This window comes from Arvicola amphibius, chromosome 6, assembly GCF_903992535.2.
Source record: "Arvicola amphibius chromosome 6, mArvAmp1.2, whole genome shotgun sequence".
Taxonomy (NCBI): domain Eukaryota; kingdom Metazoa; phylum Chordata; class Mammalia; order Rodentia; family Cricetidae; genus Arvicola; species Arvicola amphibius.
Genome location: NC_052052.2, coordinates 6,144,242 through 6,214,310, shown reverse-complemented (window position 1 = coordinate 6,214,310; position 70,069 = coordinate 6,144,242). Strand labels below are relative to the sequence as shown.

Sequence of the window (70,069 nt, the reverse complement as noted above, 5' to 3'; positions counted from 1 at the left end):
CCTGTGCAGCACTTACACCACTGTCAGCTGAGACTCCAGTTCTCCGTTTAGCCCATCTTCACCTGCCCTGTGTCCTCGCTGGGCCCTGGACTGGACTCCAGTCTGGAGTCCTGACTGGAGAGCGGAGTTACCAGTGCGTTCCCTCACAGACACCCTCTTCTGCATGCTCTTCTTCCCACTGACCTGGAAGATGGGGGCTGCTCCTGGGGAATAAAGTCCCCCACGCCTCCTCCAGCTCTACCAGGCTCTACCCCAGTGTGTGTGCTTTTTGTCCTTCCTAGATCAGGGCAGGAGCCCCCTGCTTGCCAGGCTGGCCCTGGCATGTGACAATTAGCTCTTGCGGTTTGGCAAGGGTTTTCAGAAAAGCAAAGGTATAGGGTGGGCAGGGAAATGAGGACATAGAGTCATCTCCTGCCTGGAGATGGGAAGGGGAGCTGAGAATGAATGTGGAGGCAAGCTTGGTTCTGAGGAGCAGCCAAGTGGTCCGGCTTCACCAGGCTGCACCACCTCCCGTTGGCCTCTCTGCCCTGCCCCTCCCCATCTGTGGGAGACGGGCACTGCTGCTGTCATGGACCCTTAGGGGAGGAGGAGGAGGGTCCTTTAATCAGGTATGCTGTTGAAGCTTGCCACTCAGATGCCGGGCATATGGTTAGTCCCTCACCAGGATTCAGTGTCTTCAACACATGGCCAGCCTCAAACCTCTCTTTAGCCAGTTCATTTGGCTTTACCAATTTGATTGTGATTTGAAATCGAGCATCCTTCCTGCCGTGACCAACGTTCCTCAGGAATGCAAGAGCCAAGGCTTGCTCCTTTCTTTCCTCAGCCCCAGGGATCTCGTGTTGTGGAGGGGTGGGGTGGATAGCAGCGATAAGCTGAGCGATAAGGGTGAGCGATGTCAGGGGAGGGAGGTTGGGAAGAAGGGTTGGCTGGAATGGGCTCAGGGCTGTCTGCAAAATGGCTGTCTGTGAGCTTCATCCAGAGTGTGACCCTGGGGAAGGACTTGAAGCTGGGGGAACTGCAAGTGACTGAGCGCTCCAGATGCAAAGACCAGCTAAGACCCAGGGCTGGAGGAGACCCAGAGCAAGGGAGAGAATGGGCTCACCCTCAGGGACTAGCGTAAGGAAGGGTTGAAGTGGAGCCACCAAGGGCTTGGAGTAACGGGCTCGTCAAACCTGCCGTATGCCCTCTGAGAACTTGCCTCCTGCTTTGGGGACGACCTGCCGTGGGAAGGAGGGAGACTAAGTAGACATGGTGACCATGCCTAGCCCATGCCATGGTGGTGAGTCAAAGTATCCAGTTTCTGGGTCCGTTCTGGAGGTGTGGCCTTTATGACTTGCCTATAGGTCAGGTGTGCCCGGGGAAGAAAGGAGTAAAAGATGATGCCCAAGTCACATGGGTGACAGGAAGGATGAAGTGTCATTTGTCTGAAATGAGGGTGCAGTGGACCTGAGGGTTGAGATGACTTGTTTATCCTGGGCAGGGTTTATGACATCTCGGAGACACCCCTGTGGAGATGTGGAGTAGGCAGGGGGTCCGATCTGAGAGTTGGCGGTTGTGGGGGATGACTCCCGGTTTATCTGATAGACTCCAGACCTCCTCAGCGTCCCAGTGGAAAAGGCCACAGTGCCCCCTCTCCGGGCTGGTGGGTTGTGTGGTCGTGTGGATGTGTGTGGGTGGTTGCGGGCAGAGGCCGCCTGGCTCAGGTCTTTGCTCCCTGTCCTTCATACAGCACCAGGCCCTCTCCGAGTACCGGCCCATCTGTGAGGGGCGCCCACTGCAGCGAGGCTCCTCCACCTCCATGGCTGATAAGAAACTGATCCTGATTCCACTCATATTCATCAGCCTCCGGGTCTGGAGCACCGTGCGCTTTGTCCTGACCCTCTGCGGCTCCCCCGCTGTCAAGGCTCCTGTGTTGGTTGTTCTGCACGTATGTCTGTCCCCGTGGGCCCTGCTACCCCACAGTGGCATGGCCAGATCCCTTCCCTATAGACTGACAGGTGCCAGTGTGTTGGCCAGGATGGGCCTATGGGAAGCGGGGTAGCTCAGTGTCCTTTCCCTGTCCTCAAACAAGCATGGCTTTGCAGGTAGGGATGGGGAGAAATCTGTGTGGTTGTTCTGAGCAACCTAGAGATGCCATTGTAGAGTTAACTGATCCTGGATCCTTCTCACTGCAGAAGGCCTAAATGCAAGTCTGGCTAGGTGGCCAGCCAGTTCTGGCCTGTCCAGAACTCTGCTTAAGGCCACATGTCTGAGCTCATCCCGCCACAATGTAGAGGCTGGGACTAGAAAGGTCATAGGATTCATAGCAGCCCACTGAGTCCCCACGACTATATTTCTGGGATACTCCCAGCCCTGTGTTTATGCCTCTCCTCTCCCCCCAGGGCATTGGGAACACTTTCCAGGGAGGGGCCAACTGCATCATGTTCGCCCTCTGCACCCGCGCAGTCCGCACGAGGCTCTTGTCTCTCTTCTGCTGCCGCTGCTATCCTCAGCCGTCTACCCAGAACCCTCTTGGGGCTCCTACTCCCCACAAGATGAGAGAATCTCAGGAATCCAGACGGACTCCAGAAGTTCCCAGCACCTGATTGGTGGACTTCCCTCCTTGTTCTCACTGGTGCTGCCTTCCTGGTTCCTGCTGCTGCCGCCAGATACAGGGTCGCCCACCGGAGGAAGTCTTGACTAGGGAAGCTCCGCCCTGTGAAGGAACGGCGGTCAGGGCAACCTCTTCTACCTCCTAGACTCTCAGGCAGGCTGTGCGTTCGTTCCCTGCACACCCGTGTCCTGGTTCAAAGATATGGGATGCAGGGAAGCCAGCAATGCAGGATCCCGCCAGGGCACTGGTTCTCAGTGTCCTGAAGCACCAGCACTGTTTACAGTTTGAGGGGCCCATACCTATGGACCTCTCCGAGAAATGCACCCCGACCCAGCATCACAGTATGGGGTCCAGGTTTGGCACGGTGTTGAGATTCACAGGGAACCTGGAGAAGTTAGAGCTCAACAGCAGAGCCATTTCCCTTCAACCAGGTCCCAAGTCCGCTACCATCACAGGAGACACCGTCATTGACCCAAACCACCCAGGCACACACTCATGGGCATCTCACGGATTCTCTGCTTGGCTCATCAACCCTCAATATTTATTGCATTTGAGTTTCAGCACAGGCCAGAGTCCAGAGTCCTGCCCATGAGTCAATCACACAACGCTCAGGTCCTTTCTGGGACCAAGACAGAAGGCAGCTCAGCTCCAGTCCCTAAGGACGACATATAGTTTCTACCTGCTGTTTTCATAGAACCTTTGTTCTCAGTGATTCTTACAGGGGTGAGTCAGGAGGGTGTCTGGCTTCGCGCCTTATTTAGTTAGTTTTGGTTTGCTTGTTTGGTTTTTTTTTTTGTTTTTTTTGTTTGTTTTGTTTGTTTGTTTGTTTTGTGGTCAGAGGGTTGGTGAATGGTCCAAACACTGACTCCTTCCCAAAGGGGAGCCTTTGGAAATTCAGCCTTGGGCTGGGATATAGCTCATTGTGCTTCCAGGTTGGTCCCTGTACCAAAAATATTTAAAAAGCTTTTTTTTTTTTTCTTGGTAGTTATTTATGGGATATAGAAATAGGATTCTGAGGTGATTTCATTTTATTTAATTTGTTTGAGATAGGGTCTCATTATATAGCCCTGGCTGGTCTGGAACTTGCTGTGTAGACCAAGCTGGCTTCGAACTCACAGAGATTCACTTGCCTCTGCCTCCCGATAATTACATTTTTTAAAAAAGGTTTTGTTTGTTTTGTTTTGTGCTTCCTGTACTAGGTCCTTGCTCTGCCACTGGGTTCTACCCCAAGCCTTCCTTTTGTTCCTTTTGTTTTGAGCAGAGTCTCACTAAGTTGCCTCAACTGGCCTTGAATTCTCTGTCAGCCAGGCTAGACTTGAACTTGTGTTTTCCCTACCTCAACCTCCCAGGAAGCTAGTACTAAAGCCTCGGGGCAGCATGCCCAACCAAAGAAGGGCATGAGAGAGCTATGTTTCCGCTTCCACTCAGCGGCTCTTCTAGCAAGCCTTCCCTCATTTCAGAGAGCTAGGTACTCGGTGTCTCAGACCCGCCACCGTGCAGGCAAGTCAAGGAAATGTTCTACTATGCCTACAGACAGTGCCCTTGGATTCTGTCAGTACCCCACAAAGCAGAGTGGATTCACAGAGCCTGGTAAAGTGGCTGAGGATGAGGAGGACAGAGCCACACTGGGTCGTCAATTCCCATTTTGTTCTCAAACAACGTCTCTCTCAGAAAAGGACTCGTCAGAGGACTGTGTCCATATGCTCCTTTTCTGATTTCCTTGGGAAGTGTTTCTTTAGGAAAATCTACACGAGGTGGGTTCCCTCATGGGCATCAAAGAAAGCTCCTCAGCCGGGGGCTGGCTGTTTACAGAAACAGCCTACGTCAGGCATAGGGCGTGCTGAGGTGAAGATATTCCAGCCGATTGTGCGCTGTCAGCATGCTGCCAGTAATGATCTCCCGGCTTCTAAAATGGAACGGAAATTCTAGGAACTTGTTTCCTGCAGAGGAGAAAATGATGTACAGAATACCACAGAGGAAATGATGTGGGAACAAACCCAGCTGGGCAGGGCTTTGGGGAGCCCCAGCTATTGGAGATCCAGGAGCCTGGGGCTCACTCGAGCTCTCTCTGATAACTGAAGCCATCGGCCAGGATTGCTGTCTGTAAATCCCTCTGCAAAATAAACACTTTGGCTCTTTCCCACACTGCCCTGCTGCTGCAGGGGAATGGTGCCTTGCCTCTAGCCTTGTGAGCTCACAGGCTGATCTCAACCTTAGCTCTTCTCAGCTGGTGACAAAGTGGTTTCAGAACTAAAGATAAAAGGAAGGTGAGCCTTCATTGAGTCCCAGGAGGAGGCCCTAGAGGTTGCCAGCTCCCATTACGCCTTGTTCAGCCTGGTGGCTTTTTCTCTCTTAGTTAGCGTTACTCATATTTATTTTCCCCATACCCCCTTGGTCACCTGAATGTGACCTCAGCCTTAACGGGTGCTACAGCCTTTGCTCCCCTTCTTCAGTACTTTGTGGTTCTTGTTCTCCCAATCAGTTGTCAGCTGCTTCCTGCTTCTGTCCGTTTGGACACACACACACACACACACACACACACACACTTTAGTTTTGGAGATACCAGGGGATTAAACCTAGGCTCTTGTGCAAACTAGACAAGTGTCTAGCATTTAGCTATCCCCTCAGTCCTTTTATTTTCTACATTTTGAAGCAAGGGATTCTCACTGGTTGTCCAGGAAGGCCTTGAATTTGAGATCCGCCTGTCTCAGTTTCACAGTTTCTGGAATTACAGACTTGTGCCTTCGTTTTCCGGCCGCCCAGACCCGAATAATCACACAAAAAGGCCAGGAAATGAATGAGCAGTCTCCGTTTATACAGGCCTGTGCCACCAAACTCAGCCAACTTTCAGAAGCCTCGGTTCGTTCTTTCTGTCTCTCTCTTAAAAAAATAAAGGAAACCCTTTATTTGTCTTCGCTGTTTTTTATATTTGTGATTGCTCTTGTGTGTGTAAGCACACCATATGTGTGCAGTACCCTTGGAGGCCAGAAGGGAGTCTGAGCCCCAGAACCTGGGGGTTACAAGTGGTTGTGGGCAGCAGATAAATGGAACTAAACCTGAGTCCTCCGCAAGGACAGCAAATGCTCTTAGCTTCTGGGCTACCTCCCTAGCACCCTCTTCTTTTGTTTTTTGGGAACTCACAGTTGTGGAATAATGAAGCCTAGCATGAGATTTTTTTTTTTGGAAGCGTGATTTTTTTTTTTTTTTTTTTTTTTTTTTGGGCTGGGTGAAAATCCAAAAGTCCTTTGCTGCTTTAAATTAGATGAATCATTTCTTTCTCCTGTGTGTTTGTTAAACTAATTAGCACTGATTTGGGGAAGGGTAGACGGCCTGAGGCGTGGCAGCTGAGGCCTGGAGAACCCTTTCTTTTAAGGTCTGTAGCCACGGGTCACATGCCTGGGCTTCACAGATAGACACTTGAGAACGTGTAGGTATCTGTATTTCTTGGCTGCAGCCACCTACCCTCTTGTCTAGCTTCTGGCCTTAAGTCCTGGGCATGTTGCACTCTGTAGTTCTGGATCATACACCCCCCCCCCCCATCCATCAGAACTGTCTACCTTTGGTAATTAGTTCTCATATATACTGTTTTCTACCTTATCTGACCCTCCACAGCCCCCCCCCCCCCGACCTTCCCTGACCCTTCACAACACTTCCTGACCCTCCATGACCCTCCATGACCCTCCATGGCACTCTATGGCACTCTGTGACCCTCCATGACCTTCCCTGACCCTCCATGACCTTCCCTGACCCTCCACGATCCTCCATGGCACTCTGTGACCCTCCACTCTTCACTGACTGCCATGCCTCTCTCCCTTTCCGTCCATTCCTCCCGCCTGACCTGACAGCCAGCCTCACTCTGATAACTACCTCTGTCTTCTTTTCCTGCTCAGGAAGTCCTCTGAAGCACCCTACTCCATCTAGACCATAAGTCCAAACCTCAGCTTCTCATTGCAGGGATCACAGGCCTTGCACATCAGTGCCGCGATTTACTGGGGTTCGTTTATGTAAGAACAGAGGTGAGCTTCGGGGAAGCCAGACATGCAGGAGTCACGCATCCAGCCCCTGGCTGTGGCATTCTAGGCTCCCCTTACCTGGCACTTTTCCCTGTCTCCCAATCTCTCTCTGACCTTCTCTCTTTGCTGCTTCTCCCTGCTCCACACTGTCCCTATGCTTGATGGCCTCTTTCTGCCCTTATCCAATGGACACCTAACAGGGTGACCTCTTGTTCTCACAGATTTCCCAGCAGACCTCTAAATATTACCCCTTTAAAGCCCAGTGCCTGGGTGGTAGAGGCAGGTGGATCTCTGGGAGTTCAAGACCAGCCTCGGCTACATAGAGAATTGTAGGCAAGCCATGGCTACATAGTGTCTCCAGAAAACATCAAAAAGCAACATAGGAAAAGGGTTTATTTTAACTGACAATTCGGGTTACAGATAGTCTATTATTTCAGGAGACTCACAGCTGCAGAAACTCAAAGCAGCTGCTCATAGCACAACCACAGAATAGCAGAGAGCGATGCTTGCAAGCATGTTTATTAATCTTAAACAGTCCAGGGTGCTGATTGCTTTCAGGCTAGGGCTCCTATGTCTTTTAAGGCAAGCAAGATAATTCCCCATAGACAAGCTGTCTCAGTGTGTAAATCACTCAGTGCTTGCTGAGTGACTATGGGAACCAGCGTTCAAGTCCCAGCACCCACTGAAAAAGTAAAGCATATTGGTGTGTGTTGATAATCCCAGCACTAGGGAGGCAGAGACAGGAGGACTTCTGGGGCTTACTGGACAGCCAGTCTAATCAGCAGGGCCAGGTCCCAGTGAGAGACCCTTTCTCAAAAGAGCGAGGTGGATGGCACTGGAGAAATGATACCTGATGTTGTCCTCTACCTCTACATGTGTACACACACATGCACACACACGCACATGAGCACCCACATGTACACACACGCACACACACGCCTATGCACACACACGAAGAAGCAAGCGAGAGCTGGCTGTGTGGCTGGAGCAGGGTATTTTCCTTGAGTGCATGTTTGCAGGGCCCAGGCCACGGAAAAGGAAAAGAGAAAAGAGGGTGTGTCCCTGCTACCTGTGAGCCTTGAGTTCTGCTCTGGAGAGAGACTACATCCAAGCACAGTCTCCCTCCTGTTAATTATTAGATCACTGTGTATCAGTGCTGGCCTCCCAAGCTCAGGTGTTGTAACTAGGTAACAGTGAGACCAAACTGATCCCAAGATGTCACTCAAAGACACCTGGAGAAAGTCTGTGACCCAGGATGTCACCTGGCTGTTACTCAGCCTGTCTTGGGCAATTGAAGTCATCCTGAAGATTCCAGTTCCTGTCCCACCCTGCACAGAAGACATCACAGTTGAGAGCCCAGGAACAGCTGCAGGTATCAGTGGGGACCCCAAAGAGACAATTTTTTCTTCTCCTGGAACAAAGTGTTATCATTTATAAAGACATGGCGAACTGGAGGCCTGTGCCACGAGGGGCAGTGGTGGGTCACTCAAGGTCTCAGAGGGTCCCCTTGGTGGGTGGGAGACTGCGGCAGGTGAGAGACAGATGTGCCATGCAGAGAGAGTCTGGGTATAGAGTTTATTTAGTGGGTTATGGAGGGGAAGGGAGGGGAGAAAAGGAGGGAGAAGAGAAAGGGAGGAGAGAGGGAGAGAGAGAGAGAGAGAGAGAGAGAGAGAGAGAGAGAGAGAGAGAGAGAGAGAGAGACCACTTGCCAGAATGGGGGAGGTTGGGAATGGGTGGAACTTGTCTCTTAAAGGGTCAGGGTACCCAGGTGACAGACCAGGCCAGCAGATTATAACACAAGGTCTCACGCTGTAGCTTTAACTGTCTTGGAACTCACTCTGTAGACCAGGCTGACTTCAAACTCTCAGAGATCTGCCTGCCTCTCGAGGGCTGGGTTTAAAGGTTGGTATCACCACACCTGGCGAATTAAAATATTTTATTTACACATCTGTGTTTTGCCTGCTTGTATGTCCATGTGCATGCCAGGCACTCTCTGAGGTCAGAAGAAGGGTCAGATCCCTGGAACTGGAGTTACAGGAAGTTGTGAGCCACCGTGTGGGTGCTCGGAACTGAGCCTGGGTCCCCTGACTCTACCATCTGAGCCATCTCCCCAGCTCCAACAAAGGCTTATTTTTACATTTTAATTATTTACTTTTATGTGTATGGGTATCGTGCCTACATGTATGTCTGTGCACCATTGCACACCTCTGCCCAGGGGAGACCAGAATAAGGCATTGGATCCCCAGAGTCTGGAGCTAAAGAGAGTTGTAAGCTGCCATGTGGGTGCTGGGAATTGAAACTGGGTCCTCTGGAAGAGCAGTCAGTGCTTTTAACCACTGAGCCATCTCTCCAGCCTAATACTCTTGTTGGTGCCTCTGTTTATGCAAGAATTCCTGGAAATTTCTTATACCCATGCTGCCTGAGGAGAAGGCAGGCCCTCCCACTCTCTGGTCCTCCCTATCCCTTTTCTTCCTGGAAGAAGGCAGAGCCATGAGCTTGCTTGAGCACATTGTGCCAGGGTATAGTCACCAAAGTTAAAAGATTCCAAGGTTTGCTAGAACAAACTGACAAAGACAAATTTGTTACAGAATATACAAACTTACTACATCAGAAAAGCAATCCTTGAAATTACCCACTAGGCCAGCATAATTCATAACTTGTGTATTTCTGTTTGTATAGAGGAGAATGGGAATGTAGACAAATTTCAGGAGTGAAACTGGTTGTGGGGGGATAGTGACCCTGGAGGCAGGAGTTAGCTTGTAAACATTGTATTTGTGGCACATCTAGGTCTGGTGTTATGGATGGACTCCAGGGCCTCCCATGCTGGGCGAGTGTTCTCTGAGCCACACCCCACACCCAGAGCTACTTTGTTCAGCTTGCTGAGGTTTTGTTTTGGTAATTTAGCAGACCACAGACCTTAGCACAACGGATTCCATGATGGAACTACCATTCAGGATATAATGGCACACAGACAGCACTACTTGCCACAATGAGAACAGAGAGCTAATCCATCAAAGTCCATGGTTCCGGGAAAGTCTCTAAATGTAGCTTGCTTTTTGGCTTCTGCAGCTCAGAGTCTGGCTAACTGCTCTTGTTCACGGAAGTGTGTCAACCCAGAACATGGTTTTTGTGCGTGAAGCTCACCCTGAGAAAGACTTGGTGCTCCATGAAGATCCGGAACACAGTGTAGTCACCAACCGGCTAATAAAGGCTTTATCAGCTTACACCTGTGCCCAAGAAGCGCACTAGGGTGGATACCTCCCACTGTAGCTATCCTGATTAGTTACTTTGTTTTGTTTGTTTGTTTTCCCAACTTGACACAGGCTAGAGCCATTTGGGAAGAAGGAACCTCAACTGAGAAAACGCCTCCATGAGATCAGCTGCTAGGCAAGCCCTGCAGTATTTTCTTGATTAATGATTGATGTGGGAGGGCCCAGCTCAAGTGTGGGTGGTGCCAACCCCCGGTGGGCGGTCCTGGGTTTAGGAAAGTCAAGGGAGTAGCTAAGTGGTCTCTGCTTTAGCTCCTTAGCTCCTTAGCTCCTGCCTTGAGTCTCTCTGCCCTGGTGTCCCACCATGATGGACTATAAACTGAAATATGAAATAAACCCTTCCTCCCCAAAACACTTTTGGTCAGTGTTTGTCACAGCAGTAGGAAGCAAACTAAAACACAGTTATTGAGACAGGCTCTCATGTAGCCCAGGCTGGCCTCAAACTCACTATATATCTAAGGATGGCCTTGAACTCACGATCCCTCTGCCTCTACCTTCCCAGAGATGAGATTATAGGTGTACACCACTATCCCCAGATGACTTTTTTCCCCCCATTGTGTTGTCTGAACTTTAATCAAGCTTCAGAATCAAGTATCCTCCTGCCTCTGTGGCTGGGATTGCAGGCATGTATATACCACAGCCCCCCAGCCTCTGGCAGCCTTCCTTTGTGTAGACCATGAGAGCACAGGTACAAGGCGGTCACGTTTCCTTGCTCGGAGCTGCCTTTCTGAAGATAAGATGCCAGAGAGAGCCACTCACTGGGGCTCTCCCCTTCATCACCCCCTTGGCTACCATCCCAGGGGGAAGTGCAGACCGGCCTGAGAGTCCTCATATGATCGGCTGAAGAAACATGGAAGGGAGCTTTGAGGGCGAGTTGGCCGCAGGCTGGGCATAGATCTGGGAGGAACTGTTGGGGATGTTTGAGTCAGGTCCTCATTCTGTAGAGTTCAGGCAGGCCTAGAACTCCTGGGCATCTTCCCGCCAGGGCCTCCCAGGGTTGGACGTACCAGCTTGTGCCACCATACCCAACCTGAAATTATCAATGGGTGACCTTCAGGAAAAGCAGAGGGCAGTGCTTCTGGATGTTTGTGTCCGTCTTAACCAACTCGAGATCTGCAGAAATGCAGTCTGTTAGCATCCTGGCACCCCCTGGGAACCTGGCACAGGCACCTCTCTGCATATGGCAAGCAGGCCCTAATTCGTACACAGGTGCAAAGGTCCCTTTACAAGAAAAGACCCACCCTGATATCGCTCTTCCTGGCCAGCTGAGTCAAGCAGGTCTCTGCCTCTCTCCCTCTTCCTTTTCTCTCCCTCTCTCCCTTCCTCTCTCCCTTCCTCCCTCTCCCTCTCCCTCTCCTCCCTCTCCCTCTCCCTCTCTCTCTCTCTCTCTCTGTGTGTGTGTGTCTCCCTTCCCTCCCTCCTCCCTCCTCTCCCAATACCCTCTTTTCAATAAACTCCACACTCAAGTTCTCTCTGCATGGCATATGCTGTCAGCCACTGTGGTCCTCACCCAACCTGCCAAGGTCCCAGATTGTGCCATATCTTAGCACAGACTTTGTAGATCTGTGTGTCTGTGTGCCTCATAATCAAGATTTGCAGTACTGGAGGATCATACCCAGGTTCATACGGATGCTAGGTAACAGCGCTACCACTGAGCGGCAATCCCACCTTGTCTTCATTTCTCTTGCTCTGTTTCTCTCTTTTCTTTTTCCCCACTCACATGTGTAGGTTTGATCCTCCGACCTCAACCTCCCAAGAGGTTAAAGGTGTGCATCGCTCTGCTCAGCTACAAGACTGCCTTTCCTATAATCCCCTGCGCTGATATAGCCCACAGACTCATCTGCCTGGGGGAACTTCCATCTCCTGGAGCCCTAAGCGTGTGGGCTGTTGCTCATAGTCTGGATGCAAGGGGGAGCCGTGTAGCCCCCACAATGCCTCTGGCTTCCACAATACAATCCCCAGGCCATGAAGGTGGGAAAGGGAATTTTCTGGCTGTAGCTCTGTCCTGTGCTGGTGGATGACATGCGGCTCGGCAAGGCTAGGGTTGTAGTGCTTGCTGATCAAAGTACTCTAGGGTATGTATGCGGTATGTATGCGCACTCCCTGTCTTGCCCTCCGCGGCCTTGAAGCACACAGTGTCACACCATAGTTAATTGAGGCTCTCACGTAGCACTGTGAGGACCCCTTCTCTGAAGAGATGCAAAGTGTGTCTACCTCCGCCTCCTAAGGTCCCACTTAAATGGAATCTTGTGACAGTCTTCTAGGTGGATTTTTTTAACTTAGCATTATGCTGATTTAAAATATGTTTTTATTGAAACAGAATTATGTCACTTTCCCCTTCCTTTCCTCCCTCCAGGCCTCCCAGATACCCTCTCTCCAACAGCAAATAGCTGTGATTGGCTGCTTGCTTGGAAATGCTGGGGATCGAATCTGGGCAACATGAACGCTTAGTAAGTGCTCTGCCACTGGGCAGCATTCCCACTCCTGAGATGAACCCATTAAAGGGGCTAAGGTGTGGCCACATTGCCAGCTCAGAGGGTTAGAGCACTGGCTGCTCTTTTAGAGGTCCCTGGTTCGATTACCAGCACACGGCAGCTCACAACCATCGATAACTCCAGTTCCAGGGGATCCAGGGCCCTTCTTCTGACCTCCTCAGATCTATACTTACATGGCACACAGATAGACACACAGACAAAACACCCTTACACATAAAAAAAATGTATAAAATGTTTTAAGATGGCTGAGGTGGTACACACCTGTTATCCCAACATTGAGGAAACATACCAGGCTGGGGTACATCCTGAGGCCCTGGCTCAAAACACCAAACACAGCAGCTATATCCTAGAGACAGAACACTTGCTTAAACATGCCAAGGCAGTCCTGGGTTCTATCCCCCAGCACAACCATAAGAAGGCTAAAGGGCTAGAGAGAGATCTCAGTCATTACATGTCTTGCCAGCATGAGTACCTGAGTTCAATCCACAGAGCTCCTGTTAAAAAAAAAAAAAAAAAAAAAAAAAAAAAAACTGGGGAGGTAGAGACAGGAGGATTGCTGGGGTGGCTAGCCAGCCTGTCTCGTCTAAGTTGTGAGCTCCAGGCCCCAGGGGGATGTTTCCCCTCAAAGGAGGTGGGCAGTGCTTCTGAGAATAACAGCCCAGGTTGTCTCCTGGCCTCCGCGTGCATGTACACACATGCACGCGCACCACACACGCATTCAAATAAAAAAGTAAGTAAATAAATTAAGTAAATAAATATAACCCTTATGTATTTTTTAACCACAGATTGAAAAGTGAAGACCTTGGGAGGGAGGGACGGCCAGCGAGATGGGCCCATAATTAAAAGTATTTCCTGCCCTTCCAGAGACTCCGAGCTGGGTTCCCAACACCCATGTCAGGTATCTCTCGGCAGTTTGTAACTTCAGCTCCAAAGCAAAGCTGATATCTCTGGCATCCAAGGGCACTTGCACACACATGACGTGTGCGCAAGCACACACAAACACAAATAAAAATAAAATAGTAAATCTTAAGCAGTTATCTCTAACAAAGAGGCTGTGCTTAATCATCAGAAAACATGCTGGTTGCTGAGGGACTATGACAACGTGGCTCTCATGCTCGGGGCCCGTGATTCTGAGGAACGCACCCTTCTATACTGCCCACTGAACTCTGGGACAGATGAGGTCAAATTCTGTTCTTGGTAGAAAAAGAACAGAGCAAGCTGATCGTGACTTGGGAACTTCCCCTGCAGGGGCTGAGTCAGAGCGTGGATGGCAGCCTCCCTGCTTCGGAGACGTTGGTCAGAAGCATGGACAGGTGCTGAGTGTTTAGACCAGACTCCCATTCCGGCCTTTCTCCTCCCTCACTACTCAGCGTTTTGGCCTTGGGTTCTTCAGGCCAGGGGACACACCCCTGCTGGGTAGAGCTGGGGGCAGGGCGGCACAGGTGAGGAGATGCCTGAGGCAGGCCTTGGACTTTAGACATCTGTGTCAACCCCTCTCTAGACAAGGTGCGACCCAGCAGCTCTGCTGAAGAGCAAGTGTGCATGATTGGACCTCGCCACTATCCTTTCCTTATCGTGACGGCTGCCTGACCGACAGACCGACCGCTGCCCAGCCCTGCCTTAGAGCAACCCCCAGCACACACCTGCCCACCTCAGTTTGTATCCAGGGCTTTCCACAACGCTGTGTGTACATGAATAACCTGCCATGCCGCCCCTTGACATAGAAAGACTAAAGGAGAGATGTTCGCGCTCACTAGAATGCTATATATAAATTGAATGTAAGCAAAAGTGATTGCAATTGTGAGAAGGTAGGAGCCGGGAAACCTCCAGCAGCACCCAGCGGCACGCTGGGGTCCTCAGGCCACCCACTGCCAGGGGAAGACTATACCACTGGCTTTAAAATCTGCAGGGGTGGCAGTGTGGCACAGTGGTAAGAGCTGTGGCTACCTTCACAGGCATGGAAAATAAAACCAAACCTGATTGCATCTCTTCCCACCTCCTCCAGTTAGTTGAGACAGGTGATCCCAGCACTCTGTGGTGGAGGCAGGGGCACCAGGAGTTTAAGGTTGTCTTCACTACATACGGTGTTTTAGGCCAACCTGGGTGACATGCGATAACCAGCCACCAAGGGACTGGAGGTATGACTCCAAAGGACTCAGGGCCAGTTCCCAGCACCCACATGGTGGCTCACAACCATCTTTAACTCCTGTCTGATGTCCTCTTCTTGGCTCCTTCAGGCACCAGGTGCATATACATATATGCAGGCATAAAAGTTAAATAAAAAATTAAGTTTTTTTTTTTCAAAAGAACAACCTCCACCCAAGGTCACACGTTGAATCATTTTATTAAATGCTTTCTTTCCCATTTGCAGTGCTGCAGGGGAACCCAGGGCCTTCTTCACGGTGGGCATCTGAACTACACGCCAGTTCCTTTCCCAAACGTTCCTCTTGGAGACCAAGTCTCAGGATAAAGTCCAGACTGGCTGCTGTAGTGTGAAGCGGCGGGGCTGTGTCCCGCCACCCGGCCGCCAGCTAGCTTTACACCCGAAATAATTACACGGAAACTGTATTCTTTTAAACACTGCCTGGCCCATAGTTTCAGCCTCTTATTGGTTAATTCTCACATCTTCCTTTAACCCATATTTAGTAATCTGGGTAGCACCATGAGGTGTGGTTTACCAGGAGAGATCTTAACCTGCGTCCATCTCGGAGAGGAGCAGCATGGAGACTCCCTATGGAGACTGCCTGAAGCGTCTCCTTAACTCTACTTCCTTGTTCCCACAATTCTGTTCTGTCTACTCCACCTACCTAATTTTCTGTCTCTTAAAGGGCCAAGGCAGTTTTCTTTATTAATTAACCAATGAAAGAAACATAGACAGATAACTCTCCTCCATCAGGCTGCTACTCAGATCTTCCCACCTCAGCATTCCCAGTCTTGAGATAGATAGATAGATAGATAGATAGATAGATAGATAGATAGATAGATAGATAGATTTGTCACAATGCCCGGTGTGATGGTTAGTTTTAAATGTCAACTTGTATCAATCTAGAATCATCTGAGTCAAGAGTCCGGCTAAAGAAGTGCCCAGATCAGGCCTGTGGGCATGCCTTTAGGGGACTGTCTTGATTGTTGACTAACATGGGAAGTCCCAGCCCATTGTGGGCATTCCCTAGGCAGGAGCTCCTGCACTATACCGAACAAGAAAAGGCTACCCGAGAGCAGTAGACGGCTTTGGTGCGCTTGTTTCTTTCTGCTTTTGACCATGACTATGACATGGATGACTACTGACTGAGTGCCTGCCCTGATCTCCCCTCGTGATATACTGTGACCCAGAAGTGTAAGCCAAATAAATCCTTCCTCCCCTAAGTTGCATTTGGTCTGGAGTTTTTAACACAGCAACAGAAAGGAAACCAGGACTCCCAGCGTCTCCAAATTCCTAATGCCTTCCCTATGTTCCTATAGAGAAGCAAGCTCCTGAACTCAGGAGGCAGAGGCAGAGGCAGCTGCATTTCTGTTAGTTTGAGGCTAGCCTCATCTACATAGATTCTGGACAGTCAGGGCTATGTAGAGAGACCCTGTTTTTATAAACAAACAAAACAAAACAAAACAAAACAGAAAGGCCCAGAAAGCAAGGCTGCAAGCCCCGCCACTTGTCCGCCGGCCCATCTTGCCAGTCTCCTGTTCCCTTTTTGCACTTCAGACAACCTGATTTTGCAATTCCTTCTTTGCGACACACACGCTTAGTGTGTTACCAATAGCTTAGTACATACTGTCCCCCTTCCAGTGCCCACCGCCACCAGAGAACTCTTCACCTTCCCCTACTTCCAGCTCAACTCCTACCCCGACTTCCCCACCCCTGCCAAGGGCCATTAATAGCCCTGAGTTGCTCAACGTGTTGATGTGACTATACTCAGTATGTGGCTACACTCAGTACGTGACTGCACTCAATACGCCACTTTGTTTCTTGTCAGTTGACTTGGGAAGAGTGGCCTCAACTGAGAGACCACCTTCATGGCTTGGGGGCAAGTCTCTGGGGCATTTTCTTGAATAATAATCAATGTTGTGAGGGCCCAGCCCATTATAGGTGGTGCCACCTTTGGGGCGGTGGTCCTGGGATGTATAAAAGAAGCTAGTCATGGAGACCAGACAGTAACCATGCTCCTCCATGGTCTCTGCTTGGTTCCTTTTCTACGTTTCACCTTGAGTCTCTGCCTTGGCTTCCCTCAAGGGCACTGGTTTCAGGAGGTGTAAGATGAAATAACCCTTTCCTTCCTAAGTTGCTTTTGGTCGTGGTCTTTATCACAGCACTAGGAAGTAAAGTAGGCCATTCTGTTTCCCCAGTGAGAGTCCGAGACCCAAGAGTCAAGCCTATTTTCTGTACCCTTTACCTGTCCTCTCTGGTGTAACAAAACGCCCAGTAAACCCAACACTGACTTAAAGGAAAATCGTCCGTAAACTCACAGCCCAGGAAAAGCAGCTCCAAAATTCTAAGTTGTCCTTCTCCACCCCGGCCCTGCCCCTTCCTTTCCTTTCTTGCTTGCTTTTTGTTTTAGGTCTGGTCTCACACAGCTGTCTATCCAAGGGTTGATCTGATGACCTGCCTCCACCTCCCGAGTGCTGCAGTTACGGCTGTGACCACACCAGGCAAGACCTACTCTACAACTGTGTGCTGGCAGTTTCTGGGTTGTCTTACTAATCATGATTTTGGAATTGAGATCCGAGACCTGCATCTTCATCCCAGAACTCTTGGCAAAGTTCTTTCCCCATTTAGAAGCAACTTGAGGGACTGGGAGGTAGCTCAGCAGTTAAGAGCACTTGCTCTTCTTGCGGAAGAGCCAGGTTTGGTTCCCAGCACTCAGTGGGTGGCTCCTAACCTTCTGGAACTCTAGTTCAGGGGATCTATCTCCCTCTTCTGACCTGAGCAGGCACCAAGCACAAACGTGGTACACACACACACACACACACACACACACACACACGAAGGCAAAACATTCACATACATAAAATGAAATAAATCTTTTAGAACATTTTGGAGACAGAAGTAAGGGCAGGATGGCCAGGGAAGGCTCCGTCGGCCACTGATCATGGAAGTGGGGGGAGGGGAGAGACAATAAGAGGGGCAATCTGAAAACTGTGAAGATCCACACGCTCCCCAGCCAGAAGCATCTAGGGTGCTGTGTCCCTAAGAGTGCCCACTGCCCTCCTTCCACCCCTAGAGACTGTTAGCTGTGGCACTGCTGGATCCTGAGACTCAGGACAGGTCTTCAGGGGACACAAAGGACAGCACTACAGAACTCCGGGAGTACCTAAAGTGGCCCTGGGGCAATGGCCATGGTTTCTGTGCCACAGGTAGGTTGTGTTTGTGGCCAGAAGGACGGTTCAGAATGAAGAGGAGGAGACAGAAGCGCGGCTCCATCATCCCGGGGACACAGGGTCCCGCGCAGCTGTGGTCCCGCGCAGCTGTGCTCCTCTCTTCCCAGGCTCAGCTCCGCGGGCCGGGCTGCCGCGAGCTCTTGGGACTGAGGACGAGCGTTGGTCACGCAGAACTGCGACTGCGCAGGAACCAGATACCGGCTGGATATTCTCTCAGGGTCTGAACACAGGCCTGTGCGTGTCCTGTTGGGGAAATCGAGGCAGGGATTGATTTCCCCCCCAGCTTTCAGATCCCTTCTTACCGCAAAACGGACAGAGAGAAGCGAAATAAGGGGGGGAGGGGGTATGGCTAAGATCCAGTCTCGGGCCTCTGCACGCTCCAGACTGCAAACTTGACCTTTCTTTTCGTTTCTATACCCCCACTTCTCACCCCCCAAGTAAGTGACACCGCCAACCACCCTCAATTTTCGTGCATTTTTTTTTGGGGGGGTGGTGAGGTCTTTTTCAAACTCTGTGAGATACATGGAAAGCTCTGGTCCTGCCACGCCTTAATTTAAGACCCTTGTGTTGGAGTTGTGTGGGAAGAAAACAGCGAAGTTTTGCTGAAGGGAGATATCCCCCCCACTCCATCGCCACCTGAGAGGACCTACATTCCTGGACTCATAGTGGGCACCGAATAAACTGCGGAAGGGTGAAGGAGAGAGCAAGATGTTGACCGATTGGACTTGAGCCTCAGCAATAGATCAAAGAGCATGTCTGACAAGGACGAAAATCTGCGGGCCTGGTGGGACTTTGCTCTGGGTTTTGGCCACTTGGCCTGCTCAGCGCCCTGGCAACTGCACACGTGTTGAGCGCAGGAGCGGGCAGTGGTCAGGCTGTGGGCAGGCTGCTGGGCCCAGACCCGCCTGCGGCGATTTACCCTGCCCTTCGGAGAAAGAGTGAGGTATTTACTGCTTTCCCAATAGTGATGAGCGTATGTATCTCTCTGGGCCACTCAGGGTTCCTCAAAAAGACAAAATAAAAATTTCTTCTCAAAAAGTGTTCTTTGGGGGCCAGGACATAGCTCAGCTCTAGAGTGCTTGCATTCAGCTTGGTCTCCAGCACCAATAATAATAGTAATATTAAAGATAATAATAATAGTTTGGGCACGGTTCCTTGGGCAATCACTGACTCTCCACTAGGGACACTCGACTGTAGACCTCGTCCTGGGAACCACTCTGCTAAGTCTCTATGGCCCCATCTGTTGCCCATTATCTAACGTTAAGTACACTGGGCTGGTGACAGCTGCTTGGGTCTGTGTGTTCCAGACAGAAATAACCTCTCTAGTCACTCTGAGAGAACATGACTGGTGGAAACCTGAGCAGTGAAGACACACTAAGGGCTGTTTCCTCCGGGTCCCATGCTGAGCCCGCAGTTTCAGGGGACACACTGGTTTAGCCAAACCCTAGAGGTTTAACTCAAAAAGCAGAAGTGAAAGGAAGGACCAGTTTCTCGGTGCCCGAAAGGGTTATTCTGATTTAGACTGGCAATAAAAATGCAATTGGCTGGGAGTTGGCATGACCAAAGTGCATTCTAAATGTCTTCCCTCCGCACACGGCACAGCTGGCACTTTGAGGAGCTGAGCTGCAGGCTGCCCTTGCGGAGCTACGATGGAGAAAGAAGAGCAAGAGAAGAAGGAAGGGGTGAGTGTGTGGCTGCCTGCAGCCAGAGCTCCCCGGGGCTCTGGTGTCGCAGGTCCAGCCCTCAGCAGTATTGTCTCTGGAAGAGGACGCTTGCTCAGAAGCCGACCAACAGCTAGGCTTTTATAGTAGGAGGCGTGATTAGTGTTAATAGACAGATGCCTGTTAGGAATCATGCCCCTGGAACAGCTGTTGAGAAAGTACCAGGAACTGGGCTGCCGGGGAGGGGGGAGGTGGGGAATGGATTTCAACTTGTAGAGTTCTTGCCTAGGATGTATGAAGTCTGAGGTCTAACCAGGTGTGGCGGCACACACTTGTGTCTTCGCAGTTGGGAGGTAGAGGTAGGAAGACAAGGAGTTTGAGGTTAACCTCAGCTACAAAGGGAATTCAAAGCCAGTATAGGATAGAGACTCTGTCACAAAATAGGGTTTGGGGTGTTTGTTTGTTTGTTTCTGTTCCAAAAGCACAGTACAGCTGGAGGCTAGGTGTAGATTTCTTTAACTGAAGAAAATCTACTGTGCCAAGAAAGTAACATGAATCAGTGAATACTTTCAAGGAATTTGCATTTTAATCCTTCCAGGAACATTTGCTCCTAAGTGGGTAAGAAACATGCATTTGTGCCAAATAGTGTTTATTGAGGTCCATAAGACATATAGTCAGGAGGCCTGGCCTACAGCATATAGAGTGGGAGTGGGCTTGGGAGGGAGAAGTGTCTGTCATTGGGGCCAACTCCTTCCCATCTGAGCTGTGGCTAAGACTTTGGCAACATATTTAATTGCAGTAATTTAGTTATTAAGAGAGTACAACCGAGGCTGGCCTCAAACTCCTGATCCCCCTGCCTCTCCCTTTAAGGGCTAGGAGTGTAGGTGTGTGTCATCTCACCTTGTTTAACTCTTTTAGTGTCTTTTCACCTATAAAATGCCCTGACTGTCAGCCCCTCTCCTGGGTGCCAGAACAGTTAGATAATGCATGGGAAGTGTCTGGCCAGGAGGAAAGCCCCCTCTTGATATTACTGCTCAGTTTATCCTATGGAGCCAGTGACCTCACTATTGACACTGGGCACCAGGTATCTCTGGGGCTGTCTAGAGCTATGGGGGAACATGGGGTCCTCTGACTCACTTTATTTCAGGTATGATAAACAAATGTCCTCTAGGGGGCAGAATCAACCCCACCCTGCACCCAGGATCACTGTTCACCCAGGGATCTCACTTGGATTATCTTGTTTTGTGGTGGTTGTTGTTGTTTATTTGTTGATTTCCCAGTGCTGGGGACTTAACCCAGAGACTCACACATGCTAGGCAAGTGCTCCCCCACTGAACTACACCCCCGGTCATTTTCTCACTTTCAATTTAAAATAGGGGCTCTCTAAATTGTCCAGACTGGCCTTGAATTTGTGATCCTCCTCCCTCAGCCTCCCATTTGGCTGAGATTCCAGGCCTGTGCTGCCACCACGCACACTTCTCTGGGGTTGTCAGGGCTGAGAAGGTATTTGACAGGTCAAATGCCATCACCTGTATTTGATAGGAAGGCACCTGAGGCTAAGGACTTGAATGTTCAGGGTCACAGAGACACTGTGCCCACTGCTCAAGGAGAAACAAAAAGAATGGGGGTGTCGTGCGTGGTACACCCTGCAGATGAGCACTCGGTGGAGGGAGACAGCTCAGACAGCCCCTAGCATGGGGCATGGGTTGACCTTGACTGCCCGCACCCCACTTGTCCAGGCCTGAAGCCAGGCATGGAGCCTGGGGATTAAGAGAAACCAGGGAGGCAGAGGCTGCGCGATCTTCTGGGAAGATGCCAGACAGCAGTTGGGCCCAGCTGTCCCTCAGGAGCTGTGCAGCTCAGGCCTCAAAACTACTTAACTGTTGAGTACAATTTCCTCTTTTCCCTACAAAGCAGCACTTTGGACAACGAAGACATGTTCTGTGATGTGTCTGACACGGGCTGCGTTTCTGTCCTGAAGGGAATCATTTGCCCCGTCCTCCCCAGGCCCTCCCTGCTGTTTTGTTATTAACTCACTAATGAGCTCACCCACATGTGACACTTACTATATATAGATCAGCTGGGTGGGGGGAGGGGCTTCATCCCTTCCCTGTACTCTTGAATCGCACCCAACAGGGTCAGCCCCAATGGTGGCTATTTTACTGAAGCCTCACGATGTTTCCCCAGTAGTTTGGTAAGAGTGGGGTGCCGAGGAGGGAATCCAGGGCCTCGGCCGTGCTCAGCAAGTGCCCTGTTACTGAGCCACATCCTAGTCCCAAATTCTTTTTCCTCGCTCACCTTGAAAGGAGGAAAAGAGAAAGAGAGAAAGTTGAGGTGAGACTGTGACTCGCCTGACACAGGATTCAACCACGTAAAGATACGTAGTTAATCGCTCTCAAAAGATGGAAGAGTCCCACTGCTTTGCAGCCTGGATGTTAAGTGCCAGAGACAAGAATAGAAAGAGACAAGCTGCATTATCAGACTCGGGCGCCAACCCGAAGAGCCGTTGCCAGGAGCCTGGGGAAGAGGTACCGGGCGATGCCGCTCAAGAGTACAAAGTTTCTGTTGGGATGCGCGAGCCCTGGAGCTGCACCGCAGGGCCTGTGGTTGCAGGGAGTGTCGCGGTGACAGGCAGCAGGCTGACCGTGTTGATTGGAGCTAGTCCTCCTTGGTTGCTTGAGATTCACTGAGTACATTTTACACGCCTTCACCACACACAGACACAGATAACAACGTGAGGTGGCGAGCGTATTGATAAGCTAAACAGTGCTAATCGTTTCACAAAGTGTGTGTAAACACCACGGTACACACTGTAAAGAAAAGGCAGACCTGCCTGCTGCTTGGAAGGCTGGGAACACAAATTCAGTGGAAGACTGGGCTGCAGAGAGAATTCAAGTCAGTCCAGTCAGCCTAGGCAACTTAATGAAACCCTCCATCTAAAAAATTTAAAAAAGGTAAAGAGGGGTGGGTTAATTTGTAAATCTTTCCCCCACTACTATTTTTTATCAAGAATAAAAGCCTCTTTCATTGTTAGTTGGTGCTCAGTCTTTTTGGCCCTATAGTTCCAGGTGGGGAAGAAGAAAGGACCCAGCTTGGGGGCCAAAACTGGTCAGTTCTGGTATTGCAGGTGGGATGTAGCCTCATGAGCCACACTCCTCATCAGAGGATCAAGAAGCTGCTGAAGAGATGGCTCAGCATTAAGAGTGCTTGCTGCCCTTCCAAAGGACACAAGTTCAATTCCCAGCACCCACACTGGGCAGCTCCCAGCTGTCAGTGAGTCCAGTTCCAGCGGCTCTGACCTCTGGCCTCTTGGAGCACCTATAGGCACGTGCACATAATTAAAATCAATCTTTTTTTTTTTTTTTTTTTTTTTTTTTTGAGACAGGGCTTCTCTGTGTAGCCCTGGCTGTCCTGGAACTCACTTTGTAGACCAGACTGACCTCGAACTCACAGACATCTGCCTGCCTCTGCCTCCCGAGTGCTGAGACTAAAGGTACGCTTTACCACTACCCAGCTGTAAATCTAGTTTTAAAAGCTGCAGGTCAACAGTGAAAGAATGCTCATGGGGCTGATTTAGTAACTAGTTCTGTTGGTTTGTGGCATCCATTGTTAGGCAGGGACTATTGGGGACCCCCTTCTGAGGAAGTGAGAGATACCTCTGCTGTGAGGGCCCCAGCACATACAGCTCTCTTCTTGGAGATGGGGAGAAATCTCTGGAGCTGGAGATTTACATGAAAGCCTAGAACTCTTCTAAGAGCTTTTCCATCATCAAGCCCTGTTCTTGACAGTTCACGGACTAAGTGTGGTGGCGCACGCCTTTAATCTAGCACTGCAGAGGGAGAGGAAGACAGATCTCTGTGAGTTCAAGGCCAGCCTGGACCACATAGTAGAGAGATTCTGTCTGAGAGAGAGGGAGGGAGGGAGAGAGAGAGAGAGAGAGAGAGAGAGAGAGAGAAAGAGAGAGAGAGAGAGAGAGAGAGAGAGAGAGAGAGAGAGAGAGAGAGAGCAAGCTAGCCAGCCAGGTATGTAGCTCACACCTCACACCTCTACAATGCCAGAATTCAGGGAGACTAAGGCAAGATGATCAAAAATTCAAGGCCTGGGCAACTTAACAAGACATGCCTCAAAACACAACAACAAAAACAAAAAACAAACCTAAATGATGGTGGAAAGCTTGATTAGCATGTACAAGGCCCAGTCAATGTCTAATACACCTATCCATCCACTCATTCACCCAGCCACCCAGACGTCTACCATCCATCCATCCATCCACCTACCCATCCATTTATCCATCCACCCACCCATCCATCCACCCACCTATTGACCCTCCTACCCACCCATCCATCCATCCATCCACCCACCCAACTAGCAACTAATTGTAGCATGAAAAAATAAAAACCCAAAGACAGATATAGGGGTTAAAACTGAAGATCAGAGAAGCAGAGCAGTAAAGCTACTAGAGAGACCTTTCACCTCTACCAATGCTCAGACCAAAGGGATGATCCTCAGACTGCCTAGACTGCACTGTTTTCACCAAACCTCAGACTCCAACTCCAGTGAGTTCCTGTCTCTTCCCCTTTATATTCCTCTCTCCGCCCAGCCATATCTCCTGCCTCCACCTCCTTAGTGCTGGGATTAAAGGTGTGTCACTCCCAAACACTGGGATTAAAGGTGTGAACCACCACCACCTGGGTCAGTTTCTGGATAGCCCAGGGTAGCCTTGAACTCACAGAGGTTCATCTGCTTCTATCTCCTGAGTCCTGGAGTGTGCCACCACTCCCTGGCCTCTTGTGGGTTAGCTTTGCACTCTGATCTTCAGCCAAGCTTTATTTATTAAAATACAAATAAAATATCACTACAGCCAATGAAGCCAGGCATCAGCCAAGGTGCTGGTTGGTATAGTGGTGAGCAAAAATGACAAAAGTCCTGCCCTGTGGCTGTTGATTTTGTCTGTAAAGAAGGAAGAGATCAAGCTGTGGCTCAGAAGGTAAAAGCACTTAGCAAGCAAACCTGCTGGCCTGAGCTTGATGTCTGGAACCCATGTGATAGTGGAAAAGAAGAACCAACTCCTCAAAAGCTGACCACATGTATCTCTGGAGCACACATGCACACACGAACGCACACACTTGTGCTCCTGGTGCCTACACACAGACCCCACACGCACAGACCCCACATACACATATTCAGGGGTTTCTGGCATACACACACACACACACACACACACACGTGCCCCTGGTGCACATAAGCACACGCAGACCCACACACAGGTGCCCCTGGTGTGTGAGGAATCCTTGGGAAACACTACAGCTTTGGAAAGCACTTGAGCTGAGGAGTTGGAGAACAGTCTGGATAACATGAGTTGCAGGAGTGCCTGGCTGAGAGCCTGTTCTAGCCTCAGTGAGCCGGTCTTTGGGTAGAGAGTAGACGGAAGACTAAGGGCGATGCTAAAATGTGTGCACGCTAGAAGCACAGCAGGAGACCTCCCATGCCTGCTCCCTGACATCCACCCTACCTCTCACAGAAACTGACCCTGGTGCTGGCCCTGGCAACATTGATAGCTGCCTTCGGTTCATCTTTCCAATATGGGTACAACGTGTCTGCGGTCAACTCACCATCAGAGGTAGGTAGGCCACTGTGTTAAGTGAGCCACAGCTGCGGACATAAGGAGGGGCTTAGAGATGCATGTGGTCCCCAGAGACCAAACACAGCCTACCCCTTAGGGACCCTTGGCCGTCGGGACCCAGGTCAAGCGAATGGCCAAGTCCTCAGACCTCAGGTTCTCATGAAGATACCTTCTGGGATGGCAGTGTGTGGAGTCACCTGGAGGGCAGCAGCCACACCATCTGGATGACTGCAGCCATTCTAGGGTGTGAGAAACACTGCAGGGGTTGGCCTATCAGACTTCTTCCCATGGATGTTCCAACCCATGCACTACCCAGGCAGCTCTGCCCCTGTCTCCAGGAGGGCTGTCCCCACACCTCCATTAATTCTTTCTGCAAAATGAGCTCATCTGGTTCTGTCGGTCTGTGCTCTCCGCCCCCAGTTCATGCAACAATTTTACAACAACACCTACAATGAAAGAACTGGGGATTCCCTTGATTCCTTCACCCTGACGCTGCTGTGGTCTGTGACGGTGTCCATGTTCCCCTTTGGGGGCTTCATAGGCTCTCTCCTGGTTGGACCCTTGGTGGATAAATTGGGCAGGTAAGAGATGAGTAGGTTGTCTTGGGCTATGTGTGCGTGCCTGTGAACATGCGTGTGTGCATGCATGCACGTGTGTACGTGTGTGCATGAATGCATGCATGTGTGTGTGGTGTATGTACTGGTGTTGGTGTGTGCATGTAAGCATAGTTGTGTAAGTGCAAACATGTATGTGTGCTTGTGGAAGCTAGCAGTAAATGTTGACTTTCTTCTATTGTTTTCCCCTTTTAGAAAAACATTGGTTTATTTTTTTATGTGTGTGAGTGTTCTGCCTGAATGCATGTATGTGCACTGCTTGTGTGCCTGGTGCCTGATAAGGCCAGAAGAGGGCACTGGGTCCCTTGGAACTGGAGTTAAGGACTGCTGTGTGAGCTGCCACGGGAGTGCTGGGAAGGGAACCCCAGGTCCTCTGTGTAAATTGAAGTTTCTGTCCCATCCGGTCCTGCAGCTGTTCAGTTTCAAAGAAACATACAGAGGCTTATATTAATTACAAACTGTTTGGCCTATTAGCTCAGTCTTATTATAACTAGCTCTTACAACTTAAATTAATACATAATTCTTTTTTACTTTTTTATTGATTTTTATTGAGCTCTACATTTTTCTCTGCTCCCCTCCCTGCCTCTCCCCTCCCCCAATCCATAATTCTTATCTATGTTTAGTCATGTGATTTAATATCTTTTATCAGTGAGACATTCTCATCTTGCTTTCTCTTTGTCTGGCTGGTGACTGCCTCTCTACCTTTCCTCTTCCCAGAATTCTCCTTTTCTGGTTGTTTCGCCTATATTTCCTGCCTGGCTACTGGCCAATTAGTGTTTAATTAAACCAATATGAGTGACAAATCTGTACAGGGTACAGAACATTATCCCACAGCACCTCTGTAAGAACAGCAAGAATTCTTAACCACTAGGCTATCTATCTATCCTCTTCCCCATCTTTTTTTAAAGATAGGGTCTCACTATGTAGCCCAGGCTGACCTCAAACTCACAGACATCCCCCTGCGGCTACTCCCCAAGTGCTGGGATTACAAGTGTTCTTCCACAATGGCCCCACCTTCGCTTACCTCACTGAATCTCGAGGCTGCCGGATTCAGCTTAGCTGGCTGCTCAGTGTATGTCAGAACTCTGCCAGTTTTCCTGCCTCCCCTTCCCTGGGGCCCCTGCCCCCACCCTTCTATGTCCATTGCTGGGCCACAGTCATGTGCCACTGTCCCTAGCTTTTTGAATGTGTTCTGGAGATCAGAATGCAGGTCTCCACATTTGTCCAGCAGGTCCTTCACTGGCTGGGCCACTCACTGTGTAGTCAAGGGTGATCTTGAGCTCCCGATCAATGGGACTGCAGTCATGTGCCAGCATGCCCCATCAGGGCAGATAGATTTTTATTACCCCAAACTTATAGATATACATCATCAGCTTTTCCCTCCTGAATATTATCCTCTATTGTTAGATAATCCATTTCATCATTCACATTCCATTGACTTTTCTTCATATCTTTTTATTTAAAAAATTAACTTTCCATTTTACATACCAACCCAAGTTCCCCCTTCCTACCCTTCTCTTGCCCCCCACCTCCCTCTTCCCATCCCTCATCCACTCCTCAGAGTGGGGTAAGGCCTTCCTTGGGGAGTCATCAAGGTGTAGGATACCAGCTTGAGGCAGGACCAAGCCCTTCCCCCATATATCAAGGCTGAGCAAAGTATCCCACCTTAGGGGATGGGCTCCAAAAAGCCAGTTCATGTCCCTGGGGTAAGTCCTGGTGCTTTTAAACATGGGCCTAAAACTGAAGGCCTTGTCATGAGAGGAAGGTAATGACCAGGATAACAAATCTTATCTTCTTTTGGGGTTATTCAAATAACTAATGTTTGGGAACCTAGACAGAGACCTAGGTCCCAGGGATGGCTGGGAACACACCCAGGGGAGCATTTGTGTGCCAGAGAAGACACAAGTCCTTTGCCTCACTTAAACCAAAAACTACTTCCTCATTGGTGTTTTTGACTTTGGAAGAGTTAAGTGCACATATGCAGGTGTGCGTCCTACAATCTCAGGACTCGGTGGGTGGAGGCAGAAGGGTCTTGAGTTCAATGCCAGCCTAGTCTACAAAGTAAAACCCAGTCATGATCTCGAATCAAGACCAGAATCTGGAACCTTCCTTCTTGAGCAGTTTTGGAAAGAGTCTTGTGGCTGGAGAAACGGCTCTGTGGTTAAGAGCACTTGCTGCTCTTGCAGAGGACCTGGGTTCGGTTCCCAGCACTCACATGGCAGCTCCCAGCCATCTGCAACTGCACTGTAAGGGATCTGATGCCATCTTCTGACTTCCACAGGCACCAGCCATGCACACAGTGCACAATATTCATACACATAAAATTAAATATTTAAATAAAGCTTTAAATTTTTTTTTCTTAAGTATACAACCTCTGGTTAGGGATCTGAGGCCCTAAGATTGTCCTGTGAAGTTAGTGTTGAACCCATAGTCTTCTCCATGGGCCCCGGTATGAGTCAGATCTGCCGAATACAGGTCAGAACTAGTGAGTGCTTGCTCAGGAGGGCCCAGCATTGCTCACTGAGCTGTCCATTTGGAATTTAATCAGGGTGCACTCATTTGTTTACAGCTACCTAAAATATTTGCAGGTATTTTAAAAACAGCAACAGTGACTTAGTTTATGGATGGTTTCTGTGTTCCAAACACTACCCAAAGCACTTCAAGAGATGCATTCATAGCTGAGCAGGGTAGCTCACTCCTGTGGTCCCAGCACTTCCAGGGCAGCAGAGGCTAAAGTTTTAGTCTAGCCTATATGGCATAGTGAGATCGTTTTAAAACACCTTTAATCCCAGCACTCAGGAGGCAGGGGCAGGTGGAGTTCTGTGAGTTCGAGGCCAGCCTGGTCTACAAAGAGTTCCAGGACAGCCAGAGCTGTTACATAGAGAAACCTAGTCTCGAAAAACACAACAACAACAAAAATTTCTTAAGTAGTACGTATGTGTGCACGTGCACAGCTCTTTCTTCTTCGGTGTAAGCAGCAGTTCTTACTCTTGTGTTATGCTCAGTGCCGTATCTAAAAACGCCTTGCAAAGCCACCTAGATTTTTATACTTCTAGAATATTCCAGTTTTACTTTTTGTCTATTATCTTATTGGATTACTATTTATGAAGGGTACAAAGTCCGTGTCTAGATTCATTTTTATTGTTTGCTTGTTTAATTTTTATTCTTCATTTAATTTTACGTGTCCGGGTGTTTTGCCCGCACGTGCATCTGATGCCCCAGGAGACCGGAAGAGGGTATCAATTCCTCTGGAACTGGAGGTACAGACGGTTGTGAGCCACCATGTCGGTGCTGGGAATTGAACCTGGGTCTATGGCACCACCTCTCCAGCCCGCATGTTCTGTTTTTGGTGTTTTGACTGTCATGCTGGATCTCAATCAGGGCCTCAGCGCGGGCTGGGCAGCTACTCTCCCACCCAAGCCACACTCCCAAGACTCGCTTGTTTTTGAGACAATCTCCACAATGTGCCACCAGGTTTGGTCTGAACCACTGGGCTCCGGGGATCCATGTACCCCAGTCTCCCGAGTGCCACGACCGCAGCCCAATGACACCATAGCAGATTGATTTTACTGTATCTTAGGACAAGTCTGTTCCCCTCTGTTCCTGTCACCGATGCCCTCTGTCCTTGGCTTCCACAGCAGGATTTCTGTCAGTCTCAGGTCCCAGGGAAGCTCACTGCTGTCACCAGGGGCCATTGCCCTGAGCAGACATTGAGTGTGTGTTGACTGCGTGAATTCATGATGAGGAACTGAATGAATGAGTCCTCACGCTGACCTGACTTCTTACATACCTGCTACAGAAAGGGGGCCCTGCTCTTCAACAATATATTCTCCATCATCCCAGCCATCCTAATGGGGTGCAGCAAAGTTGCCAAAACCTATGAGCTTATCATTGCTTCCAGACTTCTGGTTGGAATATGTGCAGGTAAGGAACCCTGCCCCGCAGTGCTGTTCAGCACGGGGGAGGCAGAACCCACTCCCAGGGATTTGTTGCAGTCTGGGGCTTCAGGAACACAGAGACTGAAACACACCCTACACAGGCACTTGAGTCCGTGCCTCGTCCTCATGGGTGGGCACTGGGCAGACCCTCACCGTAATGCTTCCTGCAGGGAACGCTGTCTTTGGCTTGTTTTCCCAAGGCGGGGATTGAACCCAGGACCGCGAGAACTAGATGAGTCTCAATTCCCAGCCGAAGAAAGCTGTTCTCTGTAAGAAAAAGCTACAAACCCTAAGTTTAGAACAGTCCTTCTGGTCTCGTCCCTTTATTAGTATCTCAGCGCATCGACTATGATAACGGTCAGACGGAGGGTAGTGCCGGCCAGAGGGTAGCTTTGGCTAGAGGGTAGTGTTGGCCTGAGGGTAGTGCCAGTTAGAGGGTAGAATCGGTCCGAGGGTAGCATCGGTCGGAGGGCGGTGTCGGGCGAGGGTAGTGCCGTCTACTTAGAGAGCAGCTCCTTTGTTCGAGAGTAGACCGTCCTGCATCACGAGAACAGAAAGGTCTAATGAAATTTAGTTTCAGTTGTTGCTCATCTGTGCATCTGTGGGAGAACCAAGTTGAACAATAGATTTCTGTATTTTTTTTAACTATAGTTAAATATAGTTTTAAAAAGTTGTGGAACTTGGGCTGGGCAATGGTGACGCACGCCTTTAAACCCAGCACTCAGGAGGCAGAGGCAGGACAGTCAGGCTTCTACAGAGAAACCCTGTTGGAGGGTGTGGGGGCAGTGTGTGAAACTGGTTTGTAAACCCCACCTACCGCCTTCTCAGCCCAGGCTGCCTGGGATCTGCTTCATTGGTTTTAGAAAGTTATTCCCCAATTGTCTAGAAATGGAGACACTTTTAGGACATTTGAAAGCCACACTTGTAGCTTCCCCAACTGTCAGCCTTTCCCAGTACCCAGTCAGGAGTGGCTTTGCCAATTCTCAGGGTCCTTCAGAAGCAGGGTGGGCACCCCTTGAACTCTGCCCTCAGCCGTCTCCTTCCAGATGGTCTCAGAGTAAACTTTCCTTCCAGATGTGGGGTAGGGATGACTGACATAAGAAAATCCCTGCAGCTCCTCAGCAGGCAGAGAAGTCCACAAGCTGGTGAGGCAGAGGTGGCCCACCTTTGATTCAAGCGCTTGGGAGGCGGAGACAGATGGATTTCTGTAACTTTGAGGCCAGCCTGATATGCAATACTTAGCTCAGGCTAGCCAGAGTGAAGAACTGCCAGACAGTGTGGCGGGGGAGAAATAGCCACATCAGGAGAAAACTAGCCATGGGGCAAACCTCACTCAGCACTGAGTTCTTGCTCCTCATCCCTGCCCCCAGCCTCCACCCCTATCCTGAGAGTACCCGGGAAAGTCATCCCTGCCATCATGGCCTCACCTGGCTTGGCTCTGCCTTTGGTTTTCCCTGCAGAAACTTCTAGACGTTGTCAGCTATAAGCTAGTGCAGTCTCTTTCCCACTGATTATAAGCATCCAGGATGGGTTTCCAAAAATAATAAGAAAATATTAAAAACGCTGATCAATAAATCACAGCTAAAAATCCAAACCTAGGACTGGTAAAGATGGCTCAAAAAAAAAAAAAAGGCCCTTGCCACCAAGCCTGACCACCTGAATTTTATCCCAGGACCCCGCGTGATGGGAGCTCAGCTCCCCCAAAGCATGCGCGCACACACAAATACACACACACACACACACACACACACACACACACACACAAATGTAATTTAGAAATCTTAACCTAAGCTGGACCTGGTGGCACGCACCTATGATATCAGCCACCTAATAGGCAAAGGTAAGAGGATTTCAGGTTCAAGATCTGCTTGGGCTACAGAATAAGGTCTCGATTAGCTCACGCACACCCTGTCTCAAAACAAAACAAAATGTAAAAGAGCGCCGGGAATACAGCTCAGTGGTAGAACACTTGCCTGGCAAGATCAAGGGCCTGGCTTCATTCACAGCATACACACAAATAAATTCCAGCCTATGGAGATGAAGTCTCCTCACTATACTCTTCACACTGAGGCAGGAGGATTACCAGTTTGAGGTAGCCTGGTCTGTGTTTGTGTAGCAAGACCTTAATTGTTTGTTTCATTTGTTCGTATTTGCTTCTGAGACAAGGTCTCCTCTGTAGCCCACAATAACTTAAACTTTCAGCAATCCTCCTGCATCAGGCTCAGAAGTACTGGGATTATTAGGCGTGTACCAGCACACTTGGCCAAGACATCGGGGGGATGGGAGGGACCCCAACCTTTACACTTCAAGAGCAGACTTTTAGTCAACGTTTGTCTCATATTTTTTCCATTTGTGTATTTCCTCTGGGCGTGGCACGGGTGTGCCGTGGCCCACGTGTAGAGGTGAGAGAACAGTTCATAGGTGTCCATTTCTTCCATGGTTTGTGATTAGAATCAGGGTTTCTTTCTAAACAAGCCCAGTGTTTCAGCCGTGGCATCCTGTCGCCTTTTCTCACTGAGCCACCTCGCTGGCACCTCTCTCAGATTTTTGGTCTCAGGACCTCTCTTCGTTTTTAAGATTATTGAAAGTTTGATGGGGTGTGAATGAGGTCAGCGATTAAAAGCACTTGCTGCTCTTGTAGCGGACCTGGGTTCCGTTCCTGACACCCACATTAGGCAGCTCACAGCCGGGACTAAGGGGACCCAAGGCCTTTTCCCTGGGCACAGCATGCATGTGGGATGAACACCCACACAAAGTTTCTATGAAAAATAATCAACTACAAAACAAAACAACTGCCCGGCGCACTTAGTTCAAGGCCTCAAGAGCAGGCTGGTCTACCTAAGACTTGGCCTCAAAGAGAAATTGGACATTTATGCTCTAAGACAAGTTTTGTAAGAAGAAAGACTTGCTCCACATGCTTACAATTCCCTTCCATGTCTGTCTTAACAGCAGACAGTTGGATTTCCTTTTCGTTTTCATGAGACAAATGATATATTTATGCAGGAAATAAGTCAGCAAAAGTACAAACCCGACTACCATCCCCAGGACCAAGAAACATCTCATGAATTCCTCTGGGGAGTTCAGGAAGGGCATGGTGGCATGGGCAGCACACAGGGCAATGGCCAGCAGCCATGGGTAGCAGGGATGTGTGCAGTTGGCCCGTGGGAGGAAGAAGCCCATTGGCCGTGGGATGGGGCCGCAGTCAGAAGGCCTCTTGTAATCTGCTGCCTAATCACAGACCAGCTGGATTTTTAAGTCTGCCCGTGTTCAGTTAGTGGTGGCAGTAAATGGCTGCGGTTTCTGGGAAACCCCACACTGAGTTCCAAGACAGAAAAGGGTAAAGAACACCTCGAGACAGTAGGAAAAGTAGTTCCAACCTCAGAGACACCCTGGGAAGGTCCTCAGCTCACACTTGGACCCAGCGGTGCGGTACCGCTCTGTTTGGGCTCGGCTTCTCGCTCACACCTGGACGTCAGTCACGGTGTGATCAGGCGTCCTGCCCCTTGGACCACCCACACCAAGCACATAGCTCGCTGAGAATGAAGTACACAGCCCTGCTGTGGGCGAGGAGCAAAGGTAGCTGAGCCCTGCCTTCCGGAGGCTCACGGATCAGGGGTTCGTTGTTGATCAACCCCTTGGCAAGAAGACTGAAGGCTTTTCCCTGGCCAGAAGGAATGAACGCAGACATTGCAAACCCCCGGTTCCAACTCTAGGGTCTTCCCAGCTCGGTCTGGAGAGTCCATGGGCTATCCCTGTCTTTTTAGCGCTGGGTGCCTGAGGCAGGAGGAGGTCAGCTTGAGGTTAGCATGGGCTACACAGCAAGATCCCTTCCCCCCAGAATACACGAAGTAGAGACTGCTTCCCACCTTGTAAGTGTTCTCAATGGAGACACACCTACCCAACTTTAGTCTGGTTCCACTTTATTACTTTTATTTTTTTCATTTATTTATTGAGTGTGTATTATGTGGATGTGAGGGACACATGGATGCCACTCCAAGTCTGTGGAGGTGAGAGGATAACTTGGAGGGGTTATTTCTCCCTTTCCACCATATGGGTCCCAGGAAGCAAATTCAGGTTGTTAGCTTTTGCATCAAGTGCCTTTACCCAGTGAACCATCTTGTCGGCCCTCCTTTGGCTTTTGTGACAGGGTTTACTACATAGTCCTGGCTGACCTGGGACTTGCTATATGGACCAGACTGGCTTAGAATTTGCAGTAATCCTCCTGCTCAAGTGCTGAAGTCGAGGTGTACACCACAGTATTGGGCAAATTTACAAACCTACTTACTCTCCAAAGGCTTGTGCAGACCAGCAAGCGCTCTACCACTGAACTATACTCCTGTCATTGCAGCCAGTCTTTTTTGTTTAATATTCATTTTGATTTTATGTGCATTGGTGTTTTTGCCTGCATGTATGTCTGTGTGAAGGTGTCATTTTAGATCTTGAAGTTACAGACAGTTGTTAGCTGTCGTGTGGGTGCTGGGAATTGAACCCGGATCCTCTAGACAAGCAGTCAGTGCTCTTAACCACTGAACCATCTCTCCAGCCCCCCACCTATGTTTTTAATATTTATTTTGTTATTGAGTGGAGGGGCTAGGGGCTGGCTCTGTGCACATGAGTGCAGGTGCCTACAGAGGCCAGAAGAGGGTGTCAGATCCAATGGAGCTGGAGCTACAGGCTATGAGCTGCCTGGTGTGGGTGCTGGGAACAGAACTCAGGTCCTCCGCAAGAGCAACCAGTTCTCTTTACTGCCAAGCCACCATTTTTTTTTTATTTCTCAGGGAAATATATTGCACATTGCTTTTTGAGACAAGGTCTTTCATTGAACCAGGCTGGTTGGCCTGCGAGTTCCGAGATCTGCGTGCCTCCCCTGTCCCCTGCACTGGGATTACCAGTATATATCCCCATAGCAGCTTTATGTGGGAATTGAACTCAGGTCCTCATGCTTGCACAGCAAGTACCAGCTGAGTTCCCCCCATTTTAAGGGAGGGTTAGGCTAGAGAGCATGCTTGGTAAAATAGGGTGGGTCCTTAAAGACTAAATCTGTCTCCCCGACCCGTTAAATTCTTATCTCAATTCTCCTTCAGGTGTATCTTCCAATGTGGTCCCTATGTACTTAGGGGAACTGGCCCCTAAAAACCTGCGAGGGGCTCTTGGGGTGGTGCCCCAGCTCTTCATCACCGTCGGCATCCTTGTGGCCCAGCTGTTTGGCTTTCGGGATCTCTTAGCCAATGAGGAAGGTGAGAACAGAGCCCTGCCCCCACCCTCTGCTCCCCCACCCCAAGCCGCCTGCTGACGTCCCCGTTCTGTCCAGTGAAGACAGTCCTTGGTGCCACGCTCTGTCCATAACCTACAATGCACTTTGTGGGCCCTGAACAAGCACTTGGCGACACATTCCTTTTAGGAGACGGCTAGGTGTCTTGACTGAACAGGAAGGGCCTATGTCCCTTGAACTACTAAGTGACTGTCCACACGCTCAGAAGCACACAATAACTTATAAATGGCCTCATTACCTCCTCTTTCTCTGTCTTGAGTCTTGAGTCACTTCTTTTTTGTTTTTTGTTTTTGAGACACGGTCTCATGTAACCCAGGCTGGCGTCGAACTCATATTGTAGTCAAAGGTGACCCAGAACTCCTGATCTCCTGTCTCTACCCCACAAGTACTGATATTATGAGTATGCAAAACCACAACAATTTTATGCAGTGCTGAAGATCAAATCCAGAGATCTCTGCAAATGCTAGGAAATACTCTACCAACAGAGCCCAGCCCAACTCCCTCTCCTCCCCTCTCCTCTCCTCTCCTCCCCCCCCTCCCCTCCCCTCCCCTCCCCTCCCTTCCCCTCCCCTCCCCTCTCCTCTCCTCTCCTCTCCTCTCCTCTCCTCTTCCCGTCTCTTCTCTTTCCTTAACCACTGAGCCATCCCCCAGCCCCTTTATTTAGTTATTTTTATTGTGAACATATCATGTATGATTCCCAGTAAACATAAAGGAGAAAGAAAACAGATACCGTGACCATTGCGCAGGTCAAGAGACATCAGACCCATCAATAACATCTTCCTTCCCAGAAGCGGGGTGCTGGGGGGGGCATGGTGCTGACATATACCCTTCTTTTCTTTCTTTGAGTCTAGGCTCCTCTCCTTTGGAGACAGTAGGATTGATTTTATCTGCTTCTGAATTTGATGTAAGGGCATTGGACATTAAGTTTTTCTGCTCCATATCACACTGGACAGCTGTTTCCAGGTCACTGCTGTTTCCATTGCAGTGCTGAAGAACATTCTAGAAACACAGAACTGCTGCTGTGTCCATTCTATGAGGACTATAATGGGCATCTGCACTGTTGCTGGTTTTGTGTCTGAGTTTATGGGGGCTGCTTTGGCCACCCCAGTTGAGGTGTCCTTGTGTCCCCTGCACAAGCCTCTCTGGACATACACCTGGGGTGGGATCACAGTGTTAGCCTCAGTCTGCTCTGGCCAGCTGGTCCCTGAAGTACAATGCATTCCCCTCAGGGTGATGATATGGACTGCCTGGCGCCGTGTAGGGGAACGAGGAAGAGGGCACAGGTCCCAGGCTTCTGTGACAGGACACCTTTGCTTGCAGGCTGGCCGATCCTCCTGGGGCTGACTGGGGTGCCCGCAGCCTTGCAGCTCATTCTCCTGCCCTTCTTCCCTGAGAGCCCCCGCTACCTGCTGATCCAGAAGAAAAACGAATCAGCCACCGAGAAAGGTGAGGGCTGCTGTGGTTTCCTCTTGACCCCTGATCCCCAGGCTCCTCAGCCCCGAGCTCATGCCCTGCTTGCTCTCCCTCAGCCCTGCAGAGGCTTCGAGGTTGGGAAGACGTGCAGTGGGAAATAGAGGAGATCCGGAAGGAGGACGAGGCTGAGAAGGCCGCGGGCTTCATCTCTGTGTGGAAGTTGTTCAAGATGCGGTCCCTGCGCTGGCAGCTCATTTCCATCATTGCCCTCATGGCCGGCCAGCAGCTGTCAGGAGTGAACGCGGTACGGTACCAGTGGGCATCCCACGGGCGTAGGGGCAGCAGCAGGCAGTGTGTGACCAGGTGCTGAAAACGAGTCTTGCCTACGGCTCTGAGGGGCTGGGGTGCAGTGGGTCACTGGCCACCCTCCACCAAACCCACGGTTGCCTTCCAGATCTACTACTACGCTGACGAGATCTACCTCAGCGCAGGTGTGAAAAGCAACGACGTCCAGTTTGTGACAGCTGGGACAGGGGCAGTCAATGTGTTCATGACCATTGTCACGGTGAGTGTCCATGAGGCTGCGGTCCCATCAGCCTCCAAGGGGGGAGTGATATCTGGGGACTGAAGAAGGTCCCAACCTTGGAGAGAGCTGGGGCCTGGGGTATGCAATGTGCCCCTTAGGCTCTGAGGCCTCAGCCTCAAAGCTCTGGCATGAGGCTATGCCTGACTCCCATGGGGAGCAGCCATGGATTCCTAGAAGCAGAGGCCCCAACCCAACTCCAGATGCTCCCACTGTGTTCAGTGACTCTGACCTCTTAGGGCTGGGGCTGCTGAGCACAGCAGAAATGGGGTGGGTCTCTGCACAGGGCAACGCAGTGGTCCTGCAAGGGGCTATTGCCCATGACTCACTTCTTAGGTAGTACCTGAGAGAGACTTGTCCTCCTGTTCAGAGGAGCCAGCCAGGCCTCCACAAGGGCAGGATCTCTCAAGTTTACTCCAATGCCTGGCTCCTTCCTTGCAGAAGGCGTGAGGCTTAGAGCCACGGGACTGAGGCCCTTAAGTTGGGCTCTCATTTATGAGTGGACATCTGGGGCCCTAGTGACTCAACTGGACCACCCAAGGACACATGTTCTGTGCATGCGTGTACAACTGTGTATATACCAGTGGTTTGGCACACACTCCTCCTGACCTCTCAAAAGCTGGTTGAGGGATAGTGAGGGTTCCCATGATGGCAGTCCCAGGCAGGGGTTCTCTGTCCCACAAAAACACTGGGCACTGGCTCAAGCACCTCACTTCCTCCCTCCCACACCTCCAGGTATTTGTGGTAGAGCTTTGGGGACGGCGACTTCTGCTCCTCCTTGGCTTCGCCACCTGCCTCACCGCCTGTATCGTGGTGACGGTTGCACTGGCTCTGCAGGTAAGGAACGCCGCTATTATTACCACGTAAAGAAGCCTCAGAGAAGGCGCTAAAATGCACTGGTGTTGCATCAAGAAATGGAGAGAGGGAGGGAGGGAGGGAGGAAGAGAGAGAGAGAGAGAGAGAGAGAGAGAGAGAGAGAACTACTAAGAGTGAAACCCAAATTTGAATTCTCCACTTCTCTCCCTGTGTCTTGCACCTGTCTTCAGTTTGTGACCTGTAACCTCTGTGTGTCTGATGTCTGTCCCTAACATAGCCCTGGCTGCCCTGCAACTCACTGTGTAGACCAGGCTGACCTCAAACTCCCAAGTGCTGGGATGAAAGGTGTGCACCACCACCACCCAGCTATTTTACAGAAAATTTTATTATTTACTTACCCCAACTGGCCCAGAATAGCATTCAAAGTCACACGTAAATATTATCCACCTATATCCACGTTACTTCTGACACTTGAGATATTTGTTGTTCAAGTGTGCTTGCTGGCTACTTTCAGCAAGCGATTACCAACACACACACACACACACACACACACACACGCACACACACACACACACTGCTCGTATGGACATGCAAGGTCATGGAAAGACAAGGCATGGAAGATTAAAGCTATGCATTTAACATAGGTTGTAAGAGCTGGTTGTAAGAGCTTCCCTTATATAGGAAGTCAAGGTATAGTCAGGTCTGTTACATGACTATATTAATGGGAAAATAAGCTTTTACAGGCTGAACACACAGTAGGAGAGCAGCTTAGCCATCAAGGATCTCAAGACCTGTTAGTAACTTAGCTGCAGGGTGTTTTCAGAAAAATACCACCACAGCAGCTACCAGCCATGCTGGTGGCCCTGCTCAGGAACAACACCACATTGTTCCCCACCTATGTTCTCACCGTAGTAAAGGCACTAGACACCAAAAATGAACTTACTTTAACAAGTATAGTCTTTGTCAGATGTCTCGGAACTGTGTGTCCCCCATTAAGAGATCCAGCCTCTCTCAGACAACTTCTAAGATTTCATCAAGTGGCATAGCAGAGTCACCGCTGGCTCCTTGCAGACCCGGCAGTACCACCTCTGCTCTGAGGTCCCCAAGGCCCCTGGTCCCAGCAGGTCTCTGCTTTGCCAGGTACTAACTGCCTGTCTTCCCACCCCTACAGAACACCATCACCTGGATGCCTTATGTCAGCATTGTCTGCGTCATCGTCTATGTCATCGGACATGCCCTAGGGCCCAGTATGTATCCCTGAACTGGTTTCATAGTTTCAGTGCCCCACATCCTGGTCCTCCATGAGCTTCTCTGAGAATCCCCAGGGACGGTGGGTGCATCCCAAGTGGCTTCTCCCTTGCTCCTTTTAGCCCAGAATGGAAGGGGCTGCAATTAGCACGACGGGTTGAAGGCGCTGCCATGTTAGTCTGGCAGAGTGGGCGCCACAGGCAGCCTCTGCCATGCATCACACCCGACATCCTTATGACTGCATAAGTCATCCTTATGACTTCCTCACTCAGCCACACCCCCAAAGTCCTGTGCCTTAGAGATACGTACTGCCCTCGTGGCCAGGAAACCAGGGTGCCAAAACACCCATGGGCTCAAGGATCCCTTGTGAGTCATTCTGCCTTCAGGGAGTGTGTCTCCCCCTAACCTAACTGCCGTCCTCTCTTCTCTCCCTCATCCCTCCATCTTCCCTCTCTCAGGTCCCATCCCTGCCCTGCTCATCACGGAGATCTTCCTACAGTCCTCCAGGCCATCCGCCTACATGATCGGGGGCAGTGTCCACTGGCTCTCCAACTTCGCCGTGGGGCTCATCTTCCCATTCATTCAAGTGAGTGGCACCTGAATCCCCAAGCCGCCAAGCCAGAACCTTCCAGCACCTCCTAATGCTTATAACCTTCCTCACTGGTCCCTCCTTCCCACAGGTGGGTCTCGGTGCCTACAGCTTCATCATCTTCGCGGTAATCTGTCTCCTCACCACCATCTACATCTTCATGGTCATCCCGGAGACCAAGGGCAAGTCATTCATTGAAATCAACCAGATTTTCGCCAAGAAGAACAAGGTGTCAGACGTCTACCCAGACAAGGAGGAACTCCAAGACCTCCCACCTGCCATGATTCAGTAGCAGCCGAGCCAACAGAGCTGGTCTGCGTGGACCTTTCTCCTGGACTTTGGTTTTGGCTTCTTGTTGTCTGTGACATTGGAAGTGAGACGAGCCTGGCGGGGAATGCCAGCCCCATCACCAGCCTCCATCCAGTGGGGACATCTGATCTCTCTCTCCTTTTGTGCTTTTCTGATGTCTCTAAGCATAGAGGCCGGTCACAGGCTCTCGTCACCCTCAACGCCATCCCTCACCTTTGCTGAGCTGACTGTGGTGGGGGGTCCTGTAACATAGCCTTTCTAACAAAAACAGATGTGAGGGTCACATTATACCAACAAGGTGACCCTTCTGTGACCCCCATGTGTCTCGGGGGTCACTGGCCTGTGCTCGGGAGTGAAGTCGTCCTCTCTCCTGACCCAGCATTGTCACCGAGCTCGGGAAGAGACCACGGGAAGACACTCACTGAGCATGGGTTATTAACTATAAATAATAGTATTAGTGGAACATGGTGTCACCTCCATATAGCCAATAAAACACATCTGATCACTTTTCACCAAGACATACCAATTCTCTGTTGAGCAGAAGAGGGCCGTAGGGGAGACTCCCCGCCGCTGAGGGTGGCTGGTCTCCCGAGCTCAGGATCGGGTATAGAGAGGCGCTTGGACACTCTCTGCTGAAGGGTAAGAGCTGCAAAGCTGTGGGATGTTTTGTATAAAGTCAGGGGAGGGGCCCTGCCTGTCCGCAGTCACAGGGTGAATGCCAAGGAGGCCTAAAGCTGCAGGAAAGGGACGTGGGAAGGATGGGCTGCCCCTTACATCAACATGTCAGAACTGGAGTCTTAATGACATGGGTGTGTGTGTGTGTGTGTGTGTGTGTGTGTGTGTGTGTGTGTGTGCGCGCGTGTACGCGTACGTGTGTGTGAGTTACACAAGTATAGAGAGAGCCTTGAGGCGTGGGGAAGGAAGTGCTGAAGGGGCTATGGGCTTTTGTGCAGTAGTCAGGATGGCAGGGAACAGCTAGGGGAGGCAGAAGCAGTTTTTACAGACATGGACTAGGGATTCTACTGGCATTGAGTCATGCAGCCGGCAAGAGCAGTCTTGACACACAGGAAGTACATGCTCTGATTGAGCCATCCTTGACCTACCACAACATGTGAGCAACACAGAAAGACGGACTCCATATATGCTGAGGAGTGGTGACATCAGAACTAGGAGGTGAGGACCGAGGACCGTTGTGGACTCGGTTCACAGGAACAGTACCTGGAGCCAGGGGAGCCCTGAATCCACTCTCTGGTCCAAACCTTGGTTCTTCCATTTATCATTCATGCAAAATGCCAAGTTACTTAGCCTTTCTGCACTTCAAGTAAAAGCGGAACCGACAGGACATGTCCCAAGTGGCTGCCGCAGGAATTAAATGACTTCATATGTCTGTAGCCTAGAGGGTGCATGCTTGGTACTCTCTGCTATGTTGATGTGCTTGGGAATGAACCTTCATTTTGAGACAACAGAAACCCACGCGTGGAACCCACTGGGAGAGAACAATTACATGAGCGGGTGGCAGACAGTGAGAGTCGTTCGACTATGGTCTTGGGGAAAGGTTTCTCCCTGTCCTCCACCTCTCTGTCCTCTGGCTTGAGTGCTTTCTTACAGGTATCAGAGTGGTGTGGTCAGAGCTTATGGGAAATAAGCCTCCTCCTCTAGGCTGGAATTTTGCCCAGATTGATCTTGTACAGGTCTCACATAGGCAGACACAGCTGCTTTGAGTTCATGAGTGGAAGAGCCATGTGTGTCCAGAAAACAGCATTCCATAGCACCCACCTCCATCCTCCAGCTCTGTGTTCCTTCTTTCCCTTCTTCCAGGGTGTTCCTGAGCATGGAGGGTGCCGATAAAGACTTCTCTTTGAAGGTGGAACACACATGCTCACTATTTTCAACATTTGGATAACAGTTATCAGTCTCTGTCTTGACCTCTCTGCCCACCGCAGAAAGAAACTTCCTCAACCAAGATTGAGAGCAGTACTAATCTATGAATGTAAACACACACACACACACACACATACACACACACACACACACACAATTTTGACAATGTGACCTTTTAGTAGGATTTCCCCTAGGCTTTGACCTCTACGCAGTCTCTATGGGAATTTGTAGTGGTGAGACGAGCAGGCCTGCTTTTCATCCCGCCCGGATCCCACATGGCTAGCTTTACACCCGAAATAACAACACACAAATTGTATTCGTTTAAACACTGCCTGGCCCATTAGCTCTAGCCTCTTACTGGCTAACTCTCACATCTTGCTTAACCCATTTCTAATAATCTGTGTAGCACCACAAGGTGGTGGCTAACCAGGAAAGATTCAGCATGTCTGACCTGGTGGCTGGCTTCATGGCAACTGTCTCACTGCCTTCTTCCTCCCAGCATTCTGTTCTGTCTTCCCCGCCTACCTATGTTCTGACCTATCAGGCCAAGCAGTTTTCTTTATTAATTAACCAATGAAAGCAACAGATAGATAGAAGACCCACCTATATCAGGAATTCTTATGCAGAGAGAGAATAATATCTTAGAATGAATACCTTTATCACACAAACAAAATAAAAATTAAAGAGCTATGTAGAAAAGGTTTCTGAACTTATTCTAAAAGGAAAATTGAGATATCATCAATTAACAGGAATAGACCCAACAGATTTTGTGGTACCTTTTTACCAAAACAAACATTGACAAAGAGCTTCCTGGAATTTCTTGGGAGAGATTAGTAACAAATATCTCCAAAACAAGAGACTTCAATTTTTAAAGAGAAATAATTAGATCCTTCCTCACAATATATAAGAAACACCAATTTCTGGAGCCCCTACATTCTATATTGACACAAATAAATCAGGACAGGCAGGTTATAAGTCAGGAAATTCAAGTAAAGTGGCTCAAATCCCTCATTATTTTGTTCAAAGTCAGAATTATATGCTATTCTTATGGTATTATTAGATATTCTAGACCCTCTTAATATAGTTACTGACTCTCAATATGCAGAAAGAGTTGTTTTACACGTTAAAACCACTTAAATTATTCCAAATGATTCAGAATTAACTTTGCTATTTACTCAGTTATAAGAAATAATCAGAAATAGAAATCATCCTTCACATAAAACACATATCAGATTCCATATGGGCCTACCAGGCCCTCTGACCCAAGATAGTCATGAAATTGATCAGCTATATATTGGGAATGTGCTAGCAGCATTGGAATTTCCTAAGAAATATCATGTTAGTAGTAAGGGTTTGAAAAAAGATTTTTCTATCACTTGGCAACAAGTCAGGAACTTAAAAGTAAAGGTTCTACTTGTTCTTTGTATAACCAAACTCCACTACCTGAAGAAATTAGCCCAAAGGACCTGAAGAAAGTAGCCCTGCCGGGCGGTGGTGGCACACACCTTTAATCCCAGCACTCGGGAGGCAGAGGCAGGAGGATCTCTGAGTTCGAGGCCAGCCTGGTTTACAAGAGCTAGTTCCAGGACAGGCTCCAAAAGCCACAGAGGAACCCTGTCTCGAAAAAACCAAAAAAAAAAAAAAAAGTAGCACAAAGGGTACTCAAAGAAATGAAATTTGGCAAATGGAGATGTTTTATTTTAGCAGAGTTTGGAAAATTAAATTAAGACTGACAGTGCTCCAGCATATGTCTCTAGCAAAATGAAACGGTTTTTTTGCATATTACAAGTATAGCACACAATCCTACATGACAAACAGTTAAAAGAAAGATCTAAACACACTTTAGAAGCAGAGATAGATTACAATGCTTTATTAACTTTAAATTTTTTAAGTGCTAATGAGATTGGAACAACAGCTGCAGAGAGACATTGGGTAGTAGGGAAAAACTGCCCAAATCAAACCAGCCTGTATACTTCGAGAATGTATTGACCTCAGAATGGAAACCAGGATATATGTTACATTGGGGAAGAAGTTCTGCTTTTGTTTCCACAGGAGAAGAAAAGCTATGGATATCATTAAATTGATAAAGATTAAATTCAAACAGGAGAGACTTTTTCATTAGGAGAGACAATAGTTCATAAAATAGCATGGCTGTTCAATCTAAACTAATAAGACTGACAAATGCCTTTGATTAGATAGAACCTGCCCAAAGGAAGACTCCCCAAAGCTAGGGTTGGGTCAGGGCTTTGTCTTTTGCTTTCCAAGAGAATAAACGCATCCAATTAGGGAATCTGAAGAACATGGAACAAATAAAACATTCGGAGAAAATGTCTCAAGAAAAAGAGTCAGTTGGTCTATTGGTATATCACATTTCCAACAGGATAAAATTTCATAAATCTTCCCAAATATTTGTTTATGCTGGTCTCCATAGACATAAGGAAAATAGTCCCCTTTTTGTAGTCCCAGGGCAGTTAAAGATTAAAACTGGCTTTGTAGTTGGAGTGTGGCTCTCTCCTTCTCTAAACCCAAATGTGCTTGTTAAAGGAAAATCCAAAATCTCTGTTTGTATCAGAAGAGCCACTTGGTAAGACAGAAGAAAAACTAAAATTAAGGGACTATTCTGTAGTGATATTTTATCTGTATCTTAATAAATAATGCTTGTCTGAAGATCAGATTGCAAAACTAACCCACTAGAGGCCAGGGAGTGGTGGTAAACACCTTTAATCCCAGGATTCACCTTTAATCCCAGGAGACAGAGGCAGATGGATTTCTGTCAGTTAAAAGCTACCCTGGGCTATATAAAATCAATCCAGAAACAGATCCAGGTGGTGGTGGCTCCGCCTTTAATCCCAGCACTAAGGAGGTAAAGACAGGAGATATGGCTCTCCCTTCCTTCCTTCCTTCCTTCCTTCCTTTCTCCCTCCCTTCCTTTTCTAACAGAGATAATTCGAACATGAATATCGTTCTGATATTCAATGTTTTATTGACTTTATTAAACACGTGTATTAGTCAGCTTTTGCCATCCCGATAAAGAGGATCAGTTCTCTCCCTCCATCATTGAACTCAAACCACCAGACATGGCAACTCACACCTTCACCCTCTGAGCCATTTGCCAGGCCCATAACCAACTTTAAAACGGTCATGCAGGCATGTGCTTGATTCTGTTTGGGAACCATCACTGGATGGTCAGTTTGTCCTTTTGCTTTTGTGTCTTGAGTCAGCATGTCATGATGAGAACACACTCATTCACTTCATAACCAGGAAGAGAAGGGGAAGGGAGACACAGGCATCTCACAATCCTCTCCAAGAGCACATCCCAACAACCCAACACTTCCCACCAGCAACAAGCTGGGAACACGGGTTTTGGGGTACCCAAACCCAAACCACAGCAATTACAATTATTTACTAATTACTTGTAGTCATTATTCCTAATACTTTAATTTCTCCTTGTAATTTGAAATAATAAGGCTGTAGGCTAGCGGAGATGGCTCAGTCAGTAAATGCCTGCCACGCTGAGTTCTTCTAACCCATGTCACAGCTTGACATGTAGCCTGGTTCTGAATCCCAGTGCTCCTACAGCAAGGTGGGGGCAGAGGCAGGAAAATTCCCAGAAGCTGGCAGCCCCTAACCTACCAGACGAAGCACCACACTGTCATAGGGTTATCTCAAACAAGGTAGAAGCCGATAACAGATCCTGAAGTTGTCCTGAGACCTCCATGTGCATGTCTGAAGTCACACATTCACATCCCTCACACATGTGTGCACACACACGTACACACACGCACACATGTACACACACGCGCGCGCGCACACACACACGTGCACACACACACACCATAGTGCTTTAAATGAGAAATGTCGCCTGTGGCTCCAGTATTTGCACACTTGGTATTACTGGGAGTGGGCCGTGTGAGAATGTATCCTCCCCCGACTTCTAATTTACCCTCTCTGCTTTGTCCTTGCTTAAAGAGGTGAGCTCTAGACTCCCTGTTCCACATCCTTCCTCGTGCTGCTTTGCCTCCCCGCGTCGATGGACTTTCATCCCTCCGGAACCATAGTCCAAATAGTCTCTCTCTGCTTTAAGTGGCCTCTGGTCATCATGTTTTATCACAAAGACAGCAAAGTAACTAATAATACACACACAGAGAACCAATCACAGAAGGCCCAGGAGCCGCTCAGCTGGGAAAGACCCTTGTCAAGGCCAACAACCTCTGTTCCAGCCCAGTGACCAACATGGCGGCAGGAGAGAATTGTCTCCAGCAGGCTGTCCTCCCACCTTCACCTGTGCACCGTGACACATGCAAACCCCCATAGGTACACAACAATAATCATGATATTAATAATAATTAATTAAATAAAAATGTAAAGTTATTAAGGTTGCCTTGTCTTGTCTTGTTTTGCAATGTTGGGGATGGAATCCAGAGTCTTTTTATGTTCTGTTTTGGTTTGTTTTTTTGAGACAGGGTTTCTCTGTGTAGCCCTGGCTATCCTGGAACCTGCTCTGTAGACCACGCTGGCCTTGAACTCACAGAGATCCTCCTGCCTCTGCCTCTTCAGAGTTGAGATTAAAGGTGTGTGCCACCACTGCCTGGCTGAAATCCAGAGTTTTATACACACTAAGCAGCTGATTGATTGCCTCTGAGCCATCTCCCCAGTCTTTGGATTTCATTTTTTGTTCTTTTAATACAAGGCCTTATTGTATTTCCTGGACGGACCTCAAACCCATGGTCCTCCTGTCCCTTCCTCCCAAGTGCTGAGATTATAGGAGTTTGCCACTCTGGCCAGCAAAGTTGCACTAGAAAAGACTGAGGTGCTTTCCCCTAAATAGACAATTAGCCCAGGGAGGCACATCTGCGGAAGGAACACAAGAGAAGTCTGTGAGGTTCAAGTTGCAGCTTGCTTTGATTTCCACAACTCATTTCGGAGGACCAAGCAGCGTCTTTTCTCTCCTTGTGGCAACTGGGAGGCAACTGGCTGGGAGTCGGAGGATGCAAACAGATAGCCCCTCTGCACGTGGATGCCACTGGCAAAGCGTCAACATATATCTTATCAAGGAGAATGGGCTCCTGTAGAAAGCAATTAAGGTCCAGAGGGCAAGAGGATCATATGCTAAGCCAGCCTTGGGGAAACTCAGCAGATCAACTGGCAGCCAGAACAGAGCAGGGTCCGGTAGCCTCGGAGAGGCAGAGTGTGCCTGCTTGCCTCCCTGATGAAGATGGAGAACAAGGGGATAGAGACACCTCTGCCCAAGCCACACACGAAAGGAGTAAGTGCCAATTTTGGAAACCGCCTGTCCCACCAATCCGGAGACCTGTGTATGTAGATGAGGGACGTGGAATCAGTCTATCAAGGAGAGGTTGGAGGGGAGATTGCCTACACAGAAGGTCGCAAGGGGACTGCCACACCCAAATGCCGTGGCTCAGAGCAAGCATGCTCCAGCAAAGCTTTGGGGAGGCCAGATGGTGTTGCTTCAGAACCCTCATCTACCCTGTTCCTTCACCCTCAAGGGCAAAGGCAGGAGAAATGTGCACCCGGAAACAGAAAGGGAGGCCCCAGCTCCGGCAGCACCTGCTTGGGTTGCCTCCTCCAGCTCCCATCTAAGGAGGAAACGGAGGCCTAGCCTCCCTGCCCCGCCCCCATACTAGAAGCTTCAGGAACCAACCCTCCCAGAGTCCCTAATCTTGGAAATCTCTCCTGCAGCGCCTCCAGCCCACACTGATCCTGACTACGCTAAGCGCATCCTTTGGCTCAGCCTTCCAATATGGCTACAACATCTCTGTGATCAACACACCTCACAAGGTGGGCACACGGCGGGTCTTATGGGTAAAAGTCAGCTGCTGTTTCACGTCTGCAAGCCTCCATCTTCTCCTACGACTCCCTAGACACCCACTTCTGAGGACCAGGGACAGCTAGAGGCATTTTTTCCAGAAATGTCATCTTTTTTGTTTGCTTGTTTTTAAAAACATACCAATCCCAGTTCCCCCTCCTTCCTTTCCTCCCACTTCCCCATCTTCCCCCAACCGTATCCCCATCCGCTCCTCTGAGAGGGTAAGGCTTCCCTTGGAAAGTCAACTAAGTCTGTCCCATCACCTCTTTAAGGCAGGAACAACCCCCCACCCCACCCCAGCCCCAGCCCCACCCCCAGCTGTGCCTAGGCTGAGCAAGATATCTCTCCATAGAGAGTGGGCTCCGCCAAGTCACTTCATGCATTAGGGTTAAATCCTGGTCCCTGCCAGGGTATACTGATGGGAGACTTGAGGTCCAGAGGGAGAGACCAAGGAAGCAGGACTCCCAAGGACCGATGCAGAAAGGATGTCCCTGGAGGGGCAAAGGGGACAAGCGCCTTGGTTGGCATGGTCTGTTCACTTACGTGTGTAAATTCAGCAGTGTTTTTTAAGACTCAGTGTCACAGGAGGCAGGCACAGCAAGGCTCACCTGTCATCCCAGACGCTGAGGATGAGAAGTATAGCATTGCTTAGAGGAAGGAAAGCAAGCAGTTCCCCACAGTATATATACGTAGATGGATCTGTATGCATATGGACTGTGTTTATATACACTATATATTATCATCGATGGAGCATCTTTGATCTTATGAAGGTTTGGGTGGTATTTTATTTTGCAATACTGAGAATCAAACCCGGGGCCTCATGCACACCAGAAAAGTGCTCTACCACAGAGCAACATCCCCAGCCAGGGGATTTTTTTTTTTTAATATTTTATTTCACCAGGCATAGTGGCGAACACCTCCCATCTCAGCACTGGAGAGGCAGAGGCAGGAGGGTGTCTTGTGAGTTCAAGGCCAGCCTGGTCTACACAGAAAGCTCCAGTACAGGCATGACTACATAGAGAGACACTGTCTCAAAAGAACAAAGAGGAAAACACACACGTGTATAATTGCATTTATTTATTTATTTTTATCCAGTCTGTCTGGAGTGTGTCTGAGGATGTGTGGGGCATATACTTGCCACAGCGAGTGTGTGAGCTCAGAAGACAGCTCACAGGAATCCTCTCTCTGCTTCTACCTTGAGGGTCTGGCTCAGGTCATCCGCTTTGGCAGTGACCACTAAAGCCACCTCACCGGTCCCAGTCCTAGGTTTATTGAGACATTTTTATACATTAAGCTGGCCCTGAACCATCCTCCTGCCTCAACCTCTCCAGTGTGTTGATTAGAGGCATGAACCACTGCCGGTGGCCCTGTCAGAGAAGCAACAGGTAGTAATTGAAGCTCCAGGTGTCAGCCCACCAGAAGGAGAATCCCTGATGGGTGAATCTCCAATAGACAAGGCCCTGAGATCACAGACTCCAGAATGCCTTTGGCTTCTGCTGTGACTTTACAGGTTGGCCGCTGCCATCTTTCTCTGGTATCTGGCATGGTGTGAATGGGTGTGGGGAGATCCCCACTGCCTGTAATATAGAGAGTTTATCTCATTGAAATATCACGTTCTACTGGGCATTTTTACTTGTGGATTATTATGAATATGATTTCTATCTAATCTGTACTGTCTAATTAATAATAATAATGTTAGTTTAAATAGAGTTTTGGTGATTGAAAATAAATACAAGAAAACACCACACAGCTAGGGCCTTAGAGTTTTACTTAAGGAGCTGCGTAGATGGTTAAGGATTAAGTTAAGTTCAGGTTAATGATTAAGGAAAACAACTGAGTCCCAGGAGCCAGCTTGGCTCAAATTCTTTAAATCTTAATGTTGAAAGGCATGTTCACAGGCTTCAGAGTGCATCACAGCCAAAACAAAGCTGCAACCGGCCTCAGGGCAGGGCAGATTGAGATGTTTTGATAATTGCTTTGAGATGAAAAACCCTGGAAAACATCTAAAGCTCACGAGGACGCGTAGCTGAGGGACAGATTCAGTAGGCTAGGGATCAAATCCACAAAGCAGCTCAATTATTACTCCTTAATGTACTTTCTTTGCTAAAATTGATCAGTGACCAAAGGCGACGATTAAGTCCTTGTACCCATTTCTGCGCTCAGTCTCCTAACATAAAAAGTTATCGCTGAGTGGGTATAGACCCTAAAGAGTTAAAGTAGAGCTGACTATTTTTCATGCATAAAAGTTTAGGTTTGCGATTTCTTTAAGATTTCTCATAAGATTACCTTTCAATATACAAAATCAAGTGATTGATTCTTTCTTTGAAATGGAAATATGCAGCCTGACAGCAAAAGAACCAGCTGAGAAAAATATGGCTTGCTCACACTCTGTTAATCTATAACAAGTTGCTCGGGTCCAAGTGAAAGAACGAACAGATGAACGTGGGTTCTTGGGACAGCTTGTTTTTCACCTGTAATACATAAAATGTTTAATTGTATAAGAAAAACATGCTGTTTTTTACTTGTATTCATTGTAATCATTCACTTGAAAAAAAACAATGAAACCACATTGAAATTTTTACATTGCTTGAAAGATTTTGCTGGGGTCTATAGCTGTAACAGGAAAAAAACAAAGTGAGTTAGAAGGAAGACATCAAGAAAGATAGAGGGGACATTTCTGGATCGAGATAAGAATGCAGAATGGAGAACACAGAATGAGAAGGAGAGTGTGTGAGTATCTTTCCCCTCAGATAAAAAAAAAAAAAGTCATAGGCCAACTCGGGGAATCCCTTTAGAGCCCTGCCCTGCTCGAGGCTGGCCCTCAGGCAGCAGAAAATCTCTTTGCCCAGTGTTGTGGCTTATTGGTTTGTTTTTGTGGTGTCCAGAATTAAACCCAGGGTCTGGAAGGATAAGCAAGCGCTCCACCACTGAGCTACACCCCCTGTTTGGGATCCGGTTTGTTTTGTTTTTTAAATCTCTCTGTGTGTGCCCCAATAGTGGCTAGAAGAGTCTCTGAAGCAGGTGGTTGTGAGCCTCCTGACATGGGTGTCACCTGACGTGGGTGCTAGGAACCAAACTCCAGTCCTCTGCAAGAGCTGCAAGTGCTCTTTACTGCTACCATCTCTCCAGTCTCCCCCTCCACACCACATTTTAAGGCAGAATCTTGTGTGTAGCTGAAGCTGACCTTGAAGTTCTGATCCTCCTGCCTCCACCTCCCCCAAGGGCTGAGATTACAGGTGTGTTCCACCATAGCTGATCTTACTCAGGGTTGGAGATGGAACCAGGGTTTCGTGCGCACTAGGTAAGTGTTCTACTCTCTGCTGCATGCCCAGCCCTGAACATCTCCTCTAAGTACCACACAGGCTAAGTGCTGTCTCCATTATAATTAATGTGCTGGCCAGTTTTATGTCAACTTGATACAAGCTAGAGTTATTTTTGGAAGATGCTGTAGAGTATTATTTTAAGGTGTGTTGCTTTTGTTTATGCTGGATTTGTTTAACTCCGCAAAGCTGTGGTTCTTTGCATGTCTACAACACCCAATGGCCTAATAAAGAGATGAACAGCCAATAACAAGGCAAAAGAAAGGATAGGCGAGGCTGGCAGGCAGAGAGAATAAATCAAAGGAGAAATGTGGAAGAAAGAAGTAGCCAGAAGAGGAGGAGGACTCCAGGGTGGCGGGGTGGGGGCTAGCTACTCAGCTACACAGCAAACCATGGAGTAAGAAACAAAGAAAGGTATACAGGAATAGAAAAGGAAAAGCCAGAGGTGAAAGATAGATGGCTAATTTAAGAAAAGATGACAAGAGCCAGTCAATGGTAGCGCACGCCTTTAATCCTAGTACTGGGGAGGCAGAGGCAGGCGGATCTCTGTGAGTTCGAGGTCATCCTGGTCTACAAGAGCTAGTTCCAGGACAGGCTCCAAAGCTGTAGTGATGAGGCGTGGGCCTGATTTTCCTCCCTCCCGGCTCCCGCACAGCTAGCTTTACACCCAAAATAACAACACACAAATTGTGTTCATTTAAATACTGCCTGGCCCATTATATCTAGCCTCTTACTGGCTAACTCTCACATCTTGCTTTAACCCATATCTAGTAATCTGTGTATCACCACAGGGTTGTGGCTTACCAGGAAGATTCTAACCTACGTCCATTTCGGGCCGGAGCTTCATGGCATCTGCCTGACTCTGCTTTCTTCCTCCCAGAATTCTGTTCTGTCTATTCCATCCACCTAAGGGTTGGCCTATCAAAAGGCCAAGGCAGTTTTTTTTTTTTTTTTGGTTTTTCGAGACAGGGTTTCTCTGTGGCTTTGGAGCCTGTCCTGGAACTAGCTCTTGTAGACCAGGCTGGGCAGTTTCTTTATTAACCAATGTAAGGAACACATAAACAGATGACCCTCCTACACCACAAAGCTATAGAGAAACACTGTCGAAAAGAAAAGAAAAGGAAAGGAAAGGAAAGAAAAGAAAAGAAAAGAAAAGAAAAGAAAAGAAAAGAAAAGAAAAAAATGGCAAGAAACAAGCCGAGCTAAGGCTAGGCCTTTATAGTTAAGAATAAGCCTCGGTGTATGGTTGATTTGGGAGCTGGGTGGCAGACCCCCAAAAGAGTAAAAACATCAGGAAGAGGGAACATAACTTGAGAAAATACTCCCACTAGATTGGCCTGTGGGTGAATGTTTTCTTGATTAATGATTGGTATGAGAGAACACAGCTCTCTGTGGGTGGGGCAAGCCCTGGGCAGGTGGTTCAGGGTTCTATAAGAAAGCAGGCTGAGCAAGCCAGAGAAGCAAGCCAGTGAGCAGCATTCCTCCACGGCCTCTGCTTCAGCTCCTGCCTCCAGGTTCCTGCCTTGAGTTCCTGCCCTGACTTCCCTCCATGATGAGGTGTGACCCAAGAGCTATAGGATGAAATCAGTCTTTTCTTCCCAAGCTGCTTCCGGCGTTCTGTCATAGCTCTGGAAGCCTGTCTCAAACAGAAGCAGATGCTGTGTAGAACGGGTGAGATGAAGGCTCTGGAGGTCGACTCGCTGCCCAAGGTCACCCAGTTAGCGTGACTCTTTCCCACACTGCCTCTGGCAGAATAAGAATCTGAAAGCAAATTTTTAGCAATTTTTGTTGAGTACACTTCCCATCTCTACCCCTCACACAGAGTTTGATTTTTGCTCTCAGACACCAACAGAACCCTACGAGGTTCCACTGTGTCCTGTGGGTACTGGCAGGAGCAGTCCTCTATGAGACAGCCAGGGACAGCTAAGAACACCTACGTCGCCATTTCTGTGAGTGGCACAGTGGCTTGAGCAACGGATGGGGTCCTGTCTTTCAGGTCTTCAAGTCGTTTTACAACGACACGCACTTTGAGCGGTATGGAACGTTCATGGACGAGAATTCCCTGCTGCTCCTGTGGTCCTGTACGGTCTCCATGTTCCCTCTGGGAGGCTTGTTGGGGTCCTTGATTGTTGGCCCAATGGTCAATAAGTGGGGCAGGTAAATAGTAGATGTTATTCCCAAACTTGAAGTTCATCACAGGCCACAGGCTCTCCTGAGGACTGAGCTCCTGCTGAGTAGCTGAGACACCCTGAAATCAGATCTGCAAGCAAGCTTCAGCATGGCCGCAGACATCAGGGCTCAAGCTAGCCAGGCAGATGCCTAGGAGAAGCATCCTCCCACCTCCTGCCCTAGAGGGGCTGCATCCTCTGAGGTGAAGGTGCTGATGGAGCTTAGCTGGGTGCCTCCTTTGTAAGCCCTATGGCAAGAGCTCAGAAAGGCCATTCCAGGAGGCTCATTCTGGTTCAGGTGGCTAACAGCGCTCTTCATATGGGCTCAGCAGGTGTCCTGAAGTTGGGAACAGGGCTGAGTGAATCACCACACGAGCCTTGCTTGGTCTCAAATCTCCAATGGAAGTGAAGCCCGTATCTGTGCACTTTGCTTGACTACTCACAAGCCCAGGTTGCAGAGGCGTGACTGAAGATAAGGAGGGCCTGCAGGTCAAGGTCCCCAGGGAGGCAAAGTCTAAGTTGAGGTCACAGGGTGGGGCACAGATGCCTTCTGCTTGGGCAGGCTGTGCTCATTGGAACTTGTCACACCAAGTTAGGCTGTGTGAGGATGGGAGTGGAGAACCCATAATGAAAAACAGCTCTAAAAAATAGTGATTTCCTTTCCACGCGTTAGACAGTTGGAAACCCTGTTTATGAAAACTGGACACAGAAGTGTCTCCTTGCAAATACTTGGTGGGGAGTGAACTTGTCCTTTCTTGTGCAGTTGAGTGAAGAAAGAATTCAATGGATTCTAGCCAATCACGCCACTGGTCAGGCTGGTCAGGCTATGCACGCTTATCGCCTCGCCAACATCGATTAGGTTGTTCTAGAAACCCAAGCTTTCCTTCCTCCTCCTCCTCAGTTATGAAACTTTGACTGTAGAGGAAACTTAAAGACCTTTTGTTTTGAGATAGTGTCTCCAATGTAGACCAGGCTGGCCTGTCACTCACAGAGATCCACCTGCCTCTGCCTCCAGGAGCTAAGATCACCCCTATGCTCTTAGAGACAGTCTCCCCAGACTCATATTGCAAATGAGAAACCAGGAGCTGGAGTGGGGTCAGCCTGCCTAGGAGATCAGGAAGGGGGGGTATCAGGAATATAGGACTGCTATGTGCTGTTTATTCTCCTGGGTCTTCAGGGGCTCCAGGGGGAAGCTGCGGGCTGTGGCAGCCCTAGGGAGCGAAAAGCGGCCAGGGAAATCCAGAGTGCACATCAGTATGTTGGCTACCAGAGGACATTTTCATTAGGACCCTATCAGCCCTGTTTAACCTACAACCGTCAGGAGGTGGGCCCCCAAACAGGTCTGAGCTGGGGAGCCATTAGCAGCTCCTGGAGGGGTGTGGCAGGACACAGCTGTAATCTAGCCCTCGGGAGGCAGAGGCCAGAGCACTGGCTACAAAGCAAATCTAAGGCCGGTTGGGGATACATGAGGCCCTATTTCAAAGAAACTAAAGCAAACAAGCCACCAAAGGTGGTTTCTGGGGCCTGGAGGGCAGGCACCCAGCTTGGTGCTGCTTTACAGATCATTGGGTTTCGTGGTAGAGGTCATCGAGTCTCATTCTGCACCCCATCTGTTATGGAAATCTATCTGGTCAATATCCCTGGCCAGCATCAGAGATGCTAGACATCACCAGTGGGCTTGACTACCCCCAGCCACCTCAAGCTCGAACCCAGTGCAGCTGCCCTGTTGGGAACACACCGCCCCCTCCGCCGCTCCTGCTAGTGAGCCCTCTCGCTCCTAGAACTTTGACACGCACTTCCTTTACTGCTTTCCCGTTCTTGGTCAGCTTGAGGTTCCTTCAGTAAACGTGGAGAGAGTGTCCTGTATTATAAGAGCGCTAGTCCAGCATGAGGAATACCCCTCCAACGACCCAGTCATCTGAAGGCCCTGAGGGGCAGGGATTGCTGCACCCACATGCACGGCCCTGGGGGACACTCCGGGGCCCAGGCCTCCTCAGGCACAGTGTAGGTCCTTTGCAGGGAACAGCCTGGAACACTGGGTTTGATGTGAAAAACCTGTGCTGGGCACCCCTGTCCCCTGCTGTCTTGCAGAAAAGGTACTCTGCTGATCAACAATGTCTTCGCTATCACCCCTGCCATCCTGATGGGAGTCAGCAAAGTGGCCCGGGCTTTTGAGCTGATCATCTTGTCTCGAGTGCTGGTGGGAATCTGTGCAGGTACCAAGAGTGACCAGCTCAGTCCCTGGGCTGGAGAAGCCTAGGGTAGGAGGCAGCACAGACAGGCCAGTGGGACCCTGTAACAGATGCTGGGAGAACCTGGCAGCCAGAGTCTGCTTTGATATGTTAAATAAGCACCTCAGCCATTTCTCCAGGGTTTGAGACCTAGAGACCTAGGTAGGAGATCTAGACTGAGAAAGAAAGGAACAGAGGGAACGGGGAGGGGGAGAGGGAGAGGGAGACAGAGAGAGAAAAAGAGAGAGAGAGAGAGAGAGGGAGGGAGAGGGAGAGGGAGGGGGGGAAGAGGGGGTAGGAAGGAGACATTTTACTGTGAAGAACATATAACAACCCAGTTTTGCAGGTATCTTCCAAGGAGGATGAATGACTTCAAAGGAAAAGACTACAGAATCTAGTGTCTCTGTCTCAGGCAACAGTTAGGATCTCCTCCCTCACCCCCCTCCCCAAGACAATGTTTCTCTGTGCAACAGTCCTAGCTGTCTTGGAACTCACTCTGTAGCCCAGGCTGACCTCAAACTCACAGAGATCCGCCTGCCTCTGCTTCCCAGAATGCTGGGATTAAAGGCGTGCGCCACCACCGACCGCTGGCAGTTAGCATTCTTTTTTTTTGGCTTTTTTTTTTTCCGAGACAGGGTTTCTCTGTGGCTTTGGAGCCTGTCCTGGAACTAGCTCTTGTAGACCAGGCTGGTCTCGAACTCACAGAGATCTGCCTGCCTCTGCCTCCCGAGTGCTGGGATTAAAGGCGTGCGCCACCATCGCCAGGCAGCAGTTAGCATTCTTAACTATAGCGCTTTCTCTTATTTCTTAAAGTGGAGAGAGCCTGGGCTAGCAATGTGGCTCAGTGGTAGAGGAACCACACCCACAGGGAATAACAAAAGAAAGGGCTGAGCACAGCTCAGTGGTAGAGGACTTGCCTTGCGTGCATCTATACCACAAGCAAGACAAAACAAAAAAGTCTATGCAAGTGATGTGTGCTTAAGAAATAATAGAAATCAACCAAAATAAGACTTGAGTATTTAAGTTCACATAAAGAGTGACCACAAGCACAGACTCCTTCACTCAACAGTAGTCTGGCCCAGAAGCTGGGAAGGTAACAGTATCATTTTTGAATGATGCCGTAAAGAAACCAAAACCCACTCTGTGTGTGCAAAGGAAAGTTTACTCCAAACTTTTTTGAAAGGCGTTCTTTCAGGGAAAACAGAAAGAAGCAACTGGGGTGGGGTGGTGGTGGTGGCAGCAGCAGCAGGGGTGGTATAGGAAGTAGTGGGTAGTGGCAGTGGTGGGGGGTGATGGTAGTGAGTCGGGGGGTGAGATATTTCTAGGGTTTTAAGGGAACCGGTACCTGACCTGGGGTGGAGAGGAGTCTGTGAGCTGGTGTGGAGGGCTTTGAAGTCTATAGCAGGTACTTGTAAGGACTGATGGAACCTAGAGGCCAGCAGAGACCCTTATATGCTGATAGGTGTGAGTTAATGGAAGAGCCATAGGTCTCTGTTACCAGAGAAGAATCACTCCTTTTAGTGGGTAGGGACTATTTTCTCATGCTCCTCCTGCTGCGGAGTGACTGCTGGCTTTTGTCTAAATGCCAGACTTTGGAGAAAGGGATTTCTTGGCAGACAGCTTTCACGCTCTAGCAGGGCTGAAAGGGGAGGGTTGGGAGAGGCAGTGGTAGCAGGTTCAAACTGAATGATCAACATCACCCTCTTCCCATCCCAGTGAGACTCAAGGATTAAGAGTTGGGTCGAGTCAACCTTAGGCACGGGGTTCTGAGAGCCTGGGACCGGCTCCTGGTGACCCTGATTCCCATGTTGTCTGAACCAGGCGTCTCCTACAGCGCTCTTCCCATGTACCTGGGAGAACTGGCTCCCAAAAACCTGAGAGGCACCTTAGGAACAATGACTGAGGTATTCGTCATCATTGGAGTCCTCATGGCGCAGATCTTCAGTCTGCAGGCCATCCTGGGCAATACCACAGGTAACCAGCAGCATGTGGGGTGTGGTAGGGAGCGGTAAACAGTCAGCACGCATGTGCAGCCCTGGCTCATTTGAGCCCAAACTTATCAATGGTCCAAACAGGATGGTGTTTTGGTGACCTTTAGGTCAGCTTGTGGATTTAAGACCTTGCCTAGGGCAGTGTTGCTGAGTCCTAGAGGCAAGGGCAGGCTCAGAGATAAGCAAGGCTAGGCTGGCCAGTCAATGAGCTCCCTCTATCTGCTTGCCACAGCTCCCCCACCCCTCCCAACCGCCAGCAGGAATGTTGGGGTCATGGGCACACACAGACACAGTATTTTAGGTAGGTTCTGGGGAGACAGCTGGGGTCTTCATGCAAGTGTTCTTACCCACCAATCCCTTTCCTCTCTTTTAACAGGTATGCCCTTTGTGGGCAGCCACATTTTGGCAAGGACTAGGTGCCCACCACCCTCGCTTATCACCTGGTTGGGCAAGGTGGGGGCCGAGCCAGGACGGGAAACATCTGTGCACCTGTAACAGATTCAAGTCTGAAGCCTTCGTGTTTGTCCTGTCCAGGCTGGCCTATCCTCTTGGCTCTCACGGGGGTCCCTGCACTGATTCAGCTTCTCTCCCTGCCCTTCTTCCCCGAGAGCCCCCGTTACACTCTGATTGAGAAAGGAGACGAAGAGACAGCAAGGCAAGGTACGGGGACACTACTGGGGGCTACTCACCCACAGCCCCCAGTGCACAAAACGGCATAAAACGCGCAGATGCCATCTGGCGAGATCGCGAGCGGGGTCAAGGTCACGTGGACAGGGTTTGAGAGCTGACAGCGTGTGCTGGGTGGACAGAGCGATTGGGGCGAGGCCTGGGCTCTGGAGAAGGGCCTGGCTGCGGTACAATAAAAGCAGAGGTGGATGTGGCATGCTGCCTCTCTGTCCTGTAGCTCTACGGAGGCTGCGAGGCTGCAACTACGACGTGGAGGCCGAGATGGAAGAAATGCGCGAGGAGGAGCGCAAGGAGCAAGCGGAGGGTCGCCTATCGGTGCTCAACCTCTTCACCTTTCGGCCCTTGCGCTGGCAGCTGATCTCTATCATCGTACTCATGGCGGGCCAGCAGCTGTCCGGGATCAACGCGGTGCGCGGGACCATCTCTCCCAGAGTTTGGGTCCCCTTGCGTCTTTTTTAAAGGAATTCACAGAAGGCTCAAGAGTAATAGTTTGCATTTTGACGCCTGTGAAACTCAGTCTGGCCTTCAGGAGGGATCAGCAGCAAAGTTGAGGCTGGGTGGAGGGGTTCAGGGAGCACAGTGCATGTTATTACTCTGGGTGTTTCCTGTGTGGAAAAACAGGAGCTAGTCTGCAAGGCGGTTCCATATTAAGGTGCTTGCTGCCAAGTCTGACCTGAGTTTGGTCCCTGGGACACACACAGTGGAATGAGAGAAACAACTCCTCTGACCACCACTCAAGTGCCATAGAATGTGTGCAGGCTACTGCCTGCTGCCTGCTGCCTGCTGCCTGCTGCCTGCTGCCGCCACCCTGATTCCTGCCACTGCCCCGCTGCCCTGCTGCCCTGTTGCCTGCACGCACGAGCGTACACACACACATACACACACGAGGGCGGTAAAGGGAGGGAGAGAGAATAAATCAATACAATAAAGATGGAGAGACTTGGCCAAGCTGCTACAGTGGCCTGTAAGCCGAGAGCGACAAGACTCCGAGTTCGACTCTTGTCCACCACCAAGAGCTAAAGGCAGGAAACAGAACCAAGCATTATGAGCTGGGCCAAGAGAAATATGAATGGTTCATAACAGGAAGGTCATCTTCTGGGGGACAGTACCATGGGCACCTCCAAACTCATGTAGAGGTTTCTCCTGGGTGGATTCTAGCCACAGCATCTGTCCATGGATGTTTTGACACCATATAAGCACATGGCCACAGTAGACAGAAGACGATCTTCTGGGCTTCTGGGACTCAGCAGACCAGGAACAATTCCAGAGCGAGCAACGCATGCCTTCTCCTACCCCAAGGTTCATGCCTGCATGGCAGTCTTCGATGTCTAGAAGAAAATCACCTCGAAGAACCTGGGTACCTGGTATGCAGAACCTCAGCAGTTCAGGCTGGAGATCCCATGCAACCTGGTGGCCAATAAAACTGATGCAGACGTGGGAGATGATTCAAACGAACTTCGGTTTTGCCGAGACGTTCTCCTTGCCCCTGTACTTTGCCTCAGCTGCCGCCGGTACTAGTGTCATGAAGCTCTTCGATGCTGCAACTTGATGAGCCGTGGTTTACAAAGAAAGTCCTGGGGGACTTCGTGGATGAGGCCAAACAGGAGCTGAAGAATTCCAAGTGGAGCAGAAATGAGAGGCAACACCAGATAGCGCAGAGCGGCATGATCAAGAGCAATCTTCATTTTGTTTTGTGTTTCGAGGCAGGACTTCTCTGTGTAACCCTGGCTGTCCCAGAACTTGGTCTGTGGACCTGGCTGACCTCCAACTCACAGAGACCCACCTGCTTTTGCCTCCTGAGTGCTGGGATTAAAGGCGTGTGCCGCCACCACCCATCCCTGTCTCCTTAATCAGAAGACATCCACCCATGGCTAAGTTGGGGTATCTGGGAGTCATTTGCAATACCCTATGTCTGAAGAACCTCTCCAGGTTACCCCTGCTCAACTTCCTGCAAACCCACCGTTCTGTGGTCCATGATGAGGGGACCACAAACACGCTGGACAGGCGTGACACCCACCGACCTCCCGCAGCAGGATGAGGATCCATGTCCCTCACATCTCCCCAGCCCACCCGCAGCCTGGCAGTGTAGACTCAGTGTGCATGTTCGTGTCTTCTTAGTAGACATTTAATGTCTGCTGTCATCCCAAATGGACCTTAGGGACTCTGCCTTGAGCTCCTGCTGATAGAATGACTGCTAGCCCCTACCTTCTCCTCTGTGTTCTGCAGAATCCGTGACACCTCTGTCCCTTTTCCTTCGGAGTCTCCCAACCAACCTTTTCAACAATCTTTTTGACGGACAGCAGTGAAAATTCCGGGGTTGTCTGTTTGTGTTGTTTGAGGAGCTCTTCTAGGCCGGGGTGAGAGCACAGGGGCAGGACTCTCCTGCGGTCGAGCGAAAACACCACAAGTCTGGCTACAGTTGGTCACACACATTTCTATCCCCCACCAAATGAACAACAGCTTCTTTTAAAGCCTCCACCTCAGGGCAGAAAGCTTCCTCCACCTCTCCAGAGCAAGTTAAACCTGCATCTTTTGTGAGTGACAGGAAATGGAAGAAGAGGAGTTACCCAGCTGCCTACCACTGCCCTGTTTCCTGCTGCCCCGCTGCCCTGCTGCCTGCCACTGCCCCGCTGCCTGCCACTGCCCCGCTGCCCTGCTGCCCCCTGTCCACCGCTGCCCCGCTGCCCGCCGCTGCCCTGCTTCGTGCTGCCAGTCTGCTTTTCTGATGGTCTTGAGCATCATTTGCTTTGTCTTCATTGTTTTGTTAGTATCGTTTCCTTTTGTACAATGGAGATTTAATTTCATAAACAAAAACAAAAGAAAGATGGGTAAAGAGATAGATGTAGATAGCTCATCGGTTAAGACCACTGGTTCCATTCCCGGCACCCAGCATGGCTACTCACAACCATCTGTATGTATAGTTCCAACACCCTCTTCTGGATGCCATGGGCACCACATGCACACAGAGCACAGACACATACATGCGGGCTAAACACTATGAACATAAGATAAAAATAAGTACATCTTTTAAAAAAGAGAGACGAGAGAGAGAGGAGTCCCACTGGAAAGAGAGGAAACAAAATCAGACCTTATTTACAAAACTGGTATTTGCACTAAGGTCCTGGGAGCTGGGACAAGACATCCAGGGCGAAGAGGCAGCTCAGACACTCGGCCTCTCCCTACCTTTACATTTTTCTTGCTATATACCTTTTCTCTTTGTTTCTTAGTCCCCAAAGAAAATCTCCTGCCTGTCGTTTTTTTGTTTTGGTTTCGGTTTTGTTTTGTTTTTAGCCCTCTCCATAAGAGACGTGCAGAGAAATGCCTGGCCTCTGGTCCCAGTCACAAGCTTCAGGGAAAGGCCATAGATTGATCTATCCTGGGTCAGGAGGTCCTGGTGTGCTCATTTGCTGCGGAACTATGATGTCATGTTCTGTGGATGCTGTTTTCGCTCTCCCTGTGGATGGGCAAATAGCTGGAAAATGGCAAATGTCCATTCTGGACCCGTTGGAGAAAAGACAGGTGACCCTGCTGGTGTCTAAGAGAAGTAACAGGAAGAGGTGACACCTGGTCTTCAAGAGTTGAATTGTTTAGCAAATGATCTTGGGAGTCACCCAGTGGGTACCATCCTAGGACTGGGCCAGGGTTGGCCCCAAACAAGGCAGAACCTGAGTTTGCAGGGTGTAAAGTCACATGGGGAAAGATGCCTGATTTCACTGATACCTTCTGCCTCCGTCCTAAACCAGACTCCCCACCAGTCTTCCCTACCCCCCACACTGTTCACCATTCAAAGCGAGGGCAGTAGCCCACTGACAAGTCTCAGGCCTCTGATCGCAGCCCTGTCTGTGTTTTAGATCAACTACTACGCAGACGTCATCTACACATCGGTTGGCGTGGACCCCACCCAGTCCCAGTACGTGACAGTGGGCTCTGGCGTGATCAACTTAGTGATGACTATCGTCTCGGTGAGTTACTGGAGAGCAGCCTCTCTCTGGCTGCAGGGTCTCCAAACAGCTCCCTAGCTAGAATACAGAAGCCCCTCAGGCCAGTTAGCATGCAGGTGACCCTAGTCCTGGAGGCACTATTTGAGTGCCCTTAGTCAAGGGTTGGGGTATAGCTCAGTTGATAGAGTGCTTGCCTATCATGCACAAGTTCCTGGGTTCAATCCCCAGCACCAGTGTCAAACTGCACACGATGGCTCAGACTTAACAGCTCAACACTTGGGAGGTGAAGGCAGGAGGATCAGAAGTTCAGAGTCATCCTTGATGATATCGTGAGTTCAGTCCCAGCCTGGGCAACATGAGACTCAGAAGCTAACAAATGCTCCAAAGCCAGCTATGATGGCAATTCTTGGCCCTTGACTACATCTGGAATTAACCCAAGCAGATGAGCACATGTGAAGGATTTTTTTCTTAATTAAATCATTTGAAATCATTTGAAGGGAAAACTTTTTTTTGTTTTGTTTTGTTTTTCGGTTTTGCTGTTATTGTTTTGTTTGTTTGCTTTTGGGTTTTTGTTTTTGATTTTGGAGTTTTTTGTTTGTTTGTTTTGGGAGGTTTTTTTTGTGTGTGTTTTGGCTTTTCAAGACAGGGTTTCCTAGTAGCTATGGAGCCAGTTCTGGAACTCGCTCTGTAGATCAGGCTGGCCTCAAACTCACAGAGATCATCCCTGCCTCCGGAGTGCTGAGATTAAAGGCATACGCCACCACTGCCAGGCTGGAAAACCCACTTTTAATTCAGATCTTTTGAGTCAGGAAGGTCTGCCTCTAATCTGGGCCACACCTCTGCTGGCAGTCTATGTAAGGGACACTGAAGAAGGAAACTTGCTCCCTCTGCCTGCTGGCTCTCACTCTTGCTGCCAAGTCCATTCCCTTCCTGGCATTAGAGCCTACTTCTTTGGGACTCCAGCATAGGCTGAAGACCGGCTGAGACATCCAGCCTGTGTACTCAACAACTGCTGGATTCTTGGACCTTCTGTTGGTAGACAGTCATTGTAGGGCAAGCTGAACCACAGCCTGTGAGACATTCTAATAAATCCGTGTGTGTGTGTGTGTGTGTGTGTGTGTATTCCTTCTATATATCTGTTCTTCTGGAGAACCCTGACTAATACAGACTTTGGTACCAGAAGTAGGGTACTGATATGACAGACCTAAGGACTTTGGGACTTTGGGCTCGGAAGGCCACTGCGCGTTCAAAGCTTGGTGAGCTGTGTGGAAGCTTGGGCGATAGGAACATTGAGAGCAGAGCAGATGATGGAGGCCTGGCTCGTGCATTTCCAGAGGGAAGCTTGAGAGTCGCTTAATGGCTCTCTCAGAGTTGCTGGCTATTTTGGGTTGAGTATCTGCGGTTCTGGTCAGCTGAACCAATCAGCTGTGATTGAGAAAAGACCAGCATCAACGAGGTGAAGGTCTTCTGAAAAGTGCTTCCTCAGTGTCGGCACGCAGAGGCTGTGTTCCACAGGTGGCCAAGGTTGTCCCTCCTGCTGACAGCTGAAGTTGTTGTAAGATTCATGTAAGATTCACGCAGTGGTACTGGTTTTGAAGGCATGAGGGAGTCATGGAAAGCAGCTGAGGCTTGGCACTGGGAGAGATCGGGAGGGGCCGATGGCAATAGTGTGGCCTCAGTAGCAGCTGGAGGCCCAGAACTGAAGCAGTCATGCAGAGAAGTCGAGGCCTGGCACCATGAGGAGAGCCCGGGAGAGGCTGCTGGTGAAGGCACAGCCCAGTGGCGGCAGAGACCCCAGCATTTTGGAGGCACCAGTACCGTCGTATGATTGCCGAGGACAGGACAGCTGTAGAGTCCTGTCTCAGAAGACAGGCTATGTGTTCTGCAGAGGACTGAGACAGAGAAGTGACCAAGTCCTATGGAGGAGCCGGAAGGTTATGAGTAAATCTCAGCTATTAGACACTGGGTTATTACAGTGTTGGAGTTGGGGGTGCTTTGTTCAGATTGAGACTGTGACCTGCTTCTTTCTTTTTGAAGGAATAAAGTACTTCATTTATTTTTTTTTTATTTTACTCTATCCCGTAGTTGAGAAACTTTAAACTTTTTTATTTTTAAAAAGAGACATTTTGGAGTTTTACAGAGACTTTGAGTTCTAAAAGAGACTGGATATGTGTTTTTGTTTTTTGAGTCAGGGTTTCTCTATGTAGTCCAGCTGTCCTGTAATTCATGCTATAGACCAGGCCAGCCTTGAACTCACAGAGATTCACCTGCCTCTGGTTCCCGACTGCTGGGATTAAAGACGTGTACCCACCACGCCTGGCTGAGACTGGATATTTTTAAAGAAACTTCTCAAGTGTTTAAGACTGGGGCTTTTCAGGCTTGTGAAATGTTTTATAATGTGCTGTCTTTATCACTGTGCCCTTTGGGGAATGAACAAGAAAGAAAAGGTTATGGTTTAACGGTGAGGTGTTTGTGTGTCAAGTTGACGAGGGGTCAGTTGTACTGGAAAGTGTTATGTCAACTTGACACAAGCTAGAGCCATCAGAGAGGAGGGAGCCTCAGTTGAGAAAGAGCCTCCATAGGACTGGACTGTAGGCAGCCTGGAGGGCAGGCTTCCCTAGAAAGATGCTAACTGGGAGGCCTGTCTGCAGTCCCGTTGAGGGGGCTGGAATCGGCTGGTGTCACTGCAAGGTGCTGACTGAGCTGGCTGGGGAGGATAGAGACAGAACGAATGTTTCTAGGGATGCACAATGATGCCACATAAAGAATGTGTTAGTGTCTTATGAGGTCACTATTGCTGTGACAGAACACCGTGACCGTCGAGGGGTTTATTTCCCTCGCAGTTCCACATAGCAGCTCATCATCAAAAGCAGTGCGGGCAGGAACTCGAATAAGACAGGACCCTGAAGGCAGGAGCTGGTGCAGAGGCCATGGAGGGGTGCTGCTTGCTGGCTTGCTCATTATGGCTTACTCTGCCCAGTTTCTTTTTTTTTTTTTTTTTTTTTTTTTTTTTTGGTTTTTCGAGACAGGGTTTCTCTGCAGCTTTGGAGCCTGTCCTGGAACTAGCTCTTGTAGACCAGGCTGGTCTCGAACTCACAGAGATCCGCCTGCCTCTGCCTCCCGAGTGCTGGGATTAAAGGTGTGCGCCACCACCGCCCGGCCTCTGCCCAGTTTCTTATAACACCCAGGACCATGAGTCCAGGGACCACGATGGCTGGACCCTCCCCCACCAACGGCTAATTAAGCAAATGCTCTACAGGCCTGCCTCAGGCCTGTCTCACGGAGACAGTTCTCCTCTGAGGTTCCCTCCTCCCCTGGGACTCAAACTTGTGTCAAGTTGACACAAAACTTGCCAGCACAACAAAGGTGATCACTGCCACCCAGAGAAGGCCAGACTGTAGTGACAATCTCAGTGTCCTACAGAGGAAGTTAGAGAGTGAGGCCAACGCTTCCAGACTCAGTCTCCACAGACAGACAGAGCTGATTTACTTCCTGGGATTTCTCCAGGTCAGGGGAGGGGGCGGGGGGGGGCGGGGCGCTGGGAGGGCTGCTGGACATGGTAGCTGACTGGCAATGTTTCAGATGATGGATGGATCTTACCCAGAAGGCTAGAGAGGAGAGACAAAGGACCCTGCAGTTTACACATTGGTGGTGGGGTTCTTCCTCCTTCGCTCTCCTTGAAGAGGAGAAATGCACTCTCAGACAGCGGTGTTTGTTAGCCAACGTTGTTAGCCACCTCCCGGCACCTACAAGAGGAGCAGCCCCTCTAAGGGAGAGAGGCCCAAAGATGCCAAAGCATTACATGCAGAGACTGGAAACCTTGGCTCTTGATCTCAAGATGACTCAGCAGTTACGCTGCTCTAGCACAGGGACGCTCACAGCCCACTGTAGCTCTAGTTCCAGGAACTCTAGCTCCCTCTTCTGTCCTCCGAGGGTACTGCATGCACATAGAGTACATTATTAAGTCAAGCAGGCTCACACATCCACATAAAATATAATGTGATTATGATAAGGGACAGCGTAGATATCCAGGGGTCTGCAAATGACAAAGACAATGTTGTGGAATCCCAAGGTGTAACTTACACCAAATAGGTCACCTGATGTAGCAGGGGTGAATAAGAAGAACCTAAGGAGGGCTGTGCAGGAGAGGGTGTAGGTTCGGAGTTCAGGGTCAATCCTTAGTACTAAGAGCCTCCTCCTCATATGCTCCCCTGCAGGCAGTCACTGTAGAGCGTCTGGGGCGGCGGATTCTCCTGCTGTCTGGCTATGGCATCTGTGGCTTGGCCTGCGTGGTGCTGACAGTGGCTCTCCTCCTCCAGGTCTGTTCTCACGTCCTGCCCTGTGGGCTGGGGTGTCACCATAGGGTTTCAAGGTCCCAACTGCAGGGGCGGATCTCAGTGCTTTCCAGCTGCTTCCTTTCATGGACAACTGCTTCATAAAACCCATTCCCAATGTAAAGTTCATGAGGGATTTTGCTCTACGGGGCCCGCAAATACAGGCGCGTAACTCAGTATGATGCTAGAATCGCAGGCAGTTGGGAATCACTGATAGATGCTGGGAATAGAATGGGAGTCTTCTAGAAGAGCAACAACAGTTCTTAACCACTGAGCCATCTCTGTAGTCCCTAGACTCTGATGTAGAAATGCAGTCTTGAGGTAATCCCCTGCAATGGGGACAGCTGGGCCCAGATCCCCTCTTGGAATCCTGCCAGATGTCAAGAGTGCCAAATGCCAGTGTTCAAAATATCTTGAAGACTAGAACTGGATAAACCTGGAAAGGAAACAGTTATAACAGGGGCTATAAAATACTTAGGGACGACAGGCAGTGGTGGCACACGCCTTTAATCCCAGCATTTAGGAGACAAAGGTAGGTGGAGCTCTGTGAGTTCAAGGCCAGCCTGGTCTACAAAGCAAGTTCCAGGACAGCCAGGGCTACATAGAGAAATTCTGTCTCAAAAAAACATAAAAAGAGCCCCCTCCTGATTTTCCCCTTGTTTGCGGTGGGCAGGGGTCTGTGGGGACCTCCTGAGGTGGAGGTGGGCTGCTGGCCTGCCTGCCTGGTAGTGGATGGGTTTCACCCCTTTGAGTTTATTCTGATTGATTTTTATTTTCTTGGTTTCTGGATAAACCACCCTCTGGGGATGGGAGAATAAAACATGTAATATTTAAAAAAAAAACATAAAAAGAATACAAATAATAAATAAATAAATACTTGGGGACTATTGTTGCCCTGGCTGGCCAGGAACTCATATAAACCAGAAGGAAGTAATAGAAGAGAAGAGATTATGTCCCTCTGTCAGAAGCCCTGGTGACTGTCCATCTTCTGACCCTCCATGGCATTGTACCCTGCCATCAATGGCTCCCTTCAGCATCCACCCTAATTCTCACTAGCTAGCTAGCCACTTAGCTTGGAGCCTGCCATACAGTTCAGTTTAAGCCTGTTAACCTGGTAATGTATTGGTCATCGAGAGCAGGGAACAGAGAACAGGTCTGGGACTCCCTTGTCCTTGGGACCCCTAGAAGGATTCTCCTCAGACAATTGTCAAATGAGTTGAAATCCCCACTCAGTCACCTCAAGACTGTGACCACTGTTTGCTCTGTCCCTGCGGGACTGAGGTTCTCCTGGTCTGTGTTCAGGGATCTATGGGTTCTGTGTCCACATTGGTGGGATAGAAGCAATGCTAACCACATTCATAGAGAGTAACAAGATTTGCGGGATAGAAACAGTGTTATCCACACTCAGAGAGGGCAACATGAAGATAAAACACAAAGCCGCCTGACTCAAACATGACGGAAAGGCAGCCCTCCCTTCAACCCCACTACTGTCAGGTAAGGCTGTGGAAACCTTGATGAATGGGAACATTCTGGCTCCATCCTATCTTTGCGGCCTCCGTGGGGCTCAGAATTCCTGCAGCAGGAGGGTGGGACTCAGCTTCCCATGAGGCTTTTGGCTTGAGGCCCACAGTGCTGCTTCTCCCACAGAGCACGGTCCCTGAGCTGTCTTACCTAGGCATCGTTTGTGTCTTTGCCTACATCGTGGGACATTCCATAGGGCCCAGTGAGTTCTTGCACACCTCGATGGGGACATTCCATGGGGCCCAGTGAGCTCTTGCACACCTCTAGAGGGGACATTCCATGGGGTCCAGTGAGATTTTGCACACCTCTATAGGGGACATTCCATGGGGTCCAGTGAGATTTTGCACACCTCAATGGGGACCAGTATGGAGCAAGGGCTGGAGAGGATTTGCACTGTGAAGTTTCCATCTGCTGGGTTGCTACAAACCTTCACTAGCATCCAGTTGAAGAAATAGTGCCAGCTATCACTCCCTGCTCTCCAACCCTCTGCCGTAATTTGAGGGTAAAATGGAGTTTCTTTTTGGCCCCCAGTCCCAGCAAGGGTGATCCACACAGGGAGGTCAGGGAGGTAAGGTGCTCCGAGGGTCTGAGGTTTAAAGTGAGGTCCTAGGAACCTTCAGGGCCATCTGAACCTTCCTTCCACCCAGGTCCTGTCCCCTCAGTGGTAAGGACAGAGATTGTCCTGCAGTCCTCTCGGACGGCTGCGTTCACGGTGGATGGGGCCGTGCACTGGTTTACCAACTTCGTCGTCGGCTTGGCATTCCCATCCATCCAGGTGAGTGGCCCTTTGTGCCGTCCTTGGCCACCCTGCCTTACCTCAAGACGCAGAGTAGTTCCTCCTTTCTTAAAAGCACCTCCGGGGGTTGGGGATGTAATTCAGTTTCTGCTGAGTTTGCCAAAAGGCTTTGGGTTGGATCCCAGCACAGCATGACCTGCTTACGGTGGTATAGGGCCGTAAAAGCAACCCTTGGAAGGTGGATATGGGAGCGTCAGACATTCAGAGCCGTCCTTGACTACATAGAGAGTTTGAGGCCCACCTGGTATATGTGAACTCTCATCTCAAAACAGCGACAATCCCCCCCAGCATCTACCAACCCAAAGCTACCACCAGGAGCTCTCAAGTGCTCAGTGTGAGACTCGCTTCGGCCCGGTTCTTTTTATTTGCTTGTTTTCCTGGGCTGGCAGTTCAACCCAGAACCTACCATGCATGATAGGCACTGCCTCCCCACTGCATGGTATCCTCAGCCTGGAACTCTTAGTCCCCCTGCCTCGGTATCCACAGTGCTGGAATGAGAAGTGCACACCACGGCACCCAATTTGAAATCCTTTAGTATGCCGTGCCCCTCTTGCAGAGGGGACTGTCCCTCAGAGTTGGAAATGGTTCTTTGTTAAAGATAAAAAAATGGTAGTGTTTCAGAAGAGGAGCAAACCCCTCCCACTTCCCTCCCCTGAGTCAACCAGACCTGGGCTTCCAGTGCAGGAAGGACCCAGAGTCTGTGAAGTCCATGGGAGCCCGGCACTAATGGTCCCTTTTGGAGGTTAGGGATGGGCCCAGTTTGCCCGCTGTTTTTCCCTCTAGGAGTGGAATAAAAGTGACCACAAAGAAAATCCCTGTGACTCGCAGAGGCACCAAGTGTGTTGTCTGAGGGGTCTCCTCCCCCCCCCCCGTCCACTCTCTGCTCTAGGCGGCCATCGGAGCCTACAGTTTCCTCATCTTCGCTGCCCTCTGCCTCCTCACCGCTGTATACATCTTCATGATAATTCCTGAGACCAAGGGCAAGACATTTGTGGAGATCAACTGTGCCTTCGCCAAGAGAAACGGAGTGCAGCTTCCAGAAGAGAAAGGAGGAGCGGCGGCCGAGCCTCACACACCCTCTCCGCCTGACAAGCAGACGTCCTTTTGATCGCTCTGCAGACCATGCACACCCAGCTTCTTTCTTGGAGAAGGACACTTGGGGACCAGGCCTTCTGAGGCTTTGGTTCCCTTGGCAGCTGGAAGATTTTGGAAGACACAGCACTAATTTACTCAACAAACGGGTTAGTTTCCAAGACTAACCATGAGAGGGTGGTGTAGATGGGTCGGAGCTGATTCTCTGATTCTTCATCAGTTCCAAAACTTGCATGAGGTAGGGATACATTTTAAGGCTTTACAAGTTCTGGGTCTTAGCTTTGTATTACTGTAACAAAATAACTGGGCCAACTAGCTGATTTAAAAAAAAATGATTTGGGCTCCTGTTTCTCAAGACTGAGCAGACCCCACAGCTTTAGGCCTCTGGCAAAGGTGACATATCACGGGTGGAAGGGTGTAGCAGAGCAGACTGCTTACGTCATCGTGATCCAGGAAGTGGAGAGTCACAAA

At 49.6% G+C, this 70,069-nt stretch overlaps 3 protein-coding genes and 1 pseudogene across 4 annotated transcripts in view; all 4 read left to right on the top strand.

Moving 5' to 3' along the window:
* Positions 1-2,585, top strand: part of Gpr157 (G protein-coupled receptor 157) — a 15,739-nt gene extending 13,154 nt beyond the window's left edge. The window contains exons 3-4 of the mRNA XM_038332383.1: positions 1,730-1,927; positions 2,382-2,585. Coding sequence (XP_038188311.1) covers positions 1,730-1,927; positions 2,382-2,585 — 402 coding nt within the window. The remainder of the gene's footprint in view (positions 1-1,729; positions 1,928-2,381) is intronic.
* Positions 2,586-19,392: 16,807 nt separating this feature from the next.
* Slc2a5 (solute carrier family 2 member 5) lies at positions 19,393-39,792 on the top strand. The gene is made up of 12 exons (XM_038334812.1): positions 19,393-19,425; positions 24,926-25,024; positions 25,448-25,608; positions 29,441-29,565; positions 34,664-34,816; positions 36,172-36,297; positions 36,381-36,568; positions 36,719-36,829; positions 37,583-37,684; positions 38,835-38,910; positions 39,370-39,497; positions 39,592-39,792. The coding sequence occupies exons 1-12, from the start codon at positions 19,393-19,395 to the stop codon at positions 39,790-39,792; spliced, it is 1,503 nt and encodes a 500-aa protein (XP_038190740.1).
* Positions 39,793-46,905: 7,113 nt separating this feature from the next.
* Positions 46,906-69,614, top strand: Slc2a7 (solute carrier family 2 member 7). 2 transcript variants are annotated; one of them, XM_038334476.1, is made up of 12 exons: positions 46,906-46,956; positions 47,391-47,489; positions 52,834-52,994; positions 55,097-55,221; positions 57,058-57,210; positions 57,762-57,887; positions 58,132-58,322; positions 61,766-61,876; positions 66,073-66,174; positions 67,837-67,912; positions 68,358-68,485; positions 69,396-69,614. In XM_038334476.1, the coding sequence occupies exons 1-12, from the start codon at positions 46,906-46,908 to the stop codon at positions 69,612-69,614; spliced, it is 1,542 nt and encodes a 513-aa protein (XP_038190404.1). The 2 variants fall into 2 exon arrangements, with proteins under 2 accessions (XP_038190404.1, XP_038190403.1); XM_038334475.1 differs by having other exon boundaries at positions 47,391-47,500; positions 52,809-52,994.
* Positions 58,663-60,640, top strand: LOC119816301 (annotated as a pseudogene).
* Positions 69,615-70,069: the final 455 nt, after the last annotated feature.

Excerpts from the sequence above, each read along its gene's own strand:
- Slc2a5 (XM_038334812.1), top strand. The coding sequence starts at position 19,393 with ATGGAGAAAGAAGAGCAAGAGAAGAAGGAAGGG. Across the intron at positions 25,025-25,447 it reads CGGTCAACTCACCATCAGAG|TTCATGCAACAATTTTACAA; the intron begins GTAGGTAGGCCA and ends CTCCGCCCCCAG. Across the intron at positions 38,911-39,369 it reads CGGACATGCCCTAGGGCCCA|GTCCCATCCCTGCCCTGCTC; the intron begins GTATGTATCCCT and ends TCCCTCTCTCAG.
- Slc2a7 (XM_038334475.1), top strand. The coding sequence starts at position 46,906 with ATGGAGAACAAGGGGATAGAGACACCTCTGCCCAAGCCACACACGAAA. Across the intron at positions 52,995-55,096 it reads ATGGTCAATAAGTGGGGCAG|AAAAGGTACTCTGCTGATCA; the intron begins GTAAATAGTAGA and ends GCTGTCTTGCAG. Across the intron at positions 61,877-66,072 it reads TAGTGATGACTATCGTCTCG|GCAGTCACTGTAGAGCGTCT; the intron begins GTGAGTTACTGG and ends GCTCCCCTGCAG.